The 68,827-nt window shown below is 52.6% G+C and overlaps 2 protein-coding genes and 2 long non-coding RNA genes across 8 annotated transcripts in view; 3 read left to right on the top strand and 1 right to left on the bottom strand.

Moving 5' to 3' along the window:
* The window catches only part of LOC118173339, a 57,871-nt gene extending 51,170 nt beyond the window's left edge, over window positions 1-6,701 (top strand). Inside the window, exons 4-7 of the mRNA XM_035337819.1 lie at window positions 543-598; window positions 4,631-4,685; window positions 5,461-5,555; window positions 6,252-6,701. Of these exons, the coding sequence (XP_035193710.1) occupies window positions 543-598; window positions 4,631-4,685; window positions 5,461-5,555; window positions 6,252-6,334 (289 nt within the window). The 3' untranslated portion in view covers window positions 6,335-6,701. The remainder of the gene's footprint in view (window positions 1-542; window positions 599-4,630; window positions 4,686-5,460; window positions 5,556-6,251) is intronic.
* Window positions 6,702-18,208: 11,507 nt separating this feature from the next.
* Window positions 18,209-20,705, top strand: LOC118173341. Its single transcript, XR_004754142.1, has 3 exons — window positions 18,209-18,659; window positions 19,487-19,627; window positions 20,560-20,705. It is a non-coding gene; the product is annotated as an uncharacterized LOC118173341 (long non-coding RNA).
* Window positions 20,706-23,168: 2,463 nt separating this feature from the next.
* Window positions 23,169-40,672, bottom strand: GATA2 (GATA binding protein 2). 5 transcript variants are annotated; one of them, XM_035337816.1, is made up of 6 exons: window positions 40,535-40,672; window positions 33,049-33,521; window positions 31,714-32,313; window positions 28,854-29,032; window positions 25,713-25,838; window positions 23,169-24,843 (listed from the first exon to the last, which is right to left on the bottom strand). In XM_035337816.1, the coding sequence occupies exons 2-6, from the start codon at window positions 33,275-33,277 to the stop codon at window positions 24,544-24,546; spliced, it is 1,434 nt and encodes a 477-aa protein (XP_035193707.1). In that variant the 5' UTR covers window positions 33,278-33,521; window positions 40,535-40,672; the 3' UTR covers window positions 23,169-24,543. The 5 variants fall into 5 exon arrangements, with proteins under 5 accessions (XP_035193707.1, XP_035193705.1, XP_035193704.1 ...); XM_035337814.1 differs by lacking the exon at window positions 40,535-40,672 and adding an exon at window positions 38,357-38,589; XM_035337813.1 differs by lacking the exon at window positions 40,535-40,672 and adding an exon at window positions 34,028-34,635.
* A 289-nt stretch (window positions 40,673-40,961) lies between these two features.
* On the top strand, window positions 40,962-42,756 carry LOC118173342. Its single transcript, XR_004754143.1, has 2 exons — window positions 40,962-41,928; window positions 42,221-42,756. It is a non-coding gene; the product is annotated as an uncharacterized LOC118173342 (long non-coding RNA).
* The last annotated feature ends 26,071 nt before the right edge of the window (window positions 42,757-68,827 follow it).

Raw genomic sequence — 68,827 nt, 5'->3', positions numbered from 1 at the left:
CAAATCCCAACAACCCATAGAAATCCTGCTTGGGGTTGCACCGCCTGCCCCAAGGAGCGACTGCTCCCCAGGCCCTGTCCCTGCAGGGAACTTAGGAGGATTTCAGTCTCACTCTGGCCTCGGACACCTGAGAGCATTTGAAGAATGGAGAATGGGATCTAGAGCCTTTCCAGACCTTTAATTTCAAGCTGGCTCTGGAGATCTCCAACACAGGCAGACTCAGAGAAACCAGAAATAAAGTTTTATGGCTTATAGCTGAAGAATTGGAAGAAGCTGCACACCTGTGTCCCTACTCATGGAGGACTGTTTATCACACTATGTAGACTATAGCAGTTGATCTATGAAATCTCAAAGGACTGAGCTTCCTTATTTCCCTATGGAATAGATTATACTTTAAAGGAGATATTGTTGTGTCCATCTGGAAACCACTGGGGGTTTTGTGCAGAATAAGTAACATTGGAAGCACTTGGCCATTTTCACTAAAACCCATTAACCACCCCTCAAAGCCTGGAGCAATAATCCATGTCTTTTTTGTTTGTTTTCAGTGTCACCAGGAAAGCCGTGACCTCAACAAGCCACACAGGCTCCTTCCTGTGCAGTAAGTAATGCCCCTGAGAAAGAGAAGTTTTCTGAGGGTCCTCAGAGGTTGGAGCAAAGTCCTGAGCTACTGCCACATGTATGGGAACAGCAGTGAGGTCCCTGCTTGTGCTCCCAAACCCCAGCATCCCCACACTGAGCGGGTCCCTATGGGAACACGGTGTTTTTCCCAGTCCCACCAGCAGCACAGTGGGACCCAAGCAGCTCCCCCTCCCAGGGCTGCACGTCCTTGCTGGGGCGAGGAGCAGCACAGAAGTGAGTGCTGCCATGGCACACCAAGCTGTGGCTGAAGGAGTATTTGGATATCCTGGGCTGCCAATTCAGAACTTTCCTAAAACTAGCAGTAAAATTTGCCTCTGATTCCTTTTTAGGAAAAGAAGGCTGTAGTATAAAGTCCCATTTTCTAGGCATTAAAAGTTTACAGTCTGCACCATTAAAAGCAGCATTCTGTGTCAAACTTTAATGTTTGGTCTTCAGGAACAGCTAGGAGGAAAAGAGAAGGTTCCCTGTTTGTTCTACAAAACAGGAAAGTGCTTGCTTTCTATACTGTAAATATGCATTAGGGAAGCTCTTATAGGCTCGTGCTGGGGATTTGATGTTTTTAACTGACTACATTCCTTACATTTTTGTATAACTGCCAAGAAAGCTAAATAAAATGGCTTTTTTAGTGTTTTCTCTAAGAATAGCCCTGCTTCTTTGTAAATATAGCAAAGGAATTGTTGATAATAATTCTTTGGGAGAATAACTGGTGTTATTGATGTTACAAGTAGAAAGATTGCTGTTTCTCTGTCTCAGAAACACAGCTAACCAAGTGGGCTGGGACTTCAGAAAGCCTGAGCATTCCTTAGCCAGTTACTGAGATTAGACTGGTTTCATTCCTGTGCCAGAAGGTGTAGAAATCAGAGAGAGAAGACTAGCACTGAAGTTAAAAAAAAAAAATAAAAATAAAAAAATTTGCATTTTCTTTCATAATGCAAAATTGAATTTTTTTCCTCCTTGTTTGCATTTCTCAGTTTGCAGATAGTTCTGCCTTCTGCCAACTTGCCCAGAAAAGCTGAGGGTTAATCAGCTCAGCCTGACTCAAATATGTACAATGAATACCTGGGCACCCCAAAACCTCTGCAGTATTAGGTTAGATCCCACCCTCCTGAGATACCAGGAGGCAAAGGCTGTCATTCTCATCTAGAGGTTGACAGAGTGAGCCACATTTAGACCACTGATCCCTAGCTGTTGCTGGTTTGAAGCCCTCCATGTGTCAAGTCCTTAGATGGTCCTTGTAAAGCCATATGATGACTGGAAGTAAAATCAGCATGGTAGCATGAGAACTTGAACCCATTTATGCTATGCTTACTGCTGCCATCCAGGGTTGCCAGAAGGTGAAAGGCTCAAAACCCACTTGTATGTCACATCTAGGAAACAAAAAGGCTAAAATTATTTTTTAGGCTTGATTGAAAGCATCTTTCTTTCTTACAGCCAAGGGAACCTCTCACAAAGGTGCCCTGTCACCAGCCAGACCTGCACTTCAGACAAGCGTGCAGAGATTTGGTGCTTGTTCAAGCGGGCCTCATCAAGGCTGGTAGCCCTTGTTAGGATTATTTTTCAAAACAGAGACTCGGCGGGGCCAGGCTGCAGTGTATGCTGCCCAGCTCCTGCCTTCTGTTTGCTCCAACTCTTCCTCCTCCTTGTTTCCTCAGCCACTCCCTGTCTCTGCTGGAAGAGGCAGTAAATGGTTGCTCCTGGTTCACCTTTGCAGCGTCACTCAGCATTTATAAATCTCTATTATATTCTCTCAGTTGTTTTCTTCCCGACCTGAAGTGTCACAGTCTCTAATTGTGTTCCTCATAGAGATATAGTAGGTAGAAATAGGATCATACTGGGAAAAGATCGGTCATGTCGTGAGTTTTTCTTTCTCTGTTGTCAGTTTGGTTGCACGGTCTCCTTGTCAGTAAGAGTTCCTTTGTGCCAGATGGCGTTTGTGGCCATGCGTCTTGGCATCTTTTGAGCCAAATAAATTGTTCAGTGTTTCGCCTTCAAGCCTGTGCTTGTGCCACAGCTTTGACAAGGTTTTCTGCTCAAAGTTCTGGTTATCTCGAATGGCACTAAAACTCATGGAGGCTGAGAGGGTAATGTGCCTCATGATCTGTGTGAGCGACTTGGGAATGTGAGGTGAAGAAGGCTGGAAGGCAGAGTTCCTACCCAGAAAGAGTTTTCAAGATCTGAAAAATCAAAACAGCCTCCAGTGTTCCCCTTATCTATCAATTAAAATAAAATCAGGTTATTTTTATCGAGATGGAGAGATGCCACACTGACTGACTGCAGTATTAGTGAGGTTATCTGTGGTTTAGGAAATCCAGATTCAAATACTTTACCTCTCATCTCCAGTATGCGTCTGGCCTGTTGGCTGCTCTGCTTGTACTCCTAGATCTCCTGTTGTCACTGCTAGCTCTGAATTCAGGTTGAATCTCACACAGGTTCAGGTCCAAATACCAGCCAACTTATCAGAGAGCAGCCAGGCTCACAGAACTTCAACCCGGAATGAGGACCAAATGATGAGAATTGCTTGTCCTGTGAGATTTCTGTCATTCAAAGCCAAATCCACATGCTAAATCTGATTTGTCTCTTCCTTTCACTGCTCGTTGGAAAAGTCTGAGTACTCTGATAAAGAGTGTGGGGAGTACAGTGAGAGAAGAACAGGTTAAATGTTGCACATGTGCTCAAATCAGGGCTGGGGGGAGAACCCAAGAGCAGAAGTATCAGGGATTCAAACTGTGACTTCTGCAAAACTGGTGAGCAGAGCCCTGATGGGATGCAGCATGTGCGTGTTTGGCCATGAGAGGCCCAGCCTCCTTTAAGTTATGCAGGCCCCGAGAGATCTTGTTCTTCCTATGGGATTACCATGTGCCTAAGACATGATGTCTTAGGGGATGTGAGTGAGGACTGTTCCTGGGGTGGGTGCTGGGAGCACAGTGTGAGAGCGTGCGATGCCGTGCAGAAGCACAGCTTAAGGTCAGATTCAGCTCTAAAGCTTCCCCAGAATCCCAAATCCTCTTTTTATATGAGTTTCACTCAAACACAAACAATTAAAGAATTTCATCTTCTCCTACTATGGTGGAAAAGCCTGGACGCTTCTCTAAGCTTTATTAAATAGCTCCAGAGAGTGCCCTAGATGAGGGTCCTGCTTGGCTTCAGACAACCCGTATCCTTGTCTTTGGTGCAAATAAATCAGTCGCCGATGCCAGTTGGCAGCAGGGAAGAGAAATAACACTGCCTGTTGAAAAGAGGAGGAAAAAAGAAAAAGAAAAAAGAAAAAAAAAAAAAAAAAGGCAGCTCTAAGCCTCGTGTCTGCTTGTATGACCAGAGACATTTGACAAGGACCCCGGTCAATGGCAACTTTTCAGAGACTATTGCACATCCCTGCTATCTGCCTCCACTTATGTTTCCTCTCCTAAAGACGACCCCCGTTCCAGCTTTCGAGCTTAATCGCCATACATTCTGATGCCTGCCTGGAGCACAGGAACAAAACTACATTTTGTAGTTTTAATTTTGGAATTCACCCCGTTAGTGGCAGAGGTCTGGTGGGACGGGGGAGGAACCTTTCCCCTGGGCCGGATCTCTCTGGAGGCCAGCTGCTCTCTCATCGCCAGGGGTTTGTCAGAGCGTGCAGTATGCTAACATCCTGCCAGCTCACCTTTCGTAAGCTGAGTCGAAAGCATTATTCCCACCAGTGCAAACAAGGCGTCTGCCACATGTCTACTGGTCTCTCCCTGGTGCGCTGAGGCAAAGCAGCCCTTCCTTGTCAGTCATTGACCAAAGCTGTTGACTCTGGAACGGCTGACTGTGCTGGTTGTAAGGGATGCCAAAACCTCCTGAAAGCTGGGAGGCAAAGGTGTTTTCTTTTTAAATGAACTAAGCTGTAGAAGGAATTTCCCTGAGAGCTTGTTTGATATCTGGAATAGAAATGGCTTTCCTTCTCCATCTCCACCTACTAAAACGCTCAGTCGCACCCAGAGAGCCTTCAGACACATCTCTCCAGGCTGCTCTGAATCAGAGCTCCTCTGTGTTTTGTTGACAGCTGACAAATACTTCAGGTGAGCCTGTCATGAATATGCTTGCTGGGTTATTGTAATGGCCTTAGTTTAGCCGGGGCAGAATAAAGTAGTCATGGAGCTCATTTTTTGTTGTATCATGCATTTCCACCAGGGCTGAGCTTTGGCTGGAGGTTTGGTCCAGTTTGGTTAAAATCACATTCAGTTCCTGAGCTGTCCATTAACGCTCAGGTGTGGTACACCCTGTGTTACAAACGTGCTCTGCGCTTTCACAGGGAGTCACCCTGCGCAGTTCATCAGCTCCCCCTTTTTCCTTCTGACCCTGCAGTGCAAGAGGCATTGTGCAGGCAGACACACAGCAGTGCAATCCCACAATAAAAGTGGCTTTTAAAAACAAACCTTGTTGAGAGGAATGGTAAAGCAGCCCTACCTGAAGACACAGACAACACCTGGTGGCACCAATAACGCGCTGGAGCCGTGAGCCTAATGCCCTTTGGCTCCCACAGGAAACAGGACCTCTACCAGCATCCGTAAATAAATATCCCCCTGTGCCTTTATACACTTAAATACCTTTCCAAACCTGGCTCCTTGCCTGTTTCCCGTACTCTGCTGTGGCTCCTTTACTTCTGCACAGCAGCAGGAGCAAGGAACTCGACTGTACAGAGGTTGTGTTGTGCTAAGTGCTGGGCAGGCACTGAACAAAAGCCCGCCGACCACTTCCCAGCATCTAGCTGCTGCTGTTTTAAAAGCAGCCCTCCCTGGCTCTTTTCTTTTGTCTTTTATTCATTGTTTCCTTGCTTCCTTTATACACCTGGTGCCTTCCAGCTAGAATACCATTGCTGTGCTCCTGTGTGAGCCAGACCATGTTGGTCACACGGGAAGACTTACCTGTGTCCAGCCTATCTGCAAGCGGTAAGTGTGGCTGGGCTGAAGCTGTGATGCCTGAAACGAGGGTGCTAGGGGTAATGCAGTGCCACAAACGTAGCGTGTCAAGGTTCCCAATGGGACTGGGGAACATAAGCACCCATAGGAAAAAAAGAAAATGCAAGAGTTTAGACCATGGAGAACGGAGCAGATGCAAACATGTGACACAACCGAAAAGCTGTGCTCCAAGAGAGGCAAATCTACCCCAGCTGTGCCTGGTGTGGGTGGGTTGTGCTTCTCCCCTGCCTAGGCTGTTTGACAGCAGCTACCACAATGGGATTGTGTCCAGGTTTGTGTCAAGAAGCTTCATTTCTTGCATCTTGAAGCTTATCTAGGTAAAAGTGATTGTATTAACAATCAGCTGACCTTGGGTTCAAGTTCTGAGTAGCGATTTCAATCCATCCCTAAGTTACGTAAATCTAAGCCACCATATTTTAGCGAAAAAGGTCTTGAGCTGGTGTTTCTTGTGAAATCCCAAGAGGAGAAGTGTATTTTCTAGGTGCTCTGGTGTGTTTCAGGTTCATTTTGGGGCTCGGCATTTCATGGCAGCTGGTTCTCTGATTATTTTATATTAAGGACCAACTTCCAGTAACATCAGTGGGAGCAGGATTTTAGCTCTAAAGCTATTATTAACTAATACAGCACAACAATGCCTGGCTTTCGTTCTGTTTTGTTTTCTCCCAGGGTCGGAACGTGTGTGTATCCCATTAACTCTGTCCTCGCTGCTCTCAAGATGTTCCGCACAAATGATTTTATTTTTTTTGTAAGAAAATATATTTTACTAGGCAGTTTTATGAGAGCTGACAAAATGCCTCGTAAATAACCCAGCAGGAAATATGGGGTAAATAAAATTTTTTACAACTTTATCATAAACCTGAGAAGTCTTTGGTTCCTTTTCGAATGGAATGAGCAAGGTATTTCATTAAAGGAAAAGACATGCTCTCTAAAGCCCAACAATTACAGACACAATGCCTTTTTAACCTGCAATTCAGTCAAACAGGTTTGGTGGCAGTGGAAAATGTAAAAGGCCCTGTTTTGACGCTTTGGGTCATGCTCCCCACAGATAAACTTGTGCTGTGGGTTCCCTGCATGGCAAATCTGGAGAACTGGTGTGTGCCTGACCTGCCCTGCATTACCCAGGACCTCCAAGGAACCACATATCTGGGGGAACATGCCCAGGATGGGCTGTGGTTTCGTGTTGCCTTTGTAAAACTCCTAGCACGGGGGGCTGTGGTTGGGGCCCCTGAGTGCAAGGGGAATGCAAACAAATATGGTCCTCGGGTCTTCGGCACAGGCCTGAAATGTGATGATTTGGTCAAAGACCAAGTGTCTGAAATAGAAACGCTTGGAACAAGCCTCACTCCTTGAACTTTGCATGAAGAGGGAATTCAGCTCTCAGCACGAGGATCTTTGACGTGTGATATTTTGGTACTGTGGGAAGATCAGATGGGGTGTCTCTTTTTAAGTCCTTAGCACTTGTAAAAATTCATGTTGGTATCTATGACTATTTTCTACTTAATGGTGAAAACAAATCTGGCAAAATACAACCTGTTCCTGGGTGCACAAAAGTTATAGAAACTGCCTTCCACAGGAAGGGATAAAACGCCATTGTATGCCTACTTGGTCTGATTAAATACAAGAAAATAATCTGGAGTGAAGGTCTTCACCATTTCTAACACCTCTGGTTCTCGGATCCACCCTCCTTGCAACGCTGGATTGGCTGAAGTTGAGAAAAGACCAGCGGTAGGAAGGCTGAGCTTCACAGGACTGGCGACGTTCAGGTATGCACGTTATCTTCCCTGCACTGGGAGCAGGGCTCCCCAGCTCATCAGGGGAAGACTGGAGTGGGCTCCACCACCACGGTGTCACCTTGCTGGCACCACAGGTTGTACTGCACGGCAATGGCCCCTACCTCTCCTCCAGGGCATTGTTGCATAAAGCCCACCACCACCTTCCCTTCCAGGCACTGTTGCATTCCCCTGCCCTGGCTCCCATCCCTCCAGGCTATGGAGCCCTTCTCCACCCAGCCACCCACCAGATCACACAGGTCCTTAGGACATCTCTAGCAACTTCCTACGGGAACATTACATCAGGGAAATATTTAAAGCATTTGTAGCTCTAATGCCTTGTAAATAGGAGGTAAGCCCACCCCACCACTCCAGAGCACTTTTGATATTGGTTTCTTCTGCACTTTGGGAACGGGGCACCTTTGGGAGAGCTGGGTTCCTGCCCCAACAGGTCTGCAGTCCTGCAGCCTGATCCCACACCAGCACTTGGAGCCCCAGCTGACATTGAAACCAAGTCAGGGTGTCCCTGGGAGCTTTGCTTGTATATGGGCTCCAGCCTCTGGTACATTGTCTGGAAAGCGCTGAGTAAATAGGAGAGACAATTATTGTAACCCTTTCCCGAAAGGAAATTCCATATTGGCACCAACCAGCACGTTGTATGGCAGAGCACAGCCCTGACGGAGCAGGCTTCCCCGGCAGCAACTGACAGCTATTGAGGGAAATTGGCTTTTCAGTGGGACATGTGCTTCAGTGAAAGCCCATATGTCAGGGAGTTATCTGTTGTGAATCCCCCAGTATTATGCCCACGCCTCTGACACCGCCCCCCTGCCTCTGCCCTCCCCTCAGGCCCCCACCTCGACGCAGGGGTTAAATAAAATATCATTTCCTCCTGATTTAGCCTTTGTCTTTGGCAATCAAAATGCCCTTCAGGCCCCTGTGGAGTCAACCTTCCAGGTCAGGGTAGGACATGGGAAACCCCTTCCCAGGCATTTCACTGCAGATAATGTCATGGCTGATTCATGAGATCATTCAAAGTGCTGCCTTCCGCCACGGCTGCTTCTTTTGGTGCCGATGCTTCTTGGCTTGGGTTCCCTATCCTTTTCCCTCCCTGTGACGACACCTCTCCTGCTGGCTGGATTTTAGAAACTGATTCCTGTGCAGCTGGGAGAGAGACAGGAGGGGTGCTCAGAAGGAGAAGAGGAATAAAGGGGGTTAGGTCGGCTGCAGCAAGGCTCTGTACAGGGCAGGAACAGACTGGGAGCCAGCAAACCCTGCCCTGCTCCAGGAAGGGACAAGAAAGGGGGGGATATAAAGGCAGCACTCAGTATCAACTGTGTGTCATTCCTCTGCTTCGGGGTGCAATACCAAGCAATGGCACAGATCTTTGTTATAGTTCCTCTGATCTCCTGCTTGGCATCTCCTGGAGAGTCCCGCTAACATTAACTCCCAATAGAGATCACACTAGTAAAAGCACTAGTGGTGGAAAGGGAAGACCTATAAAGGTCTTTCTTTTGCTATGACTTGCTGTTATTTTAACCTCCTCTTCCTTGTGCAGTTTTACATACTTGGGCTGAAAGTGTAACAAGGCAGCAGGGAGATGGAGAACACTGACTTCACCCTGAGATGTGCAACATAGGTAAAATGAGGGGTGGGATGGGAGTGTTTTTGTCATTTGTGGGGACTTCAAGGTAGGGAGGATGAGTGTGGAAGGCATCTTCAGGGTCAGTGTCCATCCTGCAGAGCTATATGCAGAGAACTGTGGTAGCAGCCATGCGTTTTGCTGGCTGGGTTTGTCCATTTAAGTGTGCAAACATGTGCCTGTGAGGGGGCACGCTGCTGTTCAGCATCATGTAGGGCTACATCTTGGGAGAAAATCAGGCTGGTGCAAACTGTGAGTTGTCAGCTGTCATCCCCAAAGCAGTGTTTGTTGGCATGGCTCAATTACTGAGCTAACTGCCAGGCCTGTCCTAGGACTTGGCGCTGAGCATCTCCTCGCTGCCTGCTCTCTGCAGGAGACGTGGTGGGGAGGCAGGGAAAGGCAGGCACTGAGTAAAGGACAAGGTATAGGTTGTGTATGTGCATCCACCTTACCACGGGGTGATCCATGGGCCAAAGCACCCTGTATCTGTGGTGGGCAGAGCTGTAGGGAATCAGCTCGCAGGAATTTTGGCATTAAGGCTGTTCCCTGTGTTCCCTTGCAGAAATAGAGCCTTATTTTAAAATGTAAAAAAAATTGATTCTCCAGTCAACAGCCTGCAAACTAACTACCTAAAGATTTTAAATAAAAAAAAAAAAAAAAAAAAAAAAAAAAAGAGACGTGAAAATCAGAGGGAGACAGCCCAAGTGGCGGAAGGCGGGGGGGAAAGTGCCTGAGAGCCGGGAATGGAGGACAAATGGCCCCCGCCCAGCGATGGTCACAGCCCCCCATTCGCACCCAGCTAACATCCCTCCCTTTGGTAAACAGAGACAGGCAGGTTGGCACCTTGTCTCCTGCCACAAAGGCGCTGGCCCTTTGTTTCCCTGTGTGACTCCCTGGCAGATGGGGGCTGGAGGGTGCCTGAGGGGTCTGGTTCCAGGAAAGCCTCCAGTATGCAAAGTGTGCCCACAGGCAGGCAGGCAGGAGACTGATGGAGTTCCCCCTGCAAAAGAGCAGGGTGAAATAGTTTCTATCTCTTCTGATGGCTTTTTTTTTTTTTTTTTTTTTTTTTTTTTTTGACTGAGAAAACATAATTACTCTGTAGTTTTCCTAACTGAGCCTCCTGTTTGTATAGGAACTGAGAGGGAAACCTGGGATTTGGAGCCAAACTTTATTTCTGGAGTGGTAGAAAGCCAAAATCCTGATGGCGGGAATGTGTGCATATCTGAAATACTTACAACCCTTGCGCAAACTTTCTTAAAAGGTTAGAATTTGGCTCAGGAGTCAGTGAAATGCAAGTTTTACAGAGTCCTAATGCATGCCGATCCCTGCTTCCAGCCCCAAGGGATTTGTTGGGTGTTACTCGCGTGTCTTCAGGGGCAGTGGGGGAGTGTTGACCATGGCAGACAAAGAGGAAATAACCTAGCTAAGGCCACAAGAGTTGATGAAAAAGCTATAGTTAGCTGGTCAGACTATCTATCATCCACTGGTGTGTTTTAGCAAGGCCACTGCACCATGTATGCAGCTTAACCTTGGGGCATGTGCTGCCTCCAGCCTCCTACACCACAAAAAGCCAGGCAGCTTCTCCTCCATCATCCCCCACTGCTTTACTGTATCAGCCCAGCTTAGCTGAGGCAATTAAATCACTGAAAATATTCACATTGATTTCTGCAGGGAAGGTGTCAGGTGCTGTGTGGGGAGGTTCGTGGCAGATTTCCATACTCAGCCCAGATGTGTCCTTGTGGATGGGGAGTCTGCGCTGAAACAGAGACCCGTCATGCTGGCAGGGAGGTCTCTGGCCAGCTGGTAACAGGAAGATGCCCATGCTGCTGTTGGCATGATTTGTCCCCTTGTTTCATTATTTTCCTTCCCTACTCTGACCTATTATTAACGGACCCACCTTCTACCTAGTGTTTCTGTTTCCCCTGATATATTTGTAAAGGCCTCTTATTCTCCTTAATCCCTTTGGCTATAATTAACTCATTCTGCATTTTTGCTGCCCTTATCTTTTCCCTGCAAGCCTTAACTGACTGAATATTCTTGTTTGGTTGCCTCCCTGTTTTCCATTTCTACTAAAGGTTTTCTTTTTAATCCTTAGATCTCTGAGTGGGCTTTGCGCGCTCTTATTTCTTGCATTCTTCTTCTTTATTTACTCTTCTTTTTCTCACTTTAGTTTTTGTGCCATGTAAGGATACCATCTTCCTTACACCCGGGTAGATTTCATGACGGTCTCCTGTGGCACGTTACTTGCTCTATTTCTTAATTCCTCTCAATGCATTCGCCTTTTTCCTTTGGCACTACACCATTCTTTTGCAATATTGAATTTGTCCTTCTCACTCTGGAGATTCCCACATTCTCAAGCAGTTCCCTTCTTTCACCCAACACCTTTTGTTCTACAGGAAATGTGGAAAGTAAAAATTATGGCTCACTTTATTTTGTGTAAGGTTTATTTTTGACCCAGTAGTGCCCCAAAATTAGCAGGTCTGAACGTGGGCTCTGCTCTTCTATAAGGAAGGTGATCTCAAATCTCAGTGCCAAAAATGCCTTTAGAGTTTGGGTCTTTATAACATCCCAGTTTTTCCTCCTCAATGGGAGGAGGAAATTTGAAGCACATGGTGCAGTTCCAGTGTATTTACCTCAGGGAAAGGTGCCAGAGAGGTGAGAGAGCGTGCGGGGGACGGTGGAGGCCCGTCCGCCATCACAGGGCTGAGGCTGCCGAGCTCAGCTGCCATTTTAGGCTGGAGAAGAAGAGGACTTTGGTCACGTTCTTGCTGCTTGACCACTGCGTGAGGAATGAGTACGGTGAGAGGAAAGCTTTGCTGCTAACAAAGAGCTGTAAACAAGAAGTAGTGTCTGCAGCCATGCTTTCCCTTCTGCAAACCCCACGTGGGCACCCTGAGGAGCAGCTGCCAGCCGTGCAGGTATGCTGTGTGTGATTTGATGGCTGGGAAGGGTGATGAACAGTCCTTCTTTTGCCACCCTTTTTGTGGAAATGGGGTATAAAAGAGACCCATTGGCAGAGAGTTGCAGGTGAACTTGTCCCGAGTGGTGGGACATGCCCCATGGCACACACTGCTCATGCAGAGTGGGCAACCAGCTAACTGTGGTTTGATGAGGGAAGAAGGAAAACCAAACCGACCGTTTTTACCCCACTACCAGCTCCCTTTGTTCTCCCTGCCATGTTCCCCAGGCCTGAGCTTCAACAGAGCCACTGGCCATGCCGCTTGGACAGCGGGATGGCAGCACGGAGAAAGTTTTATGAGGGGCAGTGGGCAGCTGCCTTTCCTCCTCAGGGTCTCCCTTCCTGGTGTCAGGCAGGTCCCAAAGGAGATAGGGGCCGGCTGCCTGCTGCAGACTATGCTCAGGCCATCTTACTGGCCTTGGCCCTTGGCATCATTCTTTGGAGCAGCCACCTTTTTTGTCAGCGCCCTTTGCCTTCCTCCAGCATCAGGTTCTGCTGCTCTGACACTGCGGTTCAGCAGGGCAGGGCAGGGGAGGAAAGGAGGAAGAACTGGGGGGGCTGCTTTACAGAGAGGAAAAAAAAAAAAAAAAAAAAAAAGGAGAGAAAAGGCAGTCATTTGGGGCCTGGGCATGGTGGTGGTTTCACCGCTTCCGTTGCCTGATCCACCTTGTCAGACACGCATGAGGAGACTTCTGAGAAACAGCCCTGGGCTGGCCCCGAGAGCTTCAGAGTAACTGTGCACACGTGTGTGCAAGCACACAGCCCTGCATGCACGCTCCCATGCTGGAAGGAGCCCACTAGGCCAGGCTGCTCCCCAGCACACACTCACGCCTGCACACCTACCACCCTCCTTCCACAAAATAGGTTTCTTTCATTTCCTGCGTGAGGAGGAGGTGGGAGAAAGGGAACTCGAGGGCTGCAAATTCCTCAGCCACATATCTCGCCTCCCTCTCCTTTCTTGTGCTGCCTGCCAGCTCCATGTCCAGGATCCGAGGCTCCTGCTTCCCATACAAATAGGCAAGGGTGGACAATTTTTTTTTTTTTCATTGTGAGAAGTTTCTGTTGCTTGGGGGGTGTTTTTGCGCATTTTTTTTGTTTTTTTTTTTTTTTTCCCTCTGTCAGAGTGACCTCGGGACTGCTGTAGTTCTATAGGACTAAGCAGCTGTTTGGCTGGTTATGATGGGCATGCCTTGTGCTGCGCTTACAGTATTTTTCCCCTAAGCTGTCCCCTTCTTGCCTCTGACCAAGGCCTGTCTTCCACCAGGAGGCCTGTCTTCATGCATATTGACAATTACCTTGTGCTAGAGCAAGTCTTTTCCAAACCCTGAAATACCCAAATGTGGCATTTCAAAGGGATATTGCTGTCAAGCACCCAGCTTGTCACAAAACTGTGAGCTAGGGCCGCTAAAGCAGCAGGGGGTACCCAGGTGTGTTAGGTTCATCCTCAACTCTCCTAAACCTGAATTACTTTCCCTTGTGAGTAATGAAGACAAGCATGCAGGAGACAGAGAATGTAGCCCTGATTGTTTCACAGTTATTTGGTGCTTGCAGGCTCTCCCTTATTTCTACAGCGGAGGTAGTATTGCTTCTCCTTTGTCATAGGTGATGACATTAAGGTAGTTGGTAAGGTCTTAACTCTTTCCAGAGCTGCAACAAAGCAACTTATATCAGCCAGCCCAGGGCTTCCAGGGCCTGTTCAGAGCATCTTGGTGCTGTGGTTCTGGTAGAGCTGCTGATGGTGTAGGAGGGAGTCCAGCTGGCGCTCCTATTTCTTTGCCTGACACTGCCTGCATAAACAAATAGTATCAATCAGAAGCTCTGCCTGAAAGGCAACTTGGTTTTGTCTTCATCTAAGTAGGGGAAATCCTGTGCACGGAGATTTCAGGACCTGGTGGCTGGAGTGCAGAACACATGGAGAGAAAGTCCGCTTTTGCAGAACGTTTCCCAAGGCATCCAAGGACTCTCACAAAGCCACAAAGCCTGCCCTAAAACCACAGCTGCATCAAAAGAGGAAGAGTCCACAGCAGAACTGGGAGCATATTAAACCTTGCAAAATAGGTCTCTTTCTGTGGTGGGAGGTATGCGTATAAATACATACATATACATACATGAAGGAAAGAGCTGGGTTTGTTCAGCACTGCGGCTAAAAGTGAAAGCAGCCTGCAGGAACACTAGGCAGGGCGGTGATTTCAGGCAGGGCTGGGTTGTGCAGCAGTGTGGCCCACCTTGATGGCTTCACAATGAGAATGATCAGTCTTCCCAGGCCCTCTACACACCGTCATGCAGCAGAAGTAAGGGAATATGTCTGGTTTGTGAGCTACAAATTCAGCAAGAATGTACATGCAGGAGTGAGACGTTGCAAAGACTGCACCAAGAAGGAGGGTACAAATGAAGAGATGTCCAACTGGTGCAGCACGCGTTGGCCAAAAGGGGCATCAAGGATGAACACAAGGGAAAAAAAATAAAAGGGGACTTAAAATGGGAGCCTCTCTAGCACACGGGTACCATCTCCATTCCTGTCAGTCCTTACACACCAGAGTGCAGTTGCCGTTGAGTTCAGAGTTGTGCAGGCTCCCATGAAGGCAGCGTTCAAGGCTGGCCCTGGTGAGACTCCACCTGAGGTGGCTGCATTCCTGTGCATTGAGTCAGGAGCTCATGGTTAACTCTTTTGGGGTTGCAGGACCTTTGACGAGCAGACGTGGGTCCCTCATGGACAGCTTTGCTGCAGCTGGAACGACACTGACCAAAGGGATCTCACCAAGGTGAGGAAATTCAAGGAGCCTGTGCCTGGACAGAATGCTGTGAGAGATGTTCCTTCGTTTGGACAACCCTCCGGCCCACAGTGTTGGTGCATTCTTTGTGAACGTGCCTGTGGCGTGGTTTGCAGTCACAGCTGCATATTTTGGCTGCTGCACGTATCTACCTTCAAGCTTTCATTCTTTACACATTGCCACAGCCCTAAGTGAGGGTGGTAAATCCTGCCTTAGCAGAGTGGGCAGAGGCACTGAGCCACATGGATAAGCAGGTGTACAGCCCTTCTCAGGATTCTGTACCTCCCAGGCCAGCAGCGTTATGTCCTCTGTCACTTCAGAAAGCACAGAAGAAGGAAATGCACTGGAGATCCCCGCTAGTATTATTTCAATTCTTGTGAGCACAAGGTCAGCAGAAGAAAAGCCACTCCGTGCTATGTGTGGACTGCAGGCAGACAGGCTCTGCTGGGCAAGTCACAAACCTCATTCCCCGGTCATCCAGGCCAGGGTTGTGGTTGGAGCTCCCTAACCTCCTTTAGCCTGCGCACACAGTCTGTCTTCCCAGGGAGTCATGACAGGGCTGCTGCAATCCTCAAGATGGAAGGACTGAGGGGTAGCTGAGACCAGGGGTTACAGTAAGTGGTGTTTCCTTCCCTGAGATTATCTGCGTCTCACCCTCCACTGGAGCAAAATTTGCTTTCATATCCCTCAAAGTCAGCCTGCTGTGGAAGTGATGGAGAAAGAGATTAAAACAAGCAGATAATGCAGTGGGGAAGCATTTCTTTGCATCCTTCCTGGGTAGAAGCATTGTCTCTGTTCCCATCACTGGCAGGACCAGCTGTGGTTTCTGGCAATGCCAGACACGGACATTGCCCCACAGGTTTCTTTCCTTTTCATTATCCCTCTGGAGAACAGGACTCTCGTTAAAAAGCCTGGATGTATCACTGGGAGCCAGCTCTATTATCCACCAGCCAGTGAAGCAAGATAGGCATACTCTCCCACAACCTAGGGATGCCCTATTATGATCTCTGACCAATGGGAGTATCTTTAATGGGATCAGAGCCTGCCCTTTTCCATATCCCAGTGGGACAACACCTCCCCACAAGAGAACAAAGAGGAAACCTGTTATGATGGGAAAAAAAGATGTCATTTTCCCCAGAGAGGCAGCGAGGCTGTTTGATTAAGAGCATCTTTCTCCCACCAGCTGGTTTGTTAGCAAGAGAGAAAATCTTTGTGAAGCAAATGCCACGAGTCCAGTGTTACTCTCCCATATACATAATGAGAAATCTTGGTAAATCATTGCAGAGAAAGACTGTAGGACCAAGTGGGAAAATATTTCTGCCTAAAAACAGTATTTAAAATAGATTTTTTTAAAGGTAAATTCACAGCAATGTTTGAAATGCTGCAGCAAAGAAATCTTACTAGAAGCTTCATCTCAATCTTGTCCTTCTCGAAAGACCTACCACTCACCCACTTCCATATGTTTCTCTCCAACCCCTCTGGAGACCCTGTCCCACATGTGCATGGTGCCCCAGCAGAGCCTTTCATCTGCAATGGTTCCAGACCCGGGGCAAGGAACCGGGATGGGACAAATCAGCTCACATTGCCATGGTGGTGCCAAACTCCAGCTCAGCCTGCACCTTTTTTCTCTCTTCCCGTTTCTCAAATCAGACCATAGGGCATGGTTGCTGGTGCTTATCCCATGATCTGCCCAGAGCAAAACTGGCTTAGATGAGCATAGGTGCAGGCTCTAAGGGGGTCAGAAGAAAGTTATCTATGGCCCGGGGTCACTTTGTAACCTGTGGTTCATTAGTCCTGTCCAGAGTTGGAGTGGAAAGACTCAGGCATGACTGGATGTGTTTGTGCATCCTAGATTTTTTGCAGTTTGGGGAATTCTGGCAGAGGCGTAAACATGAGCAAAACTTTATTCCAGTGGATGCGGCACGTAACGAGAAGTTCACCTTCAGTTAGAGAGGATCTTAATATGACCTTCTGTAAAAAAAAAGGGGGGGGGGGGACATTGTTTTGAGTTGTTAAACAGCTGCTGTGTTCCACCCCGCTAATGGTTGCAATTCAGTAGTGAATAGTATAAGCCTTAGATAAACAGCCGGTAAAATAATTTGGGATCTTTCCTTAGGGGGGGAAGCAGGCAAGTTACTCTACAAAAATAAATTATTATTCTCTCTTCCTAGGAAATGAAGTGTTCTCCTTTTCATCACCAAGAGGGCTGTCGCACAAGATCTCTTCCCGCCCTACTGTGCTGGAAACAGCCCAACGCTGTTTGCGCCGCTCTTTTGCCACCTTCACCTTCCTAGGAAGCAGGAGGCAGTTTCCATCTGGGTTCATGCATCTCCTCAGTTTCCTCCTACCACCCTGGGCTCTTTCTCCATCTCATCCCAGGTCTTCCTAAAAACAACCCTTCCCAAGCTGCTCATCTAGTGTTGTGCACAGGCACAAACACCGTCCCCTCTCTCCAAACAGCCGCGACTTGCCCAAAAGAGAAGCAAAACTTTTGCTAAACCACTCCCTCCTGCTGAAGGCCGGGCGTCCGCTCGGTACGCGCTGTGTCTGCCTGGGCAGGGGCAGGACTGAAAAGCGCCGGGCCTTGGGTCTTGGCCTCCATCGGATGAACAATTTCCCGTTGAAGGTTACTCACTTCCTGTTTTCCGTATTTAGACAATCTGGGCCTATAGGGAGGCTTTGATTTGTTGTAAGCTTCAGCTGGTTTAAACGTTAAGTCGCCGGAGACCGAGGCGGGAGGAGGAGGGGAAAGGCCTGGAGACAAATTAGGGCCATTTAATACCGTGACTGTGTTCTCTCGCAGTTTTCTAGTGACCATTAGAGCATGTGAAAGGAAGGTCAGGGGCTGACAGCATGGGAGATGGAGTCAGGGCTGCTTCACAATGGGCTGGGGCGAGCGGCAGTGTGTGCGTAGGGCTGCGTAGCAGTTGGGAGCAGCTGGGCCATGCACGCCAATGACTAATTTCTCCAGTGTGTCACTTTTGCCACACACACAGCTGTATGGAGAGGCCAGCAGCACACCAACAACGACAGGGAGGAGCCTCTAACCTGCAGAGGAGAGCGCTGTGCCCTTTCTGAGTGCCTATCAGCACACACCACATGCAGATGTTTGCTCAAACCTGCCCAGAAGTCTGCTAGGCTGGAGCGAGTCAGCACTTGTAGGCAGCTGACAGGGCAGGTCATGTCTTTTCAGTGCCTGTTTTGCAGAGGGGAAACTGAGGCACGGAGTTCTGCAGCTTTGCTTACTATCAGAAAGTGAGCGTGGGAGGGATCGTGGTGAGTCCTGGCGGCAGCTGAGCCGCGGTCTGTCTCCTGAAATGTGCTTCATCCTAAAGAACCTGGGAGGATTACAGGATCACAAGGGTTACCTGAGTGATCTTGGTCTGCTCCTTTTTGTTCACCCAGTTCTCTTCTAACAGATTAACTGCCAAATGGGGTGCTTTTACCAGGGTCTACACGAAAAGAAAAAAAAAATAGAGAAAGGACTGAAATGCAGTGGGAAACGGTAAATGAATGTGAATTTTACAGCAAAATCCTGTAGGAGTTTCCAGGGGCACCTGGAAATCACTCCAGCTGAATAACCTGCTACTAAAAGCCAGTGTGGGCAGGTGGGATTGAATGAAAGAACCAGAGAGAAATAGTCACAGCCAAAATGCCAACCAAAAGAAGAACATAATGTTCTTCTGCTCCTCTGTCCAAAGGAAAGAAATCTACCACAAGGGAAGAAATCTGCCACATCCTCCCTGCCTGACAGAAAGTGGGCAGCAGGACTTGGGCTCCAGAGGAAAATAAAATCAGCGAGAAAGACTCAAGTGAAGCACTGAAGAGTTTAGGAGGAACAAGAGTCCATGTTCACGCTACGGTGTTGATAGGCCCGACTTCAAATGATTTTTGCATGCCTTCAACCCTCCTGAGCCAGAGCCAGCTCTCCTCCAGGTAACTCCCCGCAGCCCCGAGTGCAGAGCCACACAGAGAGACGCGGTATATAGGCAGGTAGCTGTTTTCCCCTTGGCTTTTCTGCATAGACTGGGTTAACATTATACTTCCCTGATTCAGTTTTTATAGACCAAACAGTAGCAGTTCCCTCCCTCAGTGGTATGTAGAAGCCTTTCCCTGAAGGAGGGGTTAGTTCTCTATTGTGTTACTACCTGGTGGCTGCTTTTTTTTTTTTTTTACTTTCTTTTTCTCTCTCTCTCTCTTTTTTTTTTTTTTTTTTCCCTGTATCTCCTACCCTGCTACTGCATTTTGCTCAGCCAAGCTTTTGGCGTTCAGAAATGCAGCTGAGTGCAAATGCAGTGTAGCTCTTCCTGTAGCATCTCCCAGAAGTTTTGTCTGGTGGGGCCCTCAACCTCCCGGCAGCACTTCTGTGCAATCTGAGCCCTGGGCTGAGGACAGCTCTGTATCTTACTGGGCCACATCAGATTGAATCAGGATTGACTGCAAAGCTGACACCACGGAGAATTGCACTCAACGCCATTCAAGCAAATGGTGCTTCTGAATCGGCACCAGCCGGCTGCCCCGATGCTGAGGGTTTGATCTGTTAGATCCAGAGCAGCCTGGTTTGCACTCATATCACCACGCTTAAAGAACAGTCACTTAATCTCACTTAGAAATGTTTACTTGTGAGGACCAGATGGCCCAGGGAGTTGGGCTAAACAAAGCATTTTACTTCTAGGTCATGCATTCTAATCCAGTCCAGGTTGGCAATAAATGAACATATTCACCTGATAGCCGCTTTTGGCTTCATTTTTGGTGTTTTTCAGGCTGGTTTCCAAGGGGAGATGTCACACCACAAAATCTCCCTCCGTGCCCTGCCACAGTTGGTCCTGATTTGACTGTCTCTGTGGAGAAGCTAAGGATCAAATGCTCCGTGGCGCCAGACTGTTTTCTTTTGCAGCCTGCAGGTAAGGGGAAGTTGTCCTGTGTCTGGCTGTGTGGTGCCTGCTCTGCGGATGCACAGGATTTCAGTTTGCAAAGCTGCCAATCCAATCCCCTCCACCACCATGAAATTCATTTAAAAAATAGGGAAATGTTTAATTGCAGTTGACATATAGGCACTCTCTGCTATGAACTTTACGCACAATTGCAGATAACAGTATCAAAATTAATGCCTGCTTCCCACTTGTCCTGCTATAAGCAATAAACGTTTGGCAAGTCAGTAAATAACAAAATTCTCATGTGGCCATCTACAGGTCACCAAGATACTTAAGAAGTTTGCGTTAATTATACCATGTTTGCCATCAAAGAGGGTCTATTAACCCTTTGAGCTGTTGTAGGAAAGCCGTGGAGTCATTTGGAAGTAAATAAATGAAATCTTGTCACTAAAAGTGCGATCTTTGCAAAAAAAAAAAACAAAAAACGTTTGAGGCAAAAAACCTCACTAGACATCATGGAAAATAGGCTACCTTTTCAGCTTTCCTTTTATTTATTTTGTATTTTGACATCAAACACTCCCTGTAACCTAATCTTCTTGGCTTTTGATGTGGCTGTGGAGACATGACAATTAAGCACGGCTTAAAACAATAATCGCAACAACGGGAACCAAAGGCAAGTAATGTCAGGGTCCCCCCCCTCACAAAAAGCCTGTTCCCCCAGTATCTGGTGGTAGTGAAAGGACCGTAAATCCCAATTTGTTGCCTCGGTATCTGCTGTGAGCTTACACTTTGCATTGAACTTTACACACTTGCTCCATTTCCATTCCCTGCTGTTTGTTTTTCTTCCGCTATGCAAAATGTCTGGAGACAAACACGGTACACACGTCGCAGAGAGATGGTTTGATCTTTTGCAGATTAGTGCCACCTGACAAACATGGGATTATTTGTTATCTGTGTTGCAGGAACCGCTGCTGACCCTGGTCAGAAGAGGCACGCTGCTCCCTGCGCTGGGGGGGCTGCAGCACCCCTCCTGCCAAGCTGATGGATTGCGGCCCCGATTCTGTGAGCGGATCGAACTGACCCTGTGAAAAGCCTGAAGAGAGGCAACTCCAAGGTAAACCCTAATCAAAGCCCATACGTGTAATGTGCAACCCAAGCAAATGGCTTAATTATTCTAAATTATTTTAAAATGGTGTGGTTAGTTCTCCAGTTCTCTCCTCCAAAGATTGACTCAGTCTGAGTTTAGTTATAACCCTGTTTTAAACCTGTCTGAGGATGAACATGTTTCTTCTTAAAGGAAGCTTGCACGGTATGCCATAAACTCTTTTATTTTTTTTCTTTTTCTTTTAAATGGGTGTTTGCACTAAGCCTTGCTAAACAAGTTAGAGAGATGATTAACTTGCCTGAAATGATGGAGGAAGGTCTCATCCTGGTTGTGTGTGCTTTCTTCAGCACATCTAGAGCTGCTGCAGCTCCTTGTCATCTGCTGCAACTCCTCGTCATTTGCTAGTAGGGCTTGCAAAAAGGGCTAGAGAGGAGGCTGCACAGCCCTGTTTGCAAGAAGCAAAGAGAAGCAGTTCGAGAAAGGGCTGGAATTTGTACGCATTCACTGAAAAAGGAACAATTTTTTTTTCTTTAATGAGTAAGGAGTTATCCCCAGGCTGGCTTCCACAGAAGTGAGATGCAGCTCCCACTGTGTCAAAGGAGGAAACCCAAGGTTCATTAGCAGTTTTCTAGAAAATATTGTTTTAGTAGCAGTGGTACTCACCCCCACGCATGGCAGGGCAACTTGCAAGTCTCTTTCACTTTGTAAGGCCCCAAGGAGTTCCTCGCATGGGTCACGCTCGACCATGTGTTGAAAGCAACCGCCAAGTTTTGGTCTTGGGAGCCCTGCCTGGTAAACCCTGTTCTCTGTCCTCATGTGCCAAACCGCACGCACAGCCCCCTGCGCCCACGTCTACACCCCTCGTCATCTGATTTCCAGAACAGCACAGGGCGGCTCCGGGCTGGCTGTCCCTCTTGCTTCTTTCATGCCAGGGGTGATGCCAAATGGTAAGAAACAGTTTTTAGGTTCATGGTGTCGCCCCTTACACTAGTGCAAGAGCCTACAGAGAACTTTGACGAGTCTAACAAAGGCTTGGTCTTGAAACCGATTAGGCAGCTGGATGCTTTTCCTGGCTTTTAAAAATTGTTTTTAATTGAAAAGTATTTCTCCAAGCACTTTAAAATACTAACAAAAACCTGCAGTCCATCATTTGCAAAGTTGCTGCTGCCTTACGTTTTAAAACTGGTTTAGAAACTTCAGCGCTCTTAACTGCGTGAAATCATCACCCCAGAACACCAGCAGAGAATGAGCTTTTGTACCTGAGCATTTTATACTAAACCATTCACCGACCGCTTTTTTTGTCCTATCCTGCTAGGTTTCTGAAATAGCAATAGCCCACTCTATTACATAAAGTTTAAGCTAATAATTGTACTAGCAACAATGATGACAATAATTTTTCCTCTCCTAGTTAAAAGCAGCCTTTAGGCCATGAAGCTGGGCACAAGTAGTTTCACAAAAAAGGTATTTTATTATTCTTAGCAATATTCACCTTGAAGGAATATGAGGAAAGCATACACTTTTTACAGACAATATATAAACATGTTGTACATAATTAACAATAACTTAGTTCACTAATCCAAAAATAAGCAAAATAAAAAAATTAAAATAAAAACAGAAAATACTGCAGATTTTTTTTTATGCTGATACAAGTACAAAATAATTTAAATCTCAACTGCCGTTGTCTATGCTGCAGTGACTGACAATATATTGCACTTTGTCAACTGTATCAGTAATCCCTGTCTTCCACCCACATCCCTTCCCCACCCCCCTGCCCAAATCCTACAGAAATTTGAGTCGGGTACAAATAATGTACAACTGTACCATTGTAAAAGGTAAAAAGTAAAAAGGAGCCCAATTTTTACCTCAGTAGATTAAAAAGCCTTATGATTTTTCCTAACAGATTTTGTTTCCTGTTTATTTCCACTTCTATACAAAGTGCACCTATATGCCTACGCAGACTAGAAAAAGGACGAAAGCAGGATTTTCCAGGTCTGCTTGGTTCTTAAATTCATTATCAAATATTTGAATTACGGTTTTAGAAAAAAAAAAAAAATACATCCATTTTTCTTGGTTTCGTTGTTTGTTTTCTTTAAAGCAGGACTTTTGCAGTAAAGATACAATTGGCTTGATCCAAAAAAAAAAAGAAAAAAAAGAAAAAAAAAGAAAACAAAACAAAAGAAAAACACAAAACCCCAACAACAAAAAAGTTAAAAGTTAAAAAATAAAAATAAAAAAAGCTTGTCACAGAGTTAAGCTTACGTGGTTTACATTATCAAACCCCTCTGCTCATTGGGGCATTTTCATCAGAAGTATAGCTAAATATGTACATTGTATGTTATACTGGAGCTTGTGTTCACGAGAGGCATCAGATCATTACAATCAATAGAATACACTTCACATTGGCAATAGCTTTGTTTTCGGTCATTTACGTACAACGTGGTTTAATAATGGGAGATTTAATTTTTCTTTTTTTAATTTTTTTTTTTTCTTTTCTTATAAAATGCACTACGGAAAACGGACGTTCCCCTTAGAACGGTGCTTTCCCTCGTCTCATCAGCTGTCGCTGCGTCTGGGATTTGACGGATGCGTGAAGCTCAAACTGATTGTCTCTCTCTTTCCCCTCTCCAGTGATCTCAACCTCATTTCTGCCCTTCCTCCCTGTGAAGTCCACTGGGGCCTGGATGCCTGAGACAGCACACGCGCTGGCTGGCTGCGTGTGGACATGGTGGCCACACTGCCGTAAGTTTACCCAAGCAGCTAATCTGCATTTTTAAGCAACAGCTGCCAACACAACAGAACAAAATGCTTCAACCTCTGAAGTCTGTGAGTTGGATGTTTTTATGCCCTGCGATGCTTTTTGCGGTGCTGCAAGCTAGCTGCGACAGTTTAGTAAATGCCTGTATTTTACCCCTTGCTAGTGCAGGACTGCCTTCCCAAAGTATCTTTCTAACATTTTGTCTGATGTAACTATCTGTTTTGAGGAATAATAGTGTAGCCGGGAGGGGGGCTGTTGTTTGTTTTTGTTTTTTTTTTTTTTTAATTTTTCACATTAGGGAAAAGAATTAAGAAATAGTGTCAAAAATAATCACTGTCTTGGGCATACTGAAATCCTGTATTACAGCTGCAACTTTGCTTACCCTTTTTCTTTTCCCCCTTCCTGGCAGATATTTTGATATGGAAGATAAATGGAGCTAAGTCCGGGGGGCTGCTGAATATTGTCCCTCCCCCCCCCCTTAGTTATGAAGGCAGATTTTCTTACAGGGTAGCCATTGCAAACAACAGCACAAAAACATGCAATCAGAGGGGTTGAGGCTTTTTGTGGAAAACAAGAACAAAATAAATATGACTTTTTGTCTGATTTCATTTTAAAAATTAAGTTTTTATAAAGATGTCTTTTTTTTTTCCCCTCCCCAAAGTCCATGATAGAAATCCAGCATGTGTGGCTTCCAGTGAGCCGATGCCATCCTGGGAGGCTGCTTATATCTCTTTACAATATTCACAGTAATAACAAAGAGAGAAAGGAAAGCCAGTTCCAGCCTCTTCCTTCTGCTTCTGCCGTCTTTTGCTTTCTGCTGGACCACTGAATATCGAACAGGTGAGTTCTTCTTTTTCCTTATACCTGAGGGGGCAAAGTGCATTACAGGCACCACTACGCGTTTCTGCAGAAGACCCATCATTTGCAAGGTTTTAGTCCAGCGTTAAGAGTTAAACCACATGGGAACAAAGATCCCCTTTTGCCATCCCTACATTCTCTTCTTGGCAGAACATTTTCTTACTTGGTGTCATCTTAGGCAAAGCCCCATGTTCTCAATCTCTGGGTGGGTCTCTTGGTCATCAGATTTTATCCCATGGCTGTAACCATGCTGGATGGGTGTGGATGTCCAAATGAGATGCTGGAAGATGGGTGGATGGGGGTGGGTGTTGGTAGGATGTGTCCAGAGTGGCTGAAAGGTGGCAAATGCCCCATGGGAGCCATGTGGCTAGCAAGGGCAGCAGCGCTGAAAGGAGACGATTTCTCTTGCATGCACTTGGACAGTTCCTCAAAACACTCAGAGCCTTTCTTGCTTTTCTTTGATTTGTTGGACATTTTCCTATTCCTGGTCTGAATTCCTTCCTTCTTCATGGTCAGAGGCCTGTTCACCTGCAAGAAATGAGAAAATCAGGCTCATGCAGACAAAATGACCTTATTGTGCAAAAATGAAAATATTTGGACAGCCCCCGTGTGTTTTTCCTGGATGGAGACCTTTTTCTGGCCAAAAAAAAAAGAGGTGTTTCTCTCTGTAGAACTTGTTTATGTTGATGTGTTTAATAAAACCACAAACACAAAAAACCCTAGACATGAAAAACAAATTGAACCGAATTTGGCATCTGATGACTCTCTTTCCCGTAGGCTTACCCTCAGTCCTCATTCATTTCCTAATAGAAAAGATCAAACTAGGAGGTACGTGGTGACCCAAATTCAGTCCTAAGACATGAACAATCTTGTACCAATAACCTCCGTTACTTATGGTTTAAATAACTTTCTAACATGACAAGCGATTCCTGCTTGAAATTAATTTCTTAAAAAAATTATATAATAAAACAAAGCTTTAGATATAATTGTAGGGGTTTTGGTGGTGTGTTCTTGTGGGGTTTTATGTTTTAAATCAAAACGAACAGGCCCTGCTGAGATTAATTTTTGCACGGAGCCTGTCCCGAATGGCCCCTGTGTTTCTGGAGGGAGACGGCACACAAAACACGCTTAGTTGAAACCAAAGTGTTGTAACTCTATTTTGCCTGATTTGCCCAAGCGTTAGAAGCCAAGCTAATACATTGTAATGTCACTGAACTTAGCATCACTATGCCGACAAAGAATGGCTGTCACTTCCCAGGGGAACCTTAGAGACTGGGGGGAAGGAATAAAACAACAACCCAAACCCTGAAACCAATAAAAGCCTAGTGTACACCATGCAGTTAAGACATCAATCCCAGCTAGGCAAGCAGCGACACATGAGATGAGCAAATACTCACATTGTGCAATTTATAGTAGAGTCCGCAGGCATTACAAACTGGGTCCCCGTTTGCATTACGTCGCCATAAGGTCGTGGTGGTGGTCTGACAGTTGGCACAACAAGTCCCTGCTCTCCTAGCCGCTGACTAACCAAAAGAAAAAGAAAATTAAAAGTGTGTCAGCAGGAGGAGGGAGATCATGAGAAAGGTCAAGTTAGGCTCAATATTTAGGTCGGGCAGAATTAATAATAAAACTGTACACAGCATCAGGTCTGAAGGAAAGCTCCTGGCAGTTTTGCATTCTGTGGTGGTGTTTTTTTGTTTAAATGCAAGTATTCTTTGCAGACTGCAGCTTCCAGCCCTGTGGCAGTGTGTGCAGGGGAAGTAAGGAGGGAAGCAATACATCTCTAACTCTCCAAAGACAAAAATTTTAGGAGGGGGACATGGTGTTTGATTTGTTCAAGGTTCCCCTTCCCAGGATTCTACAATGAGTCACAAAAAATGTATTTTTTTTCATTTTTCACCTTTTTTTTTTTTCAGTGACCAATTTAGTGAGTGCCAATGTTGGGACTGGGTTTCAAGAGAGGTAATGATCTTAAAGAATGTGATTTTCTTTACCCCTACTCTGTCCCTTTAAAGATGGCTACAAAAGAAAACCAACCGCATTACTTAACTGGGTGCAGTATTTATCAGAGCCATCACTGAAAATTCAGTTTCCATTTACAAGTGAAAGGGAGAAAACAAAACCGGCTCCAACTTTCTTTAAATATTTAGCAAACCAAATTTCATGCCTTGCAGCAATGATTCTGCTGACCCGTCTGCCGCCTCTGTCCCTACTCACAGTTCCTTGGCTGACAAGCCCTCAAACAACCATCTTTAAAAAAAAAAAAATAGAAAAGGATCTTTTTAAACTGTATTGTTCTGCTGAAACCAAGGTGGGGGGCAGAAAAATAGCCCAACCGTTCACCCACCTCCCAGAACAAGAACAGGAAAAGCAGAAGAGCAGGTAACCAGTAATTTCTGGATGGGCCCTTCTCTGGCAGACCCCACAATATAATACACTCCTTGTGCAAGCACGGTATTGTTGAAAGTATTGTGGACAAGCTAATTGCACCCCGTATTTGGGGAAATAATTCCTCATTAGAAAGCTTCAGCCCTGCCTCTGGGAATGGTCAAAATACAATCTATTTTTTGTGATCAGATTAATGTAGAGGACTCAGTCCCCCCCCCGTCCCCCCGCTTAAATCAGCAGTTTTACTTTCTAATGCCGATCAATTGTACTGAATTTCCCCGGGGCCTTGCTCTCGGGGTATTTTTGCAATTAACCATGAGAATTATCGGGTGAAGCAGCAGCAGCAAGGCTCACACTAAGCGCTGGGCACCCCGGAGGGGCGACAGCGGAGTCCCAGAGCAGCGGGGTCCCCAAAAGAGAGCCCAGTGCACTTCCTCGCCTGCTGGCCCCGCTGGGAGCTGGCGCGGCTTTCGCAAAGCCCAGACTGACCCGGCTCACAAACAGGGAGCACCAGGTTCTGTTCGCACTTGCTGCTGATTTACGCCGTGGCCCTGTAACTTTCCCAAAGCTGACGGACGGCTCAGCAGCTTAGAGCAAGAATCAGGCCCTCTGAGACTCGTATATTTCAGTCCCTTACTCGCTTGCGAGAACAGGCCACAGGCAGAAAGAAGGGGTACCCCCTACTGCAAGTACACTCATGCAACCCAAACACAATTAATGCCAGACCTCCAAACACTGACATTATTAATATGATCGCTTTGCTATTGCATGTGAGATGAACAAATTCCCAAAGATGGCCATCTCCTCTCCCCTGCAAACAAGCAAACTACAGTGGAAAAAAGGGGCAATAAACAAAGCTGTAAATCAATTTAAAAAACAACAACAACCATTAAAACAACTAAACGAAAAGAAAACCTCTCCAGTTCCCCCCCAGATCCCTCACAGGGAGCTAAGTATAACAGTCTCCCAAGGCAGGGGAAGGTGGAGACCTCTGTTTGCATATTTGAGATGGCTTACTGATATTCACCCGTGCTGCTTAACTCCATGGCCTGTCCCATTCAGGCTGCAAAGCACTTGAGCCTGAGAGACGATAATGTTACACTGTTGTCTTAACATTTTTCTATATGTCAGTCACTTTAGAAGGCAAGTCATTAAGAAGCTTGCATAGTTGAAATTCTGACTCGGGACAGAAATCTTCTGTATCCCATCCCAGTGTTAGAGCAGTAATGCCAATTTTTCCGCTCTCCGCTGGTCTCCAGACCTCATTTAAACGTGCCCACGAATAGCTAAGAGTCTTAGGCACCATAAATCACAAAGCTCCAAAAAAAATATATTTATTATTCTTAGCATTTTACACATTATTTGTGGAATAGAGTGTATTAGAAATTTCAAAACAGCAAGCATGACTGGCAAGGCTTGCCTATAGAAACTCTCTAAAGCTTTTAGAGTCAGGAAACAGATACACAAAGTTTCCTTATCTTTAACGTACAGATATCCGGATAGGAAACTACTACCAGGAGCTTAGAAAGGACATTTTTTTTAAATCACTCAAATGAAAATACAAAGTATAGGTGACTCCATGGAAAAATAATCGGATTTTTTTTTAAACAGTAGGGGATTGTCTGGGGAGGGAACCAATATTAATATTGCCAGAGAATATAAGAGTGAAAATTACTTCATGGCTTTTATACAAATAATTATTAAGTAGGGAGCAGTAGCTTTGACTCATCTGATTTGTTTTGCTTTTTTAGAGCTGGAACTTTTTTTTAGTCCACAGTGGAGGACATTCACGCTCATAACCCTTTCGCTCCCAGTACGCTCCCCAAAACATCCCAAGAGGCCAAATAAATGAGGAATTAAATTAAAAGCTGTCATCCGAGGATAAACGGGGAGATGGATAGCGATACCCCACGTGCATTTGGCGCGGCAGGGAGGCTGAGGACGGAGGCATGCACGCCGGGCTGCGGCAGCAGGGATGCCCCAGCCAGGCAGTGAGCAGGGGAACTGCCCCGAGGCACGGCAGTGACCTCGGCGTGACTGAGTCCCATCCGCGCAGGGGTTGAGCAGCACCGAGACGCGTTTGCCTCATGCCTGCGTGTGGTCCCTTAGCCCGATTTATCCCCAAACCCAGGAAAGATAGAGACACCTACCAGCCTCCGTTTAGGTTTAATGAGAGGTCGGTTTTGACCGTTCATTTTGTGGTAGAGCCCGCAGGCGTTACACAGGTAATGCCCGGTGCCGTCTCTTCTCCAGAGAGGGGTAGCAGTTGCTCCACAGTTCACACACTCTCTGCCTTCTAAATGGAAACACGAAGAAACCGGATTTCTTTCTTTAAAAACAAATTCACAAAAGCTTTTTGCATTGTCCTTTAGGCATTTTCCACAAGTCAAAACAGTGTGTTAATTCAAGCACAATCAGACGGCAGTGACATCTACAGCACATGCAGCAAGGACCTCAGCGTTTCGAGAACGCCCAGACTCCGGTAAGTATTTTATGTCACGAGCAGAAATAGGCAGCTCATGCTCTGCACAAGGTGAGAAAGAATGACACTCTTATTGTGTCAGATGGAAGTTATCGTTTCAGTAATGAGAACTCCCTTAATCTGCAGTGGGCACCGCTCCCCTCCCGTATCTATTGCACGGCGATGGTTAGATTGCGTGTTCTGCTGCCATGAATACACACACACGTGTACATAACACACACCTGCAAGCTCACACGATGTTAAAAAAAAAAAAAAAGAAATAAAAAGGTTAAAAAAAAAAAAAATGAAGAAAGGAGGTTTCTAGAATTAAATCTAAGTGAAAGGACCTCCTTTTCTGTGCTTTCTTTTTTTGTTGCAAGCGCTACCGGGTAAGAAAGTAAAGCCGAGCAGACTGGGAATAGATACACAATGCCAAAGGCTCAGTTATGATTTTTGTGCTAAAAGCAGAAAGCCGCTGTTAACGCTGATCTTTAAGAAAGGTCAGTTTCAGCAAGCACATTGGAAATTACTGTGAAAAAGAAGCTTTGAGTTCTTTTCTGTTCCTGTGACTTTTTAACAATGCAGTTTGGATTTGGTAGGGAACAGTTTACCGTGTTACTGCTTTATTAGTAGTTTTAGTAGCACAACAACATGGGAAACAGCACTGTAGAACGGCTCTATTAAACCCAGCATGCAACTCCTAGATATGTTTCTGCCTCAGAAAGCCCTCTGCTAAAAGTTCATTTGCCTCTGATGGTTCGAAGGCAGGTCTGCTTAATATAGAAATCTCTCTTAATATAGTTTATGCAAATCCTAAAGTATTTAACTGGAAAGGAAATTCTCTTTTTGCTAATAACTGAAGCAGGCCACGTTGAGTTCAGCAGGGTTGTGTCTCCTTTAATCTAGGGAGTGGGTGGCTTTTAAACAACACAGTCTACAGTGAAAAATGAGGGGAGCTCTGCGGCGCTGCATTTGTAGCTTTTGTCCCTCCTAGGGCAGGAAGCTGCAGGAGTCGTTGTGTCGTGAGTCTTAGTTTTCCTACAAAAACACTGAGTGGTCACGAACTTTCCCCAGTTCCTTGCACGGGGGGCTCCCTTACAGAAAAAAAAGCGCACACAAAAAAGTTCCCCTAATTTCCCCCATTTAATAAAATCATCGGCAACTACAGGATGAAAATAAAAAAGCTACTTGAGATCCCTTTATCTTCAGAGACCTGGGTCTTGAATTTGCTTCCAAAATCAGGAGGCTCAGGCTGCTAATTGCCTTTACTTACTAGTCTCTACACTACTAAAAAAATACATACACATAATGGTAAATAATGGAATGCATGTAAATAATGGGAGCGTGTGTTTTACTTTTCAGAGTAGCCATTTGAAACAGATCTGATGAGATTGTAAAATACCTGATGTTTTTGTTGCAAAACTCAGATCACATTTCTAAATGAGTCTGCTTTAAAAATAAATGCATGTGGTCTACTCAAAAGCCGATATATGCAATGTGTAAGAATTCACACACAGGCATATATAACCACTTATTTTTAAAGGGCTGTCTCAATTCAGTACCAATACACATTCTTTCATTTCCTTCTGTTGCTGAGGATGTTGAACGGGGAAGGTGAGTGGACTCAGACAAATTTCCTTAATTCATCTGTCTAGTTGTGAAACTAATGCGATTTCAAAGTGGGATCAGAATTTCATCCATCACCTAATTTGCTAATTTAGAACTGCACTTTTAGGTAGAAATGCAAGGAAGGGTTGTGAGTATGGGAAAGGTCTGCAGTCAGTTATTAGGAAGCAGAGAGATGTCTGGTTCAGGAAAAAGGAGGATTTTCTGGACTTAGGCTGGCATAAGTTAGCGATGACTGGACACCTTAGTCTTTTGCGCTGGTATGTAAACTATATTTGAACTTTTGTTCCTGTAAATTGTGAAGGAAATCAGGCCCTCCGCGATCTGAAGCGGACCGGCCGGGTAAGTTTCGCTTTCATCCTGCGCTGGGGCCTTCTTTCGTATTAACGAAGAGACGTGAAAATTATTGCAGGAGAAATATCTATGGGCAGAAAGTCCCCACATGGAATCTGGGGGGGGGGGTTAACTGCTTTGGGAGGGCAGGATCAGGCCTGAGCCCCTCGGGGGGGCTGCAGCCTGCCAGGGGCTGCTTTTACATTTTTTCCCCCGTATAAATCCCTCTTTGTACGATTCAGGCTGCCAGCTCACGCTGTGCCGGCTCCCGTGTCCCTCGGCCCCATCTGAGCGCCCTGAGGCCAGCAGCCACTACGAAGAGGATGGCACCCTGGTACAATCCCTATTTCCTAGTTTAAAAACCCAGAAAAGCGGGACCAAGCAGTCGCAGTCACCTGCCCTCCTGTCCCAAAGAGAGCTGAGACAAACACCCGGCCCCGCAGCTGCCTGCGACTCCAGCCCCAAAGAGCAAGCAAAGCCACCCACAGCATGCACTCCTGCTCCCGACAGAGCAGCCCTAACCTGTCTCCTTCCACCCCAGGGCTAGAGCCAACGTAGTGAAGGGGCAAGCCACGGGAGGCAACGCTTACCCGAGCAGGATCTGGCCTTGCTTCGCGGCTTGGGGGTGAAGCTGGACGCAGGGCCCCCCAGGAAGCTGCCCGGGTGGAAGAGGCTGCTGCTGTAGTCATGGGCAGCCGGCACGTAGGAGGGGTAGGTGGGGATGGGGTGGTGGGTGGAGGGCTGGGCCCCCATGCTGGTGAGGCTGCTTCTGAGCGGGCTGGCGCTCTCCATTTTCATCCCTTCCGACAGCGACACTTGGTACTTGATGCTGTCTTTGTCCTCCTGCCGGGCCCCAGCGGAGGATGAAGGGGAGGCAGCGCTGGTGGAGTTGGGATCCGGGGACACTTCCTTGGGAGGGGTTGGGGGGAAGCCGAAGAGGTGGGAGCCGGAGTGCGAGGCCGGGGTGAGTGAAGACACGGAGGCGGTGCTGGACGTGCTGCTGCCGGGGTACACCGAGATGGCCCCGGGCGCTCCGGCTGCCGAGGGGTGCAGGGGTGTCTTGGTGAAGGGGTTGACGGTCCAGGGGTTGTGGTGGTGGGCAGACAGTGCCGCCTTGCTGCTGTCCAGCCAAGGGATCCCGGGGCTGTGGATAAGATGAGGCCGGCACATTTGACTCCCGGTCAGGCGGGCTGTAGGAACACAAGAGCGTTGGGGATCAGCGTGGGGCAGCTCAGCCCGGAGCGGCTCTGGGAAATCTCCCGGCTCCCGGCCTGGGGAGCTCCCTGCTCTGCAAGCAGCCGGAGGGGAGCCGGGCATGGGGAGAGATTTCACAACCCAGAGAAGAGCAGCCAGCCCGGCGCACCAGCCCCTTCTCCCAGACCCCTCCGGGGGGGACACCAGACAGCCTGGGGAAGCTCGGTGAGAGAGGGCAGCAGCACAAGGGGCAGCAGTAAAGCACCCCCTCTCCTCCCGCCCCACCCGGGCAATCATTAGCAAACCCCCTTCTGCTCTGTCTTCCAAACTGCTGCAGCGCTCTCTCTTCAGCTCCTAAAACCACCCCCGATTAAAATCCATCGCCGATTCAAATGGGTTTGTATTTTGCATCCGGGAAGTAGCTGTGTCTGCGAAGTTTTACCCTGTGCGCACAGTATTTCCCCTTCCTCTCTCACCCTCCCCTTCTTTCCCTCCCCTCCGCCAATGCTTGGTTATCGCTGGGGTTAAAATCCACCCGTGCCTCCCTTTCTATCCTGATTTCTTCGAGCTCCTTTCCCCCTGGCCCCGGCGCACCAGAGCGGCCCCCGGGTGAGACTCCTCGCCTCCACGTAGGACATCCGCCGGCCCGCACGGAAGAGCCCGGGGAGCGCAGGCAGAGGAGGGTGGGGAAGGGGCTGGGGTGCAGAGGAGGGCAGCGAGGGCTCATTTACCGTGTGCCTGGCTGTAGGAGACCCTGGCCCGGGCATGGGCGGAATTGGCGTAGTAGGGGTTGCCCTGGGAGTCCAGGTGGTTGAAGAAGACGTCAACTTCGTCCGGAGGTAGGAGCTGCGCTGGTTCCATGTAGTTGTGAGCCAGTCCGGGGTGATGGCTCTCGGGGTGCTGCCCGTTGAGCACGGCGTGGTGGGTCATCCAGCGAGGCTGGTCCGTGGCCACCTCCATGGCCTCGGGCCTCCCCTCCCAGCCACCCCCGAGACCGGGAGCGAGCGGCGCTCGGGGCAGGGGGCTGCTGCCCACGGCTGGCTGTTGAAGCTACCGGTGGCTCTTAGGAGGTGGGGATGGCTTTTCTGGAAAGAACGCCGTCGGGGGGCTGGGGTGCGCCCTCGGAGGGATGGGGGGAGACCCCCGGAGGCGGCGGGTCCCTCTGGCAGCGGACAGGTCACGGAGGCAGGTCCGGGGACAGCACCTGTAGGGAGACACGGCCGGGTGAGAGGCTCGGCGGCCCCGAGGTGCGCTGCTGGTCCCGGCGGTAAAAGGATGGGGAGGGGGAAGCGGAGCCCCTCCTCCCTCCCCAAAATATCCTCTCTCCCTCCCCCCCCCCAAAGTCCTCGCCTTGCACCCTCCCTTCCCATTGCCCCGCAAAATAAACACAGATCCCATTTCAAACTTTACCAAGAAAAAAGAAGGGGAAAAAAGGCAAAAAAATCTTCCTTTTTTTCCCCCTTTCCCCCCCCGCTCTCGCTACAAACGTCAACAGGAGTTTTTCCAGCTGGCTTCAAAAGGGGGGGGGGGGGGGGGAGGAAGAAGGGCAGATCTAACACGGCGTAGTTCTAGCAAGAACTTCGCCTGACACAAAAGGAAAATTGAGGGGAGAGAAAGAGAAACGGGAACGGGGGGGAGAAAGGGTGTTTAGAGAACGCAGCGAGCGCGCTCTGGCAGCGGCACGGCGGCCCCCCCGCGCCCCACACTTACCCGGTGCGGGAGGCAGGGTGCCCCCGCGGGGTGGGTGCCGACGGCTGCCTGCCTGGAGGGATGCGAGCGCGGCGGAGAGGGGAGGAAAAAAAAAGGGGAGAGGAGAAGAGAGGGAGCCGGAGAGCGGGGGGGGGGCGGGGGGGGCTCGGGGGGGAGCAGAGCGAGCGCGGGAGGAGGAGAAGAGGCTGGCTGGAGGGTGTTACTCAGATGGCAAAGCCGCTGCTCTGGCCGGCTCGGTCCCATCCCCGCGCATCCTATATGAGCGCTGGCGCCAGCTGGCCGCGGCGCCGCAGACGGGCCGGGGCGCGCAGGGCCGGCGGCCGGGCCAGCCAATCCCGCCGCCCCACACCGCCCCCAACCGCACCCCCGGCCCCAAAAGGAGCCGGCCCGGGGGGGGGGAGAAGGGGGAGCGAGGCGCAGACCCCCCCCCTCCCTCCTCCTCCTCCTCCTCCTCCTCCCCCCCCACGCCCCCGCCCGCAGCATCCTCGCCCAGCAGCGCCGTGGGGGCTTTCCCCGCCCGGGCGCTGCACGCCCCTATAGGGCGGGGACGGCGAAATTGGGGGGGGGTCCCGGAGGGGTGTGCGGGGTTGGGGGGGGTTGGGGATGGAGTGCGAGAAGGGCTCGGGGGAGGAGGTGGCTCCGTCGGGGGCTGCCTCAGAGCGGAGCCGCCGGGATGCCCGGGGCTGGGGATGGAGGGGGGGGGATGAAATCGGCACCGAGGGGGGACAAACGAGCCCCAGCCCCCCCCGCGGGACAAACCCCGGCTCGCTCTCTGTCATCCCGTCCCTCGGAAAGAACCGTCGGAATCGGTTAAAAAAATAAAAAATATAAAAACAAACGCCAGGCTCCGCGCCGGCCCGGGGGAGCCTCCTCGGGCCCGGGCAGCGGGGTCACTGCGGTCCCGCCCCCCCCCCCCCGGGGGGGCGTGCCCCCCCTGCCCGGCCTGCGGGGCTCGGGGCTGGCAGGAGGCTGCTGCAGCAAGCGCCGGGCCCGGCGAGCCGAGCCGGGCCGTGCCGTGCCGGGAGCAAGGCGCCCGGCAACCGCAGCATCTCCCGATGGTTATATTTTCCTCTCCCCCTGGCTTCTTTTTCTTTTTCTTTTTTAGTTTCTGGTAGTGGTTTTCTGACTCGCCGTGACTGGAAGGCTTTGCGGCGGGCAGGGAGCGGCGCAGCCCGGCTCAGCGCGAGTTTGCTGCGGAGTTTGGGGCTGCAGCCCCCGGCGGGGCTCGGGCTCTGCTTCGGCCCCATGAACCCGTCCGCTTTGGGGTCAGAAAGAGGGAAAAAAATAACAAAAGAAAATCCACCAACAAATTAAAAAAAAAAAAAAAAAAAAAAAAAAGGAAAGTCACAACCAAACCCCCGCAGCGCCATGGGCGCCGCTGCAGGTCCTGTTTCCAGGGGGCTCCCTTCCCGTTCCCCAAACCTCTGCTTTTGGGGAAAAAGGGGAGCGCTCGCTGCAGCCCCCGAAAACTCCGAGCCGGGGGGGGCAGCGGGGCCAGGACCCCCCCGTTTTGCGGGGGAGGCGCCTGGGAGCACAGCCCCTGCCCGACGGGGCGGCCGGGCCGGGAGCAGCTTGGTGCCGGCCGGGCGGTGCCGGGCCCCGCGGGGGGTGCCCGGGGGGGGCTCTTAGGGCCGGCGCCCCCCCGGCATGGGGGCAGCGCTAGGGGCCGGGGGCTGGGAGCCGCAGCCGGCCTCCCCCCGGCCCGGCCGCCCCAGTCACTACGACGCCGGGGCTCTGACGTCACCCGCCGCTGCCAAATTCGCCAGGAAATGAACTTTTTTTGTGTGTTTTTTAAATAATAATAATAATAATGATGATGATGATGACGGTCATAATAATAATAAACTCCCTTTCCTCGCTGCGGAGCACGTCTGGCCGGAGAGACGCGGGGCTCCCTCCCGTACCGCTGCCCCCGCCGCGTTCCCCCCAGCCCACCTCTTGTCCCCCCCCCGGGGACCCCCAGGGCAGCCCGGCGGGGTGGGGGTGCGGGATGCTGGGGAAGGGGGGAGCCGGCACCGCTCCCCCTACCCCGCACCCTTCCCTCCGCGGGTGTCCCGCACCCCACACCGGGGTTACCCCGGGGGGGGGGGGGGGACCCGGCAGAGCCCTTCGCCCCATCCTGCCGCCGGGGGGGGTCGCAAGCGCCGGGCGGGCGGCGGCTCCTTCGCCGGCTGCAGGGCACGGAAGGGGCGGCGGAGCCGGCTTGGCCCGGGCCGGGCTGGTTGGGCCGGGAAGGGCCGGGACAGGAGACAGGAGCTGGGCCGGGCTCGGGGGGAGAGGAGCCGGGGAGGGCGAGTGCCCCCCGCGCTGCTCTGCTGCGGAGCACGCTCGGGGCGCCTTAGGCCGGAGGTGCCAGGGAGGAAAGGGAAACAAAGCGAGGAAAAAAAAAAAAAAAAAAAAAAAAAGTTAAAAGGCAGAGCAAGAAGCAAGCGAGCTTTCTAAAAATCCGGCTTGTCCTTCCACGTCCGAAGCGATTCGCTTTTCCGCAAGAAGCAACCCACCAAAAAGCAGCCGAGTTATTTTCCCCAAACGGATTCTTTCTTGCTGTCTCCTTTCTTTTTTTCTTGTATTTATTTTTTAAAGAAGGGTGAGTATAAAATAAACCCAGGTAGGTCCCGCGGCTCCCTGCTCTGACCGCAGCCGGGCCGAGCCGTGCCCGCGGCCCTCGGCCCGGGCCACCCCGGGCATCTCCCGGGCAGCTGCTCCCTTATTAATTCCTGGGGATGTTTTAATTATAATTACTGCCCGGCTGCCAGCAGCACGGGGCCGCAGTTCTTTTTTTTTTTTTTTTTTTTTTTTGGGAGGGGGAGAAGATGGGGGGGGTTAGGGGGTGGGCTGTTTGTTTTAGGCAGGTGATAAAATCGCAGTTAACGAGCTGATAATTCGTTCGTGTTTGTTTTAAAAGACAAATTGTAAAGATTAATCAGGCGGCTTGATTTATGGCGAGGCAGACCCCGGAGCTGCCCGGCAAAGGCTCCCTGAAGCCCCCGGCTCGGGTTACCCGGGGGCCGGCAGGAGAAGCAAAAACAAAAGGGGCGAGCGGGCAGCGCCGGCTCCGGCTCCGGCCCCCCCCCGCCTCGGTCCCCGGCCGCCCGGGGGGGTCCGGCCGCCCCCGAGCTGGTGGCACCGCGGCCGGCGCCTGTCGTCGTGCTCCCGACCCCCTTTGCAAAACCACTGACCCCTCCGGCAGGGAGAAACGATTCCTGCCGAAGGAGCAGCTCAGTTCCCGCAGCTCAGCCCGGAGTTCGCCTCCCGAGATTTGCTTTTATTTAATCTTATTTATTTTATATTTTTATTCCCCCCCCCCCCATCCACCGCCGTGTCCCATCCCCGCTGCTGGCGAGCGGCGGTGCCCGGCGCTGAGCTGGGCTGGGGCTTTTAATTGAATTAATTCCCCCGCCGGGAGCAGCAGCAAGCCCAGCAGCTTAGCTCCGCTCCGCAGCCCGCTTCACACGGCTGCTCGGGCGGCTCTCGGGCAATTTGCTGCCGCCCCCCCCGGGAGCGGGGCCCCACAGCCGGGACGAGCCCGGGGTGCCCCCACCACTTTCAACCCCCCCCCGCTCCTTTTTTTTTTTTTTTTTCCTTTTTTTTCCCTTTTTTATTGCTATCCAACGGGCTCGGTTTTATTAACTTTATTTTGTTGTCGTCGTTGTTTTTTTTTTTTTTTTTTTTTTATAAATAAGAGATTTCCCACATCTGGCAGCACAACTGGTTATTTTGATTTGATTGACAAGTGATGTCATATCGCGGGGGGGGACGACAACATGTTTTAGCAGCACTTAGTAGCGCCTTGTGATGGAGTTGACACCTATGCCCGGGCAGACGCGAAGGCAGAAAACAAATATCCCCAGCCGTACACGCACGCTATTTATTTACACGCCTGGAGTGGGGTTTGTTTCTTTTTCCTTTTTTTTTTTTCCTTTTTTTTTTTTTTTTCCTTTTTCCCTGACCCTGGGAGCTCGGATCAAGGAAAAAAAAAAAAAGTGTACCTGAGCCGACGGGGCTGGGGCCGACAGGATGGGACCCGGGGGCGCTTCCCTCCATCAGCCCCTTGACGGGGTGCCCCCTGCAGCCCCCCCCCGGAGCCCCCACTGCCCCCTGCCCACCCGTTTAACGCAGCCCAAGGGGACGAGACCTCCCGGGCCGACCGCGCATCCCCCCCACCCCTCCACCACCCTTCCCCGAAGCGCAACCCCCCGGCGGCCGCAAGCAGGGAGGGAAGGAAAAAATAATAATAAAACCCTAATCCAAATAACCCCCAACCTTAGCGAAAAGGAAGGAAAAGAGGCAGAGAAGCGCTCGGCCCCGGGGCCGGGTCGCGGTACTCACGGCAGCCTGGTGCCGCCGGTGCCGGCGGGCGGTGTGCGAGCCCCGGGGCGGGCCGGGGAAGGCGGCTGCCCCCGGCGGGGAGGGGGCTGGCAGGGCCGCCAGTGGGCGTAGCGCCGACCCCCCCCGCCCGCCGGGGGCAGGTAGAGGAGCAGCCAGCCGGGGGCCGGCTCCCACCGCCCGCCTCCCCCAGGTACGAGCCCCCCCGGGCGGCCGGCAACCCCGCACGGCCCAGCTGCAGCCCCCCCGTGGGGCTTTCTTTCCTTGGGGTTGTTTTATTTTTTTTTCTGGAGAGGGCCAATTCTTGCTTTCTGCCTTTTTTTTTTTATTATTTATTTATTATTATTTCCTCGTCTTTTTTCTCACTCTGGTCTCGTCAACGCGTTGCTTCCCCCCGACCCCCTGCCCACCCACCCCCCGTCCTGCGTTAGTAGCACATATTATGGCCGCTAATAGGGTTAGAAAATGACACCGGTACCTCTTAACCACAAGACCCTCTTTAGGCTGCATTTAAAAAAAAAAAGTCTCGGGAAATAAATCACGGAATGCCTTTTTTTTTTTTTTTTTTTTTTTTTTTTGGAAATCCTCTAAAAGCCTCCTCGCTGTCCCCCACCCGCAGAAAATTTGTCCCTAAAAATTGTCCCCCAGCGTGGGAGCCCCCGGTGCCACCCTGCGTCCCGGTGTCCCGGTGCCCCCCCTCCTTCACCTCCTTCACCTGCGCTTTGTCTGCATGTCTCCCGGTGCCCCCCGCACCCTGGCGAAGCCCCCCCGGCTGCCACAAAGCGGAGAAAAAGCCCCAGCTTCGCCACGACACCGCTTTTTTTTTTTTTTTTTTTTTTTTTTTTTTGAAGTTCCCAAAGAAAAACTCGTGCGGGAGGCTTGCGCACGCACGCGTTTGTCCAGAGGAAGGTATAAATCTGATTTTCAGGCGCTGCCACGCAAGATTTCGTTCGCGGGAGCTCGCTGCACTTTGTGTTTTATTTTTTAAGGTTATTTCGGGTGCAGCTGTTTGAGGAGCGGGGAAAGAGGCCGGGCCCGCAGGTTACGGTTGTTTCTCCGCAGGCAAAACTTGGCTGGGGCGCGGGCTCGGCTCGCACCGGGCACCGGCACCGCCCGCGGCCGCCCCCCGCCGCCCCCGGCCGCCTTTCCCCGGGGCTTGAACCAGGCCGGGATTTTTACACTTCCGACAGTTAAAAAAAAAAAAAAAAAAAAAAAAAAGCTTTTAATTAATAAAGATGCTCTCGGGAAGAACAATCCCCGAGACCAAAACCCGCACCCCTCTTATTGAAATCGCTTTTCTTATTGAAATCGCCTCAAATCCAGGCAGGCTCCGCTCCTGGTGGATTTTTTTTCTCTCTCTTTGCCTTCCAGCTTCTGCACCCCAAAGCAAAAGGAGGATAAAGAGGGGAACTTTGCACATACAACAAAAAAAAAAAAAGGGGGGGGGGGGGGGAGAGAGGGAGGGCGGTGGAGGAGCCAGCAGAGAGGAGCGGCCGGGTCCCCGATGTGGCTGGGTAGTTTTAAATCATGCAAAGCCCCGTAAAGCTGCCGCACGGGACTGGGACGGGAGGACTCCCCGGCAGGCAGGTGCAGGGGGAGAGCGGCCGGGCCCTGCCGAGCAGCGGCTTTCGAGGGCAGAACAAACCCTCGCTTTTTTTTTTTTTTCTATTTTTTTATACCCAAATCTGCCAACAATGGGAGCGAGGAGATAGGATGTGGCTGCGGGGAGGGGGCTTTGCACACCCTTTCTCCGGGATGCGTCTGCCCGGGCCGCCCTGGGTGAAATGCAACTTTCAAAGATGGAGATTTAAATAATTATCCTGATGACAATGAGGAAAATAAAAAATAAAAAAAAAAAAAAAAACAACACCAAGGACCGCGGCCCGGTGGCCCCGCTCTCCGCAGGGTGCCGGTGCGCCCCGGCAAAGCCCCCGCGGCTCCGCCGTGCCTGGAACTGGCCCCGCGGGAGGGGGCTGCCGGGGGTACAGGGCTTTTTTATTTATTTTTTTATTTTTATTTTATTTTACGGGGGGGTCTTTTTTCGTTCTTTACAAAACCCCACCACTTTGTCCCCGGTGTCGGGGGGGAAACCGCCCGGAGCGCTGCGCTCCGGCGGCGGGACCCCGGTGCCCCCCGCCGGCCCCCGGGGCCGCGCAGAGCCGCGCAGCCGCATCCCCTTACCTTGCCTTTCTCCCGTCCGGGGTTTTTCTTTCAGTTTTCCGCCCGGTGCCTGGAAAGCCCCTGCTCTGCCCTTCCGAGGGCTGGGGAGGGGGCGCCGGCCGCGGGGAGCCTCCCCCGTCTGCCCGCTCCGGGAGCGCGGCCGTGCCCCGGCGGTGGGAGCGCGCAGCCCTGCGGAGGGGCTGGCCGAGGTGCGCTCTGCTTAAAACTGGCAGCAGTTTTCGAGCTGAGCCTTTTTTTTTTTTTTTTTTTTTTTTCCTCTCTCTCTCTTCTCCCTCCTTCCCCCCTTCCCTTCCTCCCTCCCTCCCTCCTCTCTTTTCCTCTCTCCCTTCTTTCCCTCCCCTTCTCTCTCTCCCTCTCCTGCATTCAAGGATGGCACAGCGAGCCACTGTGTATTTATGTACATAATAAGGCAGCTCGTCCCCTCCACTTCATTTGCATCATTACAATATCGGTACAAGCACATCACATTGTCTGTTGCTTGCACCTTTTGTTACGGTTGCTGTCACAGTCTACGCGACTTGACTTTCATATTTTAAATGAATTGATATTACACCAACAACACGTTCACATCCCAGGCGCTGGGAAGCCGGGCTCCGGCACGCCGGGCGCCGCAGCCCCGAGCCGCTCGCTTCTGCCTCCGGATCCCAGGGAAGGTGGGGTGGGGGGAGCCGCCTTGTACTATCAATTAGGATTATAAAATATTGCTATTCGTATTAATTTAGTTTCCACTCCTTGGTGACGGGGGTGATTTTTTTTTGTATTGTCCAGCCTGTTTTTTATTTTTTTTTGTATAACCTCGTGTCTCTTCTCCCCGCTCTCCCTTCCCAAACTCAGTCTTTCGTGCTATGCACCTGCAACTAAGAAAGGCAGCGGGGGAGCTGGAAGAGGCACAAGCAGGTATCACACGATGGAGTCAATTTATAGGTAGAAAAGAAACGGTAAAAACAGATAATTCGCAGCCCACCAAGGCGATTCAGCCAAAACGAATGGTTTGGGAAACGTTTGCTCGCCCCAGCCCCGTCTTGGCATTCCTCACCTGCTGTGTCTTTTCCTCCCGCTGCCCGTATGTGTGTGTGTGTGTGTGCGGGGCTGGGGGGGGTTCCCCCTCGCCAAGCCCCCGGAGGCTGGATGGGGTCGCGGGCGCCGAGGTCGCGCCGCGGGGGTCGCGCCGCGGGGGGCAGCGGGGGCAGCGGCGGGGCGCTGCGGGGCGCGGCGCGATTCTCCGGGAGGGGGCGGCGAGCCCCCCGCCCCGGGGCTGCGGGAAAACCGTATTAATGCAGAGACAAAAGGCCGGACCGTCCGGCGGGGGCCCTGCGGGAGCGGGGGAACGAAATACGGTTCGGGAAGGGAAGGAGAAAAAGTTTCGCGGGAGAGGAATTATCATCATAATGGAGGTAAAAATGTGAGCAGGGGAGGGGTGGGGGGAATCCTATTCTGCTGGCATTTTCTGTCTGTCTTTGTGATATGGTTCGGGGGAAAAAGGGTCCTTGATATGCGGCAGATAATTCTTATCAGCCCCACGCAGCCCATTTCTAAAGTAAGTGTTTTAATTACTCCTCCTGTATTACCCTTCATCCTCTGAGAGGAGATACACCCCCAGATTTATGCAGGGGAAAAATACAAAAGAATGTGCTATTAAAATATACACATATATACAGATCCCTTTCTTTTTTCCCTTGCGCCCAGGAAAAGGGAGACGGTGCCGCCAGCCGCGTTCTGGGATCGCCCCGGCACAGATCGACTCCAAAACGAGGGAGCATCGCCCAGGCGGAAAAACTACGGGAAAAACGGGTTTCGAAGCCTACAGATTTCCCCCTAAGCGGGGACAGAGGGGGTGTCCGAGCAGGGGGCTCGGGGGGGTGAGAGACCCGCGGAGAAACCGGGCTGCGCAGTCCAGGCTCTTGGCGCTGCTGTCCCGGGTTGTCCCGGGGCCACCCCCGAGTGCCACCGGCGACACTGGGGACAGGAGGAGGGGTGCTGCTTCCCCTTCATGCCCGCTGGAAGAGAAGGCTGTTTTCCTCTGCTGTTTAGCTTCTGTACTAAAGATGTCATCTGAAAGTCTGGGAGGAAGGGGGGGACCGCGCTCAGCTCTCTTCCACGGTAACAACCATATTCTGCAGAGGGAAAATATGATAGACAGCTAGGAAGGCGCTTTTTTTCCTTAAAAAAAAAATAATAAAAAGAAAAAAAAAGAAAAAAAGAGAAAAAAGAACCAACCTTTTCAATATTTATTCAACAAAAAAAAGAGAGGGAGAGAATTTTAAAAAGAGAAGAAGCAGCACCAGCAGCAGGGAGAATATAGGCTCAGCAACTCTCCAGGTTCGCTTCCTTATTATTACTATCCAGGGGTAATTTTTCATCTCTGCTAGCTAATCTTTGTTCCTTGTGAAGATAATGAATAGCCCAATCCTTATCTCCTGGGCTCCTGGAGGCTGCTGGAGAATGGGGTTGAACAGGGTTGAAAATTGGTTCCAAAGTGCTGCTGAATAAATGGTGTTCCTTATCTCTCGCTTCCAGATTATCGGAACCCTTTCAAAACTCACACAACAAATACAGCCACCACATCTAATGCATCATTTACCAGAGCAGATCTCCGCGTTTGATCGGCAGATAGGCAAAATCTATGTGTTCCTTGCTTTGCTTAGTATGCACGGGCGCCGGGCTGCGGTGCGTGCGGGGTGCCCCCGCCGGGCCTGGGACACCCCCGGGGCTCTCAGCACACGCAGCCCTGCGCTGGGGCGAGGAGAGTGTCCCCAGCCCGTCCCCGAGCCGGGGGAGTGGGGTGGGATGGCAAAACCTCCTTGCGAGGTGCTGCTCTTCGATATTTGGCTGCGCTGCGCTGGGGAACCCCCGGAGCGGAGGACCCCAAAATGGAACCCCCCCCCAGGCGAGGGCATCCTGAGCCTGGGGACCGAGCGGTGAGCGGGGGGGGAGAAAAAGAAAACCCCACAAAAAGGGAGTCCTTCTCCCTCCTGGAGTCACCGCGAAGTCTGCTCAGGGCAGCATCAGCGTTTTTTCTTTCTGGCTTTGTTATTCTTCTTTTTCCCTTTGTTTTCTTTTTCTCTCTCTCTCTCTTTCTTTTTATCAGATTTTCTTGTTTCTTCTCTCCTTTTTTAATTCTTAATTTTATTTTTATTTTTGCAAATACCAGCATAACAACCACCACCTCGCAGCCCGCCCGTTGCAGCCCCTGGCTCCAGGGCAGGTGATTCTGAGCCGGGGATAGACATCCCCGCAGCTCCCTCCTTCCCTGGCAGCCTCTGACCGGTGCCTGGTCACCGAACAAGGCAGCATTTTATTTTGCACACCCCCTCTGTCCCCAACACTGCCCCGTTAGGAACTGGATGTCCCCGGTGCCCCAGTCCCTTTGCCTGTCTGGCAAGGGCAGAGGGGTGCCTGGCTTCTGCGGTGGGCGAGGAGGGCTCCTCTGACCCCTTCCTTCTCCTGGAAGAGGAGAGAAACTTCCGTGGGAAGTTGCGGGCGAGCAGCAGCCCCATCCAGCCCCTGCCCGTGCTCGAGAGTTTTGCAAATGTTCAACTTGTACTAATTTTTTTATGGCTGTATTCACAGTTGTTCCCCATAAAAAATGGACCTGTGTTAGTTTATTAATAACCTAAACATTACGTATTAAAGACCTATGAGTGACACAAGATGACAAAAAGCTGTATTTTTCCAATATACACAAGCACACATTTAATAACCTTCTATTGCATCTCAGCTAGGCCTTCTCTCTGATGGTTCCCATGGCAACTGAGATAAAAAAGCAGCCATTTTCCATATCTCTATGAAAGTCTATTATATTGCAGGATTAGTTCATCTTCTGCTAAGGTCAAACACAAAGTCATACAACCTGAAATATTTAGAATCCATGTACATTCATTTTTTTATATGCCCTTTCATTTTCCACAAAAGGCCGGGCTCCTCTGAGGTTTTATTCCCCAGAAAATGCTAAGCAAAGCAATAAAAAAATCATGATTAGCAGCTGATGAAAAGTTCAATTGTTTTCTTTTTTTTTTTTTCTTTTTTTTTTTTTTTAAAAAAAAGCCCCCCCCCCCCTTAAAGGGGAAAAAAAAAAACACCACAGCGCTATTGTCGCGCAGATAGCGCCTTCCCCATTTATCTCTATCAGCAGCCGTGATTGCAGCCGATACCGGCCGCCTAATTGGGCTGGCAGCAATTTGCGGGCGGACGGCGTCACCTTCTGGCTGAGCGGGGCGAGGCAGCGGCCGGGCAGGGGCAGGCCGGGGGAGGGGGGTCGCCCCCCCCCCCCAGCATCTCCCGGGGACGCGCAGCGCGGCCCCGCTCCGCCGGCGGCCGGAGCTCGGGGCTGGAGCCCGGGGTGGGGGCGCAGGGGGGCACCGAGGGGCACCGGGCGCCCCGGGAGCTTGGTGGGCTGGTGAAAATTTCGGGGGGCCGCAGCTGCGGTGATGAAACGTCCCCGATTTAGGGTCGGGGATGTCCCGCTGAGGGGCTCGGAGCCTTTCACCTGCTGGTTTCAGCGGTTTCACGGAAATAATAATAATAATAATAATAATAATAATGTTACAGACAAGTGGAGAGGTCTAAGCATTGGTCTCCAGTGTGCTGTGGGGAGGTAAACCAAAGTCACTTTTCCCCCCCCTTTTTTGTTTTATTTGTTTATTTATTTATTTTATGATGGAGTTGGCGGAATAATTCAGCTGGGTTTTGGTGCCACCCAGGAACGCAATAAAGTAAAACCTGGGCAGCCTTCAGACAGCCTGCACGGTGACAAACGGGTTATCGCCCTCGACATGAAGAACTACGGCTCTTCCTTTTTTATTTTTTTTATTTTCCAAGGTCAGTCCTGAAAACCTGGAAAACCAAGGGAGGGAATTTGTGCGTGTGGCCGTCCACACCTGTGGTTCTGTTCACAGCCTTTGCATCCCCACCTGCCTCACCCACCCGGGACACCTGTGCACCTATAAAAGCCCCCACCTGGGCTCTTCCCTCCCCTTGGTCTCTGCTTCCCTCTGCCCTTCTCGGAGGAGGGCAGAGAGCTGCGTTTTTAGGGCTAAAGCTTTGTGGTTTTAGCCCTGGATCCTGGGACTGGATGCCTTACCTGCCTTTAGAAAGAAGGTGGCTGTTTTCCTGCTCGCGGGGTTTTTTATTAAAAGGAAGAAGCCTGGAAACGTGCCCTGAGCAGAGAGTTTGAAGAGGAGCACAGAGTGTCCCCGAATGTAGGTGGTTTCCTTTTTTTAAGCCTTGTGGTTTCTTTTCTTCCCTACTGCATCTTCCTCACCCCGGGCAGCGGCTGACGTGGTGTTTGCGTGCCTGGGGTCTGCAACCCTGAAAGCCTTCCCCCTTGAAATCTGACCATAACCGTGTCCTCCAGCCAAAATGGGGTGGTCCAAGAGACCCTCTGCTCCTTAGGGTGATGGTGTTGGACTCTCCCCCTTTCTCTGGCCTTCCTGTGAGGTCTGCTGCTGGTGGCCACAAGGGCTGAGCACAAGGGTCTGAGTCCCAGCGGGGTCAGGGAGCTGCTCACTGGCACGGCCACCCCCTTGTCCCCGAGGAGCAGGGAGCTGGGCACTGGCTGGGGGTGATGCTGATGGGAGAGCTGTGGCAGAGGAGATCCTTACCCCATTCCTGAGCACAGCACGGAGCAGCGGGTATTACTCACCCCCTACGCACACACCTCAGCTCGGTGAGGTTTGGGATTGGGGGCAGTGGTAAAATGCCCCGGTTTGGCCCCCGGTTGTTTTTCTGTCTCTCGGCGACATCTGGCACTTTGCTGCGAGTTCCCAGAAAGAGGCCCTGATGGAGGATGTCGGGGTAGGAAGAAAGGAGCTGACCTTGCTATTAAAAGGCAGCATAAATGGAATTGTTTCAGACTGCTTCCAGCAGACGCTCCGGGAAGAAAATCTCCTTGTTCTGCTCTGCTCCATCAGGCCCTCGTGGGCAGCTTTGTCTGCTCATTGCTCGCTTCGTACCACGCTGGAGGTGTTGATTTGTCCTTGCTCCTGTTGCTGTCTGAAAAGATCTTGTGGAGTTTGAGGAGGATGTCAGCCCTGCTGATCGCTCATGGCTCCCTACGCTCCTGATCTCGTGGTGATGCCAACGGCCCCGATGCACTTAGATCAAAGCCGCTCATCTGGAGAGGGAAGCTCAAGAGTCCGGGGCCTGATCCCACTGAATCCAGCCCCACATTCCCAGCCCTGTGTCTCAAAAGGGGCAAAATCTCTTGCAAATCTCTGAGCCCAGCTATGGGCAGGGTCCTGTGGAGGAAGGAAACCTTCACGCTGCCTGGCTGCTCTTCGTGCTGGGGAGAAGCGGAGTAATTATCTGATTAGCGGGAATCGGCCTCGCTTGCAGCTCGAGATGAATGAACGTTTGAAGCCCTCTTGGCTTTTTGGCTGTGATCAAATGTGGCATCAGTTTAACATCTGTACCCTTTATCTGGGGAGGGGGAAGGCTAACCTGTCCTGACACGGGGCATGAACTTGATTTAGAAGGGCTCTCCCTCAATATTTTTGTCTGTGCTGTGTGATCTGGGTAGGTGATAATGTGGGGAGCTGTTTGCCTGCCCAGAGGAGGGCAGGAACAAGGGCAGAATGTGAGGCTGTGCTGGAAATTTGGAGACTGATGAGAGGAGCACGTGTGAAGTACAGCTCAGGGTGGGCGCGTGTACTTGAGGATGGTGCAGGCACGGTGACAGCAGGCAGCCGTCAGGATTGAGACGTAGGGATGGTCCCTGCTGGCCGCACGGTGATCATCTCCCCCAGCTTGGTCTCCTCCAAGCTAGGGCTGACAGCATATCTTGAAAAACCCAAACAAACCATCTGCTGCGGAGACATAAATCATCCCAGGTCCTGCTACCTGTGTCCCGGGCTTTGTGCTGGCAGCGCTGGGCTGACAGCCGGCGGCTGCCCCGTGTGGTGGTGCAGAGGGTTTGTCAGCAGCCCTGGAGCTAACAATTTAGATGATGAGCACAAGGAGCTATCAACTCCAGCCCAGGTGCTCCCTTTGTTGGGGTGGGTTGTTCTCCAGCCATGGAGATGCCACAGCTCTGGGTGAGGGCCGCAGAAATGGGACGTGTCAGTGGAGTGTTTCTCCAGGAGCTGCGGGCAGGGACAGCCAAAGGCTTTCTGAGCTTTGTCTTAAAATCCAACTCCCCCTGACCACCCCAGGCTGACATTTTGGTGGCAATGCCTTTCACCCACCTTAGGGGCCAGGCTTTGGGACCTGTTTGGAAAAAAACCTCCTGGGTTGGCTCTGCCTGCCCTCACCAAGTGAGCCTCGTGCGTGCTGGAAGGAGGCTTTGGATGCTGGGCCAGGGAAAGCGAAACACAATCTGAGAACGGGGCTGGAGCCCAGCTCACCCATTACGCTCTGGCAAGCAGTGTAAGAGGCAGCAGAGCCGCATCCTGCACCCTGCTCCTTGCAGCAGCCCTGTAAACCTCAGCCCTGCAGTGTGTGCCGGGTGGACAAAATGCCCACGCCTGCAGGTCTCCAGGAGGGTCCTCTGCCCTTCAGAGGCCAGGACAGTCGGTGCTGGGCAGCTGAGCAGGCTGTGTTTGGCTGCTGCGGGCTCTTTACACCTCTCATGGCATCTGGCTGAGCTGCTGTCGGGGACAGGATATTGCAGCTGGGATATCGGAGCCGCTCCGCCGGCCGGTTCCTGCGCTGTGGATGTGTAACGCACACCGCCACGGCGTGCAGTGTGTGGCTGCGGGCACTGTGTTTATTTAGGTGTTGAAGGAGAAATGAATCTCTGCTGTTTCCCTGTAGGCTGAATCTTTATCTGCTCCCACAGCTGAGAGCCACTGATGCTGCTCCAGAGCCCAGCACGGCGGACAGATGTTTCCCAGCATTTGGGGGAAAAGCCCTTTCCCCTCTACCCCTTACAAAGCACCCACTCCCCTTACCCGTGAAGGATTTTGCCTTCACCTCCAGAAGCTGGTCAGGCTGTGCTGCGCTGCCCTTCCCCTTGTTTTTCCCAGCTCTGTTTTGGAGACAAGCGAGTGACTTTGGGCAGAAATCTGCCCAGCCCACAGAACTGTAGCAACGCTTCCTATGGGACTGATAATTTTCTTCTTATTATTATTATTATTTTTTTTCCATCTGGAACACAAAATAGCAATTTCCAGTGCACCAGGCACACCAGCACAGGAGCTGAGCATCCCGCCCAAGCACTTCCACGGCTCCCTGGATGCAGGTGAATTGGAGCAGTGCTGGGAGCATCCCTCGGGGCAGCGCTTTCCTCAACCCAGGGACCTTGACCCTTGTCTACTGGGCTCTTTTCAAGGCCTCTAAACAAAGACCATCCTTCATTTGGTAATGTGGCTGCATTTCTTGGATGAAAGGATGGATTTCTCCATAAATCCCTTTTTTTCATCAAATTAAGAGGGAAGAGAAGGGAAGGAAGGGAAAACCCCCAGCCCTTGTCTTGGTGGCATGTCATGCCTGCCTTTAATTGACAGACCTTGTTATTAATGTTTTCCAGCCGCCTCTCATCCAGGGCTCAAACCTCCCTTTTAAAGCCCTGTCATGTTAAAAATTGACGTATGTTGACTTTGGCCTGGGAGAAGCTGGGCCCTGGCTGTAGGTAGGAACTGCATGTGTTTAGTCTGGCTTACGTTTTATTTTCCCCTTTCATCAAATTAGTTCAGCTGTATTTTTTTTTTCCTAAAGGAAAGAAAATAATTTAAAAAAAAAAGTTTGACAATCCGAGGCTCTGGGTTAGAATCGCAGCATCGCGTTAAACCAACAAAAAACAGCTCACAGACGTGGGCCGAGGCGGCCGGGTGGGGATGGGGCTGCAGGGGCAGGAAAAGCCGCTGTGAGTAAACACGGTCCCCGGGGAGACGCACGGAGATGCCTCCTGCAACCCCACAGCCCCGGCTGTTTGTTTGTTTAAGGTGTTCCAGTTGGGGTGGTTGTGTTCGGACTGACTAGAATTAGTGCTGTCCTGCGCTGGGTTTTGCCCTCCTTGCCCGCCCCGCAGCAGCCTTGCTGCAGGCACCTGTGTTTGGAGGTGGGACCTGGTCCCTGCGGGGCTTGCGAAGGCTCTGCCTTGTGCAGGGGGAGATGCTGAGGGAGAGGAGCCCTGTTTTGGCTTGTTTTGAGCTCCCCATCTAAGCACTTTCACCACTAAAGTCTCATCCCATCCATTTGCCATTTTTTTTTGTGTTCACACTGTGCTGTGCATGCAGCTGGGCTGCACCAGGACGTGTCCTATGGCATCCACTGACTCCTGTTACTGGTGAGAGACTTTTTGGGAGCGACCTGTGAGCCCAGCAGGGTGCCCACCAGACTGAACTGGGGTGGGGAGGCACCAGGAAGGTCAGTGGGGTGCATTTAATGCAGAGCAGACTCCCCCTGCCCCAAGTCACCGAAGGCCAGGGAGATGCTAGCTGCAGTTTTGGTGCCAGGTGGAAATAAATTGATGAAACCTTTTGTTTTTTGGCCTTGTGAGGGGCTTGAACAAGTCCCATCCATGATGCCAGCTGCCCCACAGGTGTCATTGCAAACCTGGGGGGCTCCTGGCACTCCAAAAGACCCGAAATGAAGCCCTTGCACCCAGGGAAGTGTGGAGGAGACCGGGCACTGCAGCCTCTCAGCCATCATCCCTCTCACAAGGGTCTGTCCCCGCACAGGGGGGCTGAAATATTTCCTAACAGCTACTTCTGTAACACTAGTGAAATCAAAGCAAAACGTGTCAAAATTCCCATTAAGACACATTTAACTTCCCTTGTTCCAGGACAAAGTGCCTCTGCCTGGAGGCAGGTTTCGGGTTCGCCGCGGCAGCCGTGGGAGACTATTGGATTACAGGGCAGCCCGGAGCCAGGTTTTGCTCTCTTCAGGGTAAAGGCTTTTTCTAATCAGGATCAGTTTAATTCTGTCATCTGGATTATTAGCTTGGCTCCACTTCTGGCCCGTGCAGGAAGGAGACGAGGGGAAGGAGCCCGCTGCGAGGGGAGGGGAGGGGAGAGGAGAAGGGAGACGGCCCCAGCCCTGAAGGGCAGATGCCTGGGACCTGCTCTTTGCACCTCAAACCCCCCCGGTCACCTTTTAGATGATGATGGATGGTGTGAAGGCCTCCCAGGGCTTTGTGGATACAGGTTAAGCTCTGCCATAGATGAGAGTTATCCTGATTTACAGGTAGGGAAACTGAGGCAGGGCCAGTGGCTGTCTGACAGCAAGGGAGGTGAGGAGATGCGGCACTGCCAGCGCCTGCCCAGAGCTGAGCTGAATTCCTCGTTAGCCAGAGGAGATGGTGAAATCCCTCCTTTCCTCCTGGAAAAGCCAGCGTCTCCGCATCCTGGCTCGCATGTCAGGGGAGGCTGTTGGGCCCTCACCACATCCTTGCTCTGAAAGGGATATTTTTTTTCCTCTTCCTTTTTATTTTTTATTTTTTTTTCCAGGAGCGGGGGGTGGAAACTGGGAAGTTGTTTTCCCTGTTATTCCTCCACATCCTTGCTCCCCATGCCATGGGCAGCATCTGTGGCAGCATTTGGTTTATTTAACCTTCTCAGCAGGAGCTAGGCAGCAGCAGTAATAAATAATAATTAACTATTAGCAGATATTGCTGACGGCATCGTTAGGTGAGCACGGTGGGTAGTTATTGCTGTTGGCCGTGGGTGAAGGGGCTGGAAGAGCACACCCAGGGGGTGCCTGGGCATTCCCAGGGGGATTCCCCAAATGAGGGGAGGGTTTGTAACACCGGGATAGCCACGCTTTTGTTCTACCTGTGCAGCTCAGCACAGAGGGGAGTTGGATGCCAGCCTGCCAAAGCCGACACCAAGACACCCAAAATGAGAGTCCTGGACAGTCCCTGCAAACTAGCAGGAGGCAGAAACAAGGCAGCAGGTGGGCACGCTGCTTGGTGCGAGCACTGTGGGGTCCAGTCCTCATCTGGAAAAGGGAATTGCTTCCAGCTGCCTCCAAGGAGAGGAGCGGCTGCCAGGAGGTCAGGCAATTGCTGAGTTAGCCACGGAAAAAGGCAGCCTGGTGCTTCCTCCCCTCGTGCCAATGTGGGAAGCAGCTCTTACATGTGCTTGACTAGTGGGGAGAGGCATTTCAGGGAGCCCTTCCCAGAGAGGTGTCCCAGCGCCTCGGCTACGGTCTGAGCCTGGCTAGGGCTCGGGTGTGCTGGCAGAGCTTGGGAAACGGCTGAGCTGCAGAAGGGCTGGGCAGTCCTTAGCTGGCCCTCTTGGGTCACGTTCTAACACATTTTCATAAGGTTTCCTTAATGCTCATGCAGTGCTGGAGAGATCTAGCTGGTATGTGATGCGTTGTCAGCCCTCTGGGTTCAGGGACAAGAGAGCTGCTCGTTCCCTGGCTGGGAGCAGGGAAACCCAGCGGGATGACACAGCACTGCGTCTGGCTCACTGGTGTTGGGTAACCCATGGCTGGCCCTGTATCAGCCAGCTTTTTGGGGTCCCTCACACGGCAGTGCTCAGCTCCGAGCAGACAGAGGCTGACGTGATGTTTTTGGCTCTGTTCGTTGCTGGCATCATCAGTCTTCCACAAGAGAGGCTCTCCGCTCAGCATCTCCGATGTTATCACATCCCCACTGTCAAGTGCAGGCTGAAAAAGTGTCCCAGCGCTTTCATTTTCAGCCACTTAAGCCCTGAGCATCTCCGAAGCCTTGGCTCCATGCTTGCTTCTGCATCCACACCTCCTCGCTGATGAGCGGCCTCGCGCAGGGACCAGCCTGCGTCTTGGGTGCCCTGCCCGCAACATCTTGGGGGGTTCTGAAGTCTGTAATGGGTGCCCGTCTTGGGAGGCTTTGTCTTCAACCATGCACAGATGAGGTGGGATATTCACACAGCAGCTCGTGCAGAATGCCCCTTCCTGGCTCTCTGGGTGTGAATCGAGTACAAGGACCATGGTTCACACACTGCGGGTACCGGCTCTTCTTCTTCCTTTCCCCGTGGCCTGTTGTAATCTGTAGAGCTCTTTAGGTCCTCTGTGATGGAACTTGTCCTTCCTCTTAGATCAGGGCTGATAGCTGCACGTGAGTCCAGGAACACAGCAGTCCTGGAGTCCCCTTTCCTTGGCCTCCTTAATCTGTTGGAGTCAACAGGACAGCTCTTTGACTGAGCCCAAAACCTTTCCAAGGAAGGCAGTTTTATGGGGCTGCTACTTTGGGATGTGCTGGTTTGTCTGCATCTGGGACTATGCTGTGTATTTAAGGCTATCGAGGGTGGTAAGATGTGGTGCTAATACATGAGTTGATATTGAGGGTCAACGGGGGTTTGGGTCACTGCTGTGGGCTTCCACCAGGAAGCTGCTGGAGCTGCTGTCTGGGACACGAGGCATCAGCTGGGCTGGTGCCTTCACCGACATCTTCTGGCCTGGTCCTTGTATCCTGGGCTCCTTTTTCTATCTTGTATAGAAAGAAGCTGAGGGGATGGGAAATGGCATGAGCCACCAGGCCTGGGGGACAGGGACAGCGCTTCCCAGGGCCACCAGCTGGCACAGCCCGGAGCTGGCCAACACCTCCACCATGCTGCAGCAGCACTTCTTCCCCAGGGAGCTCAGACCTGCGGCTGCTCTCAGCGAGCACTGGCCATCCCACAGCCCTGGCTGAGCGTTTCGGGGCATGCTGCCACCCACAAGAGGCAGAGGTCTTCTCCTGGCCACAGAGCTGCTGGGCTTCCACGCCTCTGAACTAGCTGGTGCCCGCTCCCCTCACTCCAGGGTGCCTCACCAAAATAGCTGCTATGGAAAGGGGTTTGTTGACTTTTTTTTTTTTTTTTTTCTTTTCCTTTCCTTTTTCTTTCTTTTTTTTTTTTTTCTTCCTGTGCTCAGACTTCCCCAGGCCTCCTCAGAAGGCTCTGGCATATCATCCTACAGATGTGGCACAAAAGCCCTGGTTGCAAAATATATCCGGCATGGCAGTTGGTAGTGTTGTGCAATCTCCATCAACTTACGGAAACCACCGTGAGATACTATTAAAGAGGGGCTCCGGCCCCATCCATCACTCCAGCCGCAGTCACGTGCCGCTGTCAGGCAGGAGGGCACCGGCAGGCAGCGCGGGGGCCGGAGGCACCGGGAGCTTTCCGTCCCCGTGGGTGCTCCATCGCAGGGACGGGCAGGATGGGACCTCTCTGCTGGCACCCCTCGCAGCTCGGAGCAGATCTGTTGTGTTGCCAGTGGTGTCCTGCCGTTGCACGTTGCTCTCCAGCATCTGGCAGCGCTGATGTTTTAGTGCTACAGGCCAGGCAGCCGGCCCCAGGTCAGAAGAAGGGAGGCTGCAGCTCAGGGGATGCTGCAGGGACTCCAGGCTGGAGCAGGGAAGGGGTTTTTGCAGGTAGTTATGGGGACAGGGGCGTCCAGGCTGTTCCTACACCCCTGGCTGGCTTTCTTCACCTCCAGGGAATCCTTTGGATGGGGACAAGATGCCACAAGTTCAGCTCCCACGTGCAGGGAGGCAACATCTGGGCTGGTGCTGGGACATCCCCCTCAGGCTCCATGGTTCTTGCTAGTCCCAAACATGTGGGGCCTTGGCTGCAAGGGGGCTCTTCTGACAGGCCCAGGTCTGCTGGGTCAGCAATCACATCAAGGGCTGGGGGGAGGGACTGGCAGCCTTTGGCCCCAGGCAGACCTGGGCCAGAGGACATGGATGTCCCCAGTGCCACCCATCCCTGTCCTCGGGCACCTTCCCCACCAGCCCCAGCATCCAGCTGGGAAGGGACTTGAGCCAATGAACCCGCTCAGCCCGGCAGGCTCGTTATCACCCCAGCTTTATGGCACCTTCAGGCCCGGTCGCCCTCTCCCCTCAGTCACGTCTCGCTCTCTGCAGCATATTAAATTCCCCGAGGGCTGCCCGGGCAAAATTGCCGCTGCTCCATTACTCTGCTGTCAGCACCCGCCACCCTCGTGAGAATCAGGCTCCGCATCAGAAAATAATAAAGGCGATGTTATGAGCAGAGGGGAGAGGAGATTAAAAACCTGTTTGAAGAGCCTGCCGGTCCCTGGGCTGTTTATTGCACGTCGTGGCTTTGCGTTATTTTTGTTGTCACCGAAGTTGGACTTTTAATTTTCCCCTGATCGTGAAGTGACTGCCTTGTAATTTCCCTATGGCTCTGGGGATTAAAAAATGCTGTTTAAAGTACCTGTTGGTCCCCAGGATCGGCTGGGGATGCTTTCACTGCATGTTGAAGGGCTAATTAAAAGCTTTATTCCCCCAGATGTGACAAGCACTGGGCCCGACCCCGGGGCTGAGCAGCTCAGGGGGGGCTTTGAGTGCCAGCACCGGGCCGGCTGTGTGCTCCGTGAGACCTGGCCATGATACATGCATTTATCCATGGCTTCTTTTTTTACATGTGATTTACTTTCCAGGGCGTTTTGGTCAATTTTCACCCTTAATGCCTTTGGCTAATGAGCCTGCTACATTTCACAAAATGGTTTTCATGCACTGACACGCTCGTGCTGCGGGTTGGCAGCACTATAAAGGGAAGGTATTTAGGTCCTGAAGCCAAAAATGCCGTGTCCTCCGTCCCCGTGCCAAACGTTTTCTGTGAGTTGTTGTTTTCCTCTGTGGTGGTTTATGTTAATTAATAGGTAGCTTGTGTCGACACAGAGCTGCCCAGGTAAATCGTGCAGGGATTTACCCTACTGGGGTGATGCCAAACCAAGGGTCAGCTCCTGGAGGTGTCCAGGCCGGGCCAGCAGGATGGTCACTGCTGCTGGGTTGTCCCAGCTCTGGTTTTGCCCAGTGCCACCCTGCAAACCTCCATGGATGGGGCTCTGCAGCAGGAGAGCAGGGCTTTGCCTCACCTCCAGTCCCTCCTGCTCCCTTCAGGTCTCAGGGAGCCGGGTTTGGGACTGCCCCACCAAGAGTCCGCACTGGCACCAAAATACAGAAATAAATAAATAAATAAAAATCCACTTGTTTCTAAAAGAAAACTCCAGGCTGAGCTTTCCCAGCTGGAGGGTAGGGGACGGTTGCTTTGTAATCGCTCCCGGCTTACTGTTGAAAACATCTTGGTCAGATTTTTATCAGCGCCTGAACAGGAACAGCCCCAAGGACTGGCTCTGGGGAGATTAGGGGGCTGCTGGTGCAGCACGAGGTGCTCCCGCCCGGCTGGGATGCGCCGTACGGGACACTGATTTGATGTCTGCCCGGGGACCTGGGGATGCTCATGAAGGAGGTGGGATGAGTTTTCTTGTCTTCAGTGGTGTGGAAGGAACAAGGAGGCTCAGGGCTGCCTCGTGGAGACAGCACCGGGGTGGGGGTTGAGGCTTGAGCTGCAGAGGGAATCCGATGGGGAGACATGGAGGGGAAGGGGAAAGAGGAGCCCCCCCAGGCAGTTAGTGCTGCTCAGGGAGCCCAAACCCTGCTGGGATAAGCCCTCTGCTATGCCGACCTTGCCCACTGGCTTCTACATCCTTCCAGAAAGAAGACAAGCCCTGCTCCCGCAGGAGCACAGGCCAGAGGGGAAGGAGAACGGCGAGGCAGGGCTTGCACCAGCCCCGTACCACCTGGAAAATGCCGGCGGCCGTGCTGGGCAGTGCTGGGGGTTTCCAGTAAGCCCCGGGCTGGGGCAGGAAGCGTGCCGTGGGTGGCAGGAAGCTGGCCGCCGCGCCGCCCGGCATTCCTGCGCGCTGGAAAGCCGAGTCACGCTTCCTGCGGCGTGCCTGGAGCACCTCCGCCCCGAGCAGCGCCTGCTGCCCCGCTGGATGCGGCCCTGGAGCACTCATTGTCATGATTTGTGGGTCAGGAGCAAAGCGATGCTCGGAGGATTTGGTCCTCAGCACAGGTGTGATGCTGCCTGGTGTCCATCCCAGGGATGTCCCGGGCACAGGCTCCAGCCATGGTCCCTCCGGTGACAGTCGCAGCAGGGAGGTGGCCACGGAGAGGTGAGGTGACAGCTAACTGCAAGGGTGCATGGCATGTGTGTGCCCTAGGTGACATCAGCGTGGTATGGGCAGTGCCACACGGTGATGGATCACAGGGCAGTGCCCCGTCCCTCCTCCCCCACCACAGGCTCATCCCGGAGCATCTCCCCCATGCCACGCAGCCACGGCCAAGGAGACAGCACCCCACTGTGCCCCCCTGGTGGGATTGCTCCATCTCCAGGCAGGTAGATGAGGCCTTGGGGTCTTCTCCTAAAACCTCCTCCATACTCATGCTTTGGGTTATTTTCTTTAAGGTGCTTGTGCTTTAGCTGGTAAGATCTCAGACGGCTCCTCATTGTGGCTTCTATTTGCTTTCCTCTTAGATCTCTGCGATTCCCCTTTGCCTATGCCCATGCTCGATGTAAGCAGGGTGCCATTTAACCAAGCCTGGGCGATGCGCTGCCTCCACGATGCTTCTCTGGGAGAGTTTTCAGCTTTGTTCTCCTCCCATAGCCCACCAGGTGAGCCCAGTCCTCTGCACTTCCAAGTGTCTAAGCTTGCTCGTGTTATTGCTCTAGTTTGTCACTTTATTTTTTGTTTGCTTTTACTGTATTTATATTGTGTGTTATTGGCCTGCATGGGAAAGCCCATCCGGGCTTTTCTTCTGGCATCTCGTAGTCACAAAACCACTGCTGTCAGTGAGTTTTTTTGGGGGTGCATGGTGTTGGCAGCCCCAGGGGTGGTGTCTGTGTTGTCAACAGAAGCATCAGCAGTGGGACGTGGCTCGAGCAGCCCCGCTGGCAATTTGTTGGGTAGGAAGAGGGCCCGGGAGCTCCTGTTTGGAGCTATCACATGCCTTTAGCTGGGCAAAATCTCATTCCCAACCAGCATTGCCAAGCTGGTGCAGAGCTTCTTGTAGTCCCAGAAAACTTATTTTTTCTGCTATTTCTCATTCTGGTATGAGTCTAACTGCTGGCTTAACCCTGCCCCACCAGCAACCCCTCTGCAGCCATTCACAGAGCACGTGGAAGCAGCCTGGTCCTTTTTGAGACCCCATCCCCACCTGCGAGCTTCCCCAAGCCCACCGAGTGCCGTCATGGGCTTCAACATCTCCAAAGCAGCTCACGGTGAGCTCGTGTTGGTGACACCCGCATCCCTGCCCCGTCCGGCAGAGACCCCCAAAAACCACCCTATGGAGGGGTCAGCCCCCGCTGTGGGAAGCGGCTGGTGGCTGCGGCTCCCAACCGGGCTGGCGAGGCGGCAGCGATGGGTTATCCACCCCTCCGAGCCCGCAGCAGCAGAGCGGAGCCGGCAGGGCTTCCAGGGAAGGAAATCCCAGCGCTTGGTGAGCTGCAAATAATCGCGGGCGGCGAGGGGCAGGAAGCGCTTGTTAGGAAGGAGCGAGGAAACGGAGCCGCTGCCTCAACCCGAGCAGGCTTTTCAGGACCGGAAAGCGGGAGTAGGAAGGCGTAAAAGCGCTTTGAGCTTTGGCAGAGGATCGCAGAGGGCAAGGGGTGAGGGGACAGGGACAAACAGCGGTGGGGAGCTCAGGGAGGGGGCGGCCCGCGTGTGCGTGCCGCGGAGGGGACTTCACGGTGGAGCTGCTAATTAGCTAAGAAAGGCTCGTCTCCACGCTTGTTAGGTTAACTCAGCGGGGATATTGCAAAAGCAAATTCCTCCCAGCAAGTGTAATTAGGGGGCCGGAATTCCTCCGGTTCCTTGTCCTTGCTGCGAATCCTGCTAAAGCCATCAGGTGAGGACACGGGGTGAGGGGGCGAGGGGGAACACGCAAGCCCTTTGCAATAACAACCCCTTCCCAGAGTGGCAAGGATTTCACATCAAGGCTTGATGTTTTTCTCGCTGATTATTGCAGGGTGGAAAATACACGTCGGACTAAACCAGCAGGGTCGCAGGGCTGCTTCCCCCAGGGCAGCACGCTCGTGTTAGAGGTGGAAAGAAGACAGTGAGGGGTCTGGGCAGGGCAGCAGCAGGATTTGGGAGGTGCCCACGTACAGCACAGCAGCCCTGGATGGTGCAGGGGAAGGCTGCTGACCCGCCAGCATCCAGCCCCCTGCACCTGGCCGAGAGGTGCCGGGCTCAGAGAGCCCCAAACCAGCGCATCTCTGCAGCAGGGTGCTTCAGGGCTCCCCAGGCACGTCGGGCACCCTGTGCTTGTGCCGCTGCTGCCTCTGCAGGAGGGGAAGGTGCTCGTGGGGTGCGTGACGATGTGCCTTGTCTGGGACGCCAGGTACCTGGGGACATGGGGACAAGGCAGACGGCAGCGTGGCGTGGGTCAAGGGGAGAGTCTGGGGATGGAGGGCACGGAGGGGGTGGGAGAGGAAACGTGGGGGGAGGAGAAAGGGCGAGCCTGGGACCTTAAAGAGCAATTAGTCAAAGCTGAATTGTTTTCCTAAACTCTTAATGAAAACAAAGAGTGGGGCATGGCCCAGATGGTGCCAGGGGATCAAATAAATGTCGCACTCAGGAAGCAGCTGCTACTGGGAATGTTTCCTGCCAGCCCTGCTGCTGCTCACAGCTACTTTTATTATTTGTTATTTTTCAGGACTGCAGCTGGGGTTTCCCTCCAGCTGTGTGGAAATATGCTTAAGGCTGGTCCACGAAGGGCCCGCGAGGGCTCGTCCCTGCCCGCAGCATCCCCGGGGTGCGCAGCGTCCCGGCCCCCTGCTGCACAGCGCGGTCCTGTCCTCCAGCTCAGGTGCTGTGTGCCGGAGTCCTGTGCAGGGTTTTATCCAAGGGTAGCACCCTGTTTCCCTGCCCATCCCTAGTATCTTCCCATGGGGGTTCAACCTGTCCCTGCTCCAAAGCAGTGGCTGATGTGATAGGACCAAAGTGAAGAAAGTTGTCCAAAAAAAAAAGGAATGTTTTGGATGGTGTTTTCATCTGTCTGATGCTTTTTGGGAGCTTTTTTTTTTTTTTTCTGTAACCCCAAGGGCTAAAAAGTCCTTGCTTTTGGGGGAGGGGGGGAAGCATAAACCACAACCAAACCAAAAACTCCTTGACTCCAGCAGCTCAGGATTTAAGGGATCCTGTCCCTATTAGAAATTTAAGAAAATCTCTGCCCCTTAGTAGCCAGCAGATTTCACATGGGAGCTGCACTTTTGCAGCACAAAGCAGTGAGGAATCTGGCTGTGCGGGGTGGCTGCTCCCAGACCTATGTGCACACAAGACAGAACTTTTTATTGGGGTGTATTTTTTTTCCAAGGGCAGCCCAGATGCAGGGACCACTTGGATGCCCCCTGAGGAGCTGCGTGCCCATCTCCTGCCCTTGGGTTTTTATACACAAAAACCCCCGTACGCCCAGCAGGGCAGGACCCTCGCCATCCAGCTGTGCCACAAGAGTTTTGCTGGAGCCAAACCCTCAGCTCCAGCCGTCGTGGGATGTGGAGGTGCCAGCCTGGGGTTCTGTGTGGGTCGGGTGGGATCAACTTCCCGGCTGTGCTGGCCGGGGCTTCACCAGCTCCTGCTGGAGACGCCGCTTCCCCGCCCGTCATCGCGTGCCCCAGGGTTTGCGGTTACGTCCTCGGAGCCGTTTGATCCCTGAAAGTTGCAGCTGATCAAAGGGGCAGCTTACGGGAACGCGCCGCTGGGAGACTTCCTCTGGTGGTGCCAGGGGCAGCGCTGGGGAGGCGAGAGGCGAGGGAAGAGATCTGTTAACTGCTGCGGCTCTGCTGCTCACACAGCCCACGCACGAGCCAGGTGATGGAGAGTTTTGAAGAAAAATATCAATAACCTGATAGGTGGCCTTGAGTTTCCCCTTCTGCACATAAGCATGTTTAAAAAAATGTGAATTCCCGCAAAAGCCCAATGCGTTCCTCAGGTCTGGGTTTTGCACATCGGTCGGGGAAGGGAAATGACGGCCAAAGCTGGGGGCACGGCCAGCCGGCTGCAATAGCCCCATTCATGTCCCATGTTTCTTTTGTTTCTCAGCATACAATTGAACTATTTCTGCTTGTGCAGGGGAAGAAGGAGCTAGCGGTGGTGGCCCTGCCGCGGTGGCCACGTGAAGCCCTCCTGTTGGTGCACGGGGAGCACCACCAGCATGGGAAGAGCTCATCCCAGGTGGGTGCTGCCAGGCTGCATCTTGGCTGCAGGCTCCCCCAAGGTCTCTGTAGGGTCGTACCCCAGGCTGGTGACCCTACAAATCTTCCTGAGGGACTTTTTGGCCCTTCTAGTGAATCATGAGGCTTGCTAGCACACAGAACCTATGTTGGGCATTGTTCGTGGAAGAAGAAACATCCTCAGGTATGGCTGCACCCAACCGTGTCACCTCGGGAGGGGAGGGACGACCTGGAGGGACCACGTAGGGGTGGCTGCTGCTCCAAAGTGGGACCTTTCTGAGCAGATCCAGAGCATCAAAATGTTGAGCCTCAAATTTGTCCCCTGGCCATGGGGTGGGAGCAGGCTGGCAGGGAGTGGAAAGTCACCGGGAGGTGGGAAGCGTCTTTGAGGGCTGGGAGGGTGGGAGAGTGATCCCACCCAGGGCGCTGGAAAGAAACCACTCCCAGGAAAAGGAGGAGGCTGTCAGGGATGATGCTCTCTGCATGTCTCTGTGAAATCAGGGTGGCTATTTTTTAGGTGGCTAATTGATTAGGGCAGCCACACTGGGAGGAAAGGACCTTCAGGAGTGAGCACCCAGCCAGCTTTGGAGAGGCATCAGGGAGAGCAGAAAGTCCCCAGATGATCAGCATGCTTTGGAATGAGGTGCTTCTCTGGGTGCCTGGCTTTTGGGGTATGTCCTGAAGAGAAGTCATTAGTCTGTGCTGTTCTTTGGGGCCCCTTGGTAGGACAGAGCAGCTGTAGGCCCAGGAAGCCCCATGCAGATGCTGGTGGCTGTGCTCTGCACCACGGCAGGAGGCAGCTCTTGGCTCATAGACTCTTCCCCACAAGGATCCTTATATAATTTCTGAGCTCCAGTTAGGCTTTGTCCACGGGAGACGCTCTCAGCTTTAATATGTTGAAGGCTTCAGAGAACCCCCTTAAAAGTTGCACAACCTCCTCCTAGGTGGGATGTTTTTATTCCTTGGCTTCTTGAGTCAAACCCGTTCCCTCCAGCCAAGGGCTGACCTTGCTGTTGGCCATCGAGCTCCTCAAATCAGTGTCTCAGAGGGACAGCAGCTCTGCCTTGCAGCCAAGCAGACCTCCAGGCTCAGCGTGGGCAGTGCCACGTGCCCGTGGAAGGGAACAGCCCGTTCCCCAGAGGTCAGAAGGTGAGATCCCAGCTGGCGTGGATGCGGCTCGCGGGGAGCCAGATCCGGCCGTGCCCGGGGAGCGTGCTGAGCCGGTGTGAGAGGCAGGCATGCAGTGTCTCGGAGTCTGCTCGTTTGGAAATGGTGCTCTTTTCAACGGTTCTGTTATCAGATGGAGCATTTCCTTCATCAGTGTTAATATCCATGTAGTGAAACAATGAAAGGGCTTCCTATCAGTTCCAAATAGGACGTGAAAAGCTCTCAGCGTTAAGAGTAGAGGATGCTGGAATAGGGCAATGGGAAACGCCTGAGTCACTGAAATGCCTCTTTGATTCCATTAGGCTGATATGTTCAAAAGGGAAGAAGAAAAAAAAAAGAGAGAGTGAGAGTGGAGCTAGTTAATGATCTGAGAGACAGAGGGCAGGAAGGGCCAGCGCTTGCAGCTTGGTCTCTGCAGGGAGGGAGGGCACGGAGGGATGTGCTGGCACGGGCTCTGGAAAGCAGAGAGCACAGCGGGGAGCTGTGTGCAGGGAACAGCACGGTTTGTTTTCGGAGAGAGGGGATGCTCGGCGGGGAATACAGAAAGCTTTCACCCCCTGCCCCTTGTCCTACTGCCGTGTGCTCCAGCTTTGTCTTTTCTTGCCCAGGCACTGCTGTGCCCATGATCATGTGAGCGCAGCCTGACATTGCACAGCACGGGGCAAGGGAAGGGGTTGGGGAGATGTTCTCCAGTAAAAAAATGGAGGGGCTGAATGTGTCCTCAGCTCAATGTAAAAGCTGTGTGATGTGGTGCTGTATTTTTTCCATAATTCCTTTTTGCACTGGCAGACCTGGCTGGGGCGAAGTTGCTGGATGGGAGCAGGGGGCTGCTGTTGGGCTTTTTTCAACAGCATTGGTAACACCGTGAGGCTCTCTTGGTTGCAGAAATTGAAAATGCCCACCCCACGTGCAGGAGGCTCAGCCCCTAGGCTGTCACTCCTGTGATTTAAAGATCCTTCCAAGTGCTGCTGTGGACTCAGGAGGGGAGGGAAAAGCTGCTTGGCAAAGCATCCACGGTCACCAGCCGCAGCAGGGAGCAGTGACCCTGCCCATCATCCCAGCCAGGAGGATGCATGGCAGCCCGTGCTGGAGCCGTGTTTGCAGGCAGGAGCGAGGGGTTTGCTGAGGCTGGGCAGCACCTGCAGTGCTGGGGCAGAGCGAGCAGGATATCCCGAGCCTGCAGAGATCCCTGGCCCGGAGTGGGGCAGGCGGCCAGGGCGGTGCGGTCGCTGGCTGCTCCGCTGCGGGGAGCGAAGGGTTCGCTGCCCGGCCCCACCAGCCAGGTGTAAACCCCAAGGCCGCTGTACAAACACGCGGGCTCTGACATGTGCGAGGTCAGGGGCTGCGAGCACATTTGTTGTTGTTACAGGAAGAGCTGCGAATACTTTGGCCGTAACCTGTTTTCCCTCAGCGTTGTGAGCCAGCCCCAGGCTCCTGCAGGCAAACACCCCATGGGGCATACCAGCAAACGCCCCGCTGTCCTCCCTGCTGCATCCCAGAGGAATTTCCCAGTGAAAGGAGATCAAAAACTGCAAAGAGAAGGAGCAGGGGGCACCCAATAACTCCTTCCCTAGCAGTAGGGCCCTGCGCCTGCTCCCCGGGGAGGTGAGCAGCTCTCCGTGCCCATTTGCCTAGGAGCCCCACGGGGCTCCCCAAGACAGGGCTGCCCTTTGTGGCGGGCGTGCTGGGAGGCGTTGAAAAGCCGGGGAGCCATGCCAGCGCTGCCGAGAGCCCAGCACCGGGGAGGGCTCGCACACAAAGGGCTGTCCTGTCTTCACACCTGCGGGGAGGCCGTGGTGCTGACAGCCCGGGGACGATGGCAGTGACAGAGGCACGTCGCGGGCAGGTAGTGGCAAGGCTCTCAAAATGAAGGCAAGCGGCGCGGTGACAGGAGTGGGCCTGGGTTTGTGCACTGCACCTGGGGATGGACCGGAGGGGATGGGGGAGGCCGGGGGGTTGCTGCTCCTCCTGTCCATGTTCAAGGCGAGGCAGACATTTGGGGTTTGCTGGGACACAGCTTGGCCAGGCTGTTTTAAACCACTGCGGGAGGAATCGGTGCAGGCAGTGTGAGCAGGGGCTGGAGGGGCTTGGGTGAAATGCTTGGAGCATTTATTGGAAAAATTTCCCCTCCATTTCCCATTCATGGGAAACACGCAGCAGCCCTTCAGCGGGGTCACTCCGAGACCTGTCTCCAATCCCAGCCAGGAACTGCTGCAGGTTTACAGCTGCTTTTCCCCCTTTTCAGGCAGAAAGCCCCCTCCCCACCGCCACGCTGCCCCCTGCCCTCCCTTGGCCGGTCCCTCGGTGGGGCTGGGGTCCTGTGGGACGGGGTGGGGGCTCCAGGTGAGCTCTCAGCAGTGCTTCACCCTCCTCCGTGCCTCGGTGGGCTTCGGCAAGGGGAAAGCTTGGCCGATGGTGCCCTCCTGCGGCGCAGCGCCGTGCGGCAGCTCGGGGGCTGCTGGGGAGCCCCCTGGGCTGGGCAGGCGGCGGGTGCCCCCTGAATCCCCCCCAGCCTGGCAGGCTCTGGGGTGGCCACAGCGCCTTGTCCTGGGGTGGGCAGCGAGGGCACGAAGGGATGGGGTGGCCTCGGGGGAGCCGGTCAGGGTGGGCACCCTGGGGTGGGCTCCGCTCGGAGCTCGAGCATCGTGTCCCCCCCCCTTGCAGCTCGGGCCCCGAGCAGGGGACAGCGTGTCTCTTTCCTGTCCCAGCTGGGAAGGGCTGGGTCCCCGCCAGCTTTCCTGTTTGTGTTCCACCCCGCCGCTCCCCGGCACCCTGGCCCTCGCCCATCCAAGCCCCACGAGCCCCATCCTGCCCTGGCCACTCTGTCGGATGGTGCTGGACCGGGTGGGCAGCTCGGGACCCGCTCTTCGTGTCCCTTGGGGGCCATGTGGGCAGGAGAAGGGATGGGTGAGTGGCTGAGCTGGGCAGATCGGCACTTTGTAGGGTCAGAGGAACCCTTGCGAGCCCCCAAGTCACAGCCTCTGAAGTCCCAAGGGATGTGAGGGGTAGGTCCTGCCCCTTCGGCAGGGTTGTGCTGGGGCAGGGGGAGGCGAGGGGTTCCGCAGCCCCTCTGTCAGGCTGTGCCAGCCCCTCCGTGGGCTCGCAGCGATGAGAGATGCCTCCTGGAGCTGTCAGGACATGAGGACAGAGGCTTCCAGCCCTGCCCCGCAGATGGGCTGAGGCAGGGCTGCTATCAAAGCAAAGCCTGGGAGCTCCCAGGATTAGGAAATTAAGGGCTCGCATTGTTTTCCCAGGTCCAGAGGGGGTGGGTACCAGGTGGGATTAGTCTGGCAGAGCTTCCCAACCTGCTCCAAGGGGCACAATAAGACCTTGAGGAGAAGAAGCTGCGCCGATGAGAGATGAGAGGCACATCTCTCAGCAGCCTCTGCCTCCTGCCGTATGCGGGATGTGTTTGGGGCAGGTGCTGCTGCTTCGCGGCTGTCTCTGCCAGCAAAACCTTCCCCGTGCATCCCCACTGGTGTGCGGGGGGGCTTGGGGGCACAGGCATCTCTGGGGCACGGGGAGAGGTGATGGTGGGAGTGATCCAGGTGTCCCTCTGCTGCAGGCAGCCCCCCAAGTCCCTGCATGTCCCCAGCTTTAAATGGGGACGAGCCCTTGCCTGCAGGCGGTGCCTGTTCACAGAGCACCAAGGTGCATCTCTCGCAGGCCAGCAGCAGCCCAGGGCAGGCCTTTGCTTCTCACGTTATGGATTTTACCAATGATATTTGACCTAAGAGGACCTAAATGTCCTGTTGAATGTGGGGGACTGAGACAGAAGCCTGGAGGGCAGGGGGAGCTCTGAATGGGATGGCACTGGAGAGAAGAGATATGTGCAGGTAAAAAGGTGATATATGCATAGGGAATATTTTATTTTAATCTTCTTTTATTTTAATCATTTTTTTTTTTTCAAATTGAAGCAATTAGAAGCTGACACCCAAAGCCCCTGCCTTGCCATGTCGCTGCTCGCCACTGTTCCCCTGTCCCTGGAGACCTGCACCAGCTCTGAGGGGCTGCCGGGCCCTCCGGTGCAGCCGTACACGGTGTGGTCACACGGGGAATGGGGCAGCCAGCCGCTGGGTGGCACCTCCTTCCCAAAAACATGTCCTTTGTGGGTGCTGGGTCAGGGGACAGCAAGCTGGATGAGGCCCTGGCTGCTGGTGCTGCTTCCCCAGAGCACGAGGTGATGCTCCGAGCCCAGTGTCCCTTGCACAGGATTTATCCCAAAGCGCTGTGCCTGGTCTCGGTGTCCTGGCACAGAAGGGCGGTGGCAGTGCTGGTGGCTGTCCTGCTGGTCCCCAGCACCAGCGGGGTGAGGATGTGCCCCTTGTCCTGCCACTGGTCCCTACACAGAAACACTCCAGGGGTGCCTGGAGCTGGTTTGGAGCCTGTTCTTTCTGTAAAGAGGAAAAGGGGAAGGAGAGAGGAGAGGCCCTTTTGTGTCCCTTCCGTCGCTGCATCAGCCGCGCTCCTGCTTCTGATTCTTGCTGAAGCCTGGATCACCAGGAGCCAAACTGAGGTGAATAGAAAGTTGTACCCGAGCAGAGCTGGGAGGTTGGCCAGGCAGAGCCAGGGCTGTCTGGTGCAGCGCAGGGAGGCCCCGCAGCGAGCTGCAGGGATTGCCCAGCTCCCCGCTGAAACCTCAGCTTCGCCCGGCAGCACGCGGTGCTGGCCTCGTTCCTCTGTGATAGCTCATGGCTTGTGATAACGCGTGAAGTGGTGGGGAACGCGAGCACGTGCCAGCACCCAGCTCCTCCACCGTGGGTCACCCGTGGGCTTAGCGCCATCCTGCATGCGGCTGGGCCTGGCGGGGCAGGCCTGTGCTCTGCTTGGGTGCTCCCAAGCTGCTGGCAGAAGGCAGAATGACAGCACAGAGCCAGCCTGAGACCTCTGCCCTGCCCACATCTGGTTGTGCACGACCTGCAGTGCTGCAAGCCAGGCTGAGAGCTGGAGACACTCAGCACACCTCGAAGCAGGCCGGGCTGGGCTGGGGGGGCTTGGGCGGGCATCTCACAGCCGGTGTGGTCCCAGGGAGCATCCGGAGCATCCGTTAGGCTGCGGGGCCAGGCCCCAGCCCGTGCCGGGTGGCGTGCCGTGTTTGTGAGCCCCCCCCCCATGCTTGCGGTTGACCAGAGCGCTGAAATAAGCCCGGCCGGAATTGGGGCACGGCTCTGTATCCTGATGTGGTGAGCAGCTCCCACCGGCGAGGGCGGGGGGGGGCAGCCCCTCGGGGCGGCTGGCGGCAGCGAGGACGGCGGGGCTTGGCACGAGGAGCGTGGCAGGGCCCCGCCAGCGCCCGGAAAGCTCAGCCTGGCACTAACGGAACTGTGATAAAAATGAACGTGAGCAGGACAGCAGCGCGGGGGAGATTAATGCCTGATTGTCAGAGGGGAGGAAACCCGGGCGGACAGCGCGCACCCAGATACTGGAGTGGGCTGGGGGGGCGAGGGGGGCAGGTGCTGCTTTTCCCGGTGTTGCTCCATGTGTAGTTCTGCATCCCAACCTGCGGACTCCATGGGGGGACGAGGGGATGAAGGGTGCGTGCATGGCCCTTGTCATCCCCTGTCCCATAAGTCCCCCACCTCTGACCCTCCATACGGGCCTAAGCAATATCAGCAGTGCTTGCACATCTCTTGTGAGTCCCTGCCCAGGCCACATTTACTGGGTGATCCCTTGCAGCTGCCCAACTATTTCCCATCCCCAAAGTCTTAGGGAAAGCTGTTGGCTGAAGGAAAAGTGTCTTCCCGTTGCTGCCTGCAGTAGCAAAGCCCCCTTGTTACTGCCACCAGCTGCCCTGGCCTTGCCAGCAGTGCCTGCCTGCTCTGCCTCCTACAGCTCCCGGTCCCCTGCTGTCACTACAGCTCCTCCCGGACACCGCAGCTCCCAGATGCACAGGTACGGGAGTCCCTTGAAGGCCCTGTTTGCTCCATCACCCCCAGTGACCCCGGTGATGCTTTTTGTCCCCAGCCCTCCTTTCTCAGTCACTCTGCTGGGTGACGGTCACCTCCGACGGGTCCCGCTCTCCATCCCTCCCGATGAGACCACCCGAGCCTCCACCAGCTTCAGGCCCTGTGCTGACCCAGCCAAGCTGGCAAGGCCACTTCAGGAGCTGTCCCCTCGTGTCCCCTCGTTCCTTCGGCGAGCCCCAGCCCTGCCAGGAGTGGGGAAAGCGTGGGCTTGCAGGGACACCTGGTGGCTGCCAGCCTCACTGCGTCCCCGAGGCTGGGCCAGGGGACCCCCGCGGGGCAGGAGGTCCTCCGGGGGGCAGCAGCACCCTCTTGGCTGTGGGGAGCCCGAGCCTGCCTCGGGGGGCTCGGTGGGGAGCTGGGGAGCCCCCGGCGTGCATGCTGCAGAGCCTTGCTTGATGGATGGCACCCCCGAGGAGCCACAGTTCCTTCTTTTCTGCCATAATGAGGAGAAGTAAAGGTTTATTAAACAAAGGGAAACAAAGGGAAACTGAAGTCTGTTTGCAAATGATTAGGAAAAAGCAAGGAAGAGAATTGCAGTGTTGCCCTCAAGTAGGTTTGTTGCCTGTTTGTAAAGCTGCTTGGTGGGACAGGGGACAGGTATCCTGAAGGCACCACGAGCTCCTGTCTGCTCCGTTCCTCTGGCACAGGGACATCGCAGGGCCGCGGTCACAGCAGCTTTGTGGCAGGGCTGGCCTGGGGCTCTGCCTGGCCTGTGCCAGCAAAGGCAGGGGGCAGTGCGGGTGCAGCAACCGGCAGGGACAGGGTGAGGAGGGAGGGCAGGGAGCGGGCAAGTGAGTGTGGCATCCTCCTCCTCCTCCTCCTCCTCCTCCTCCTCCTCCTCCTCCTTCTCCCCTCCCTGTGCTCCTGCCTCCCAGGGATGGAGCTGGCGGCTGCTTGTGCTCTGCCCTCCTGAGGCAATGCTCACTCCTTGTCCCTGCTGCTAACCCAAACCATGCCGATTTGTCTTTCAGCACCTCCTCTCTAAATCCTCCTCCTCAGGCCCCTCTGGATGCCCTCAGCTTGTAAGATCTCCCAGAGGTACCAAAGTCTATGAAACAAACAAACAAAAAATGCTGGCTTCACCAAAGAGATGCCGAGCATCACCTCTCCTCTCCCTGCTCCAACTGCTGCCACCAGGAGGCTGCTCGGTGAGTAGTGACCATGAGGCTTTCGCCCTGGCAGCGTTTTTGGGGTGCCAAGGTCTCTGGTTGTGGCTCCAAGCCCAGCAGCACCTGGACCCCTCCAGTCTGGACCAGTTCTGAGCAAGAGGG

Source organism: Oxyura jamaicensis, chromosome 12 (genome assembly GCF_011077185.1).
Source record: "Oxyura jamaicensis isolate SHBP4307 breed ruddy duck chromosome 12, BPBGC_Ojam_1.0, whole genome shotgun sequence".
NCBI lineage: Eukaryota > Metazoa > Chordata > Aves > Anseriformes > Anatidae > Oxyura > Oxyura jamaicensis.
The sequence above is the reverse complement of the archived record's forward strand: the minus strand, read 5'-3'. Positions and strand labels throughout refer to the sequence as shown.

Excerpts from the sequence above, each read along its gene's own strand:
- GATA2 (XM_035337816.1), bottom strand. The coding sequence starts at position 33,277 with ATGGAGGTGGCCACGGACCAGCCTCGCTGGATGACCCACCACGCCGTG. Across the intron at positions 25,839-28,853 it reads TTAAACCTAAACGGAGGCTG|TCAGCGGCTAGGAGAGCAGG; the intron begins GTAGGTGTCTCT and ends TCTTTTGGTTAG. Across the intron at positions 24,844-25,712 it reads TCTACTATAAATTGCACAAT|GTGAACAGGCCTCTGACCAT; the intron begins GTGAGTATTTGC and ends CATTTCTTGCAG.